The sequence below is a fragment of the Engraulis encrasicolus genome, chromosome 9 (genome assembly GCF_034702125.1).
Source record: "Engraulis encrasicolus isolate BLACKSEA-1 chromosome 9, IST_EnEncr_1.0, whole genome shotgun sequence".
Lineage (NCBI taxonomy): Eukaryota > Metazoa > Chordata > Actinopteri > Clupeiformes > Engraulidae > Engraulis > Engraulis encrasicolus.
In genome coordinates, this window is record NC_085865.1 from 161998 (window position 1) to 222945 (window position 60948).

The window sequence follows — 60948 nt, forward strand, 5'->3', positions numbered from 1 at the left end:
CCCACAGCCCCGTCACAAAAAAAGAACAAGAAGAGTTTGCCAGGCCTAATTCTGCGGAAAAAGAAGGCTAATTGAACTCTATATAGCGAAGTCATGATCCCAAGATCAATCTTTTTGAAACTGTTAGCATCAAAACTGTGAGTGTGCATCATATGATGGCATCAAAGCTGTGCTGTGTTTGATATGAAGAATACAAGATATGCTTCTTTGGAGCCAATGCTGAAATGCCTAAGAGTGTCTGCACAAACCCAGCATCTTCAATTGTTAAAAATGCGAAAGAAAGTGTTTTAAGTGTTTATCACAATTTTTAAAGTTTTTATCACAGTTAAGTAAGCAAGTAGAAATCTAAACTGGGGTGGTTATTTCCCATGACACAATATGCTGCAAAAAAAGGGACTGTGAATGTGGGTGTTGTGCACCAAAGACGCTTCTCCTACTTCCCAGTCACAAAGAAGCCCGTCAAGAGTTTGCCAAGTCCAATTCTGTCAAAAATGAAGGCTAATGGGACTCTATATACTGAAGTCATGATCCCAAGGTCAGTCATTTTAGAACTGATCACATCAAAACTGTGTGTGTGCATCATATGATGGCATCAAAGCTGTGTTGTGTTGGATATGAAGAATACAAATAAAAATACATGGTGCCTAAAATTAAACAGTGAAGGGATACAGCTCTTATGTGAGGCCGCATGAGCTCTGCTGGTGTTTGAGAGTTGTCTCATTGATTAAATCATGAATACATAGATGTATTGCCATGCAAATAGTGAATATGTTACCATTACTCATTGACCTTCTTTTGATTTAGTAAAGAGGTGAAAGTGATTGGGCAATTGCAGTATGACACCTGAACTGGGTATTTGTGTTTTTGAAGTGATTACCTGCTTATTCTTGACATAATTTTCTGCAGGCGACAATTCTTTGTCTTGCCAAAATGTGTCCTTTTTGCATTCATTGAGTGATTAATCTTTCTTGCGTTCAACAAATTCATTTTGTGCACGCAATTACATTTGTGAAGGCTGTAGTAGCTTGTATATGAGTGACTGCTGAAGCCAATTGATTAATTGAAAGTCAGGTTATTAGCTGTTGTTCCAACAACATCGATAGGCAACAAAACCTCTTACAAGGACTGTAGTAGGATGAGGACCGATAATAGTTCCTCCGTTCTTGCATTCTTTAGAGCTTCAGTTACTGAGAGTAAATTAGATTCAGTTGAGTGTCCACTTCTGAAATCAGATTGTTTTGAGTCCATTAGTATGTTCTGATTGAGGAAGTTATGTATCTGTTGTGCAACTGCCATGATTTTGGATATAAGGGAAGGAGACTGACAGACATTCTTGAAATCTGCTTAATTTAACATTTTCTGAGCATGGTCAGGTACAGAAATGGTACAACATCTCACAGCATTTGACAGACATTCTTGAAATCTGCTTAATTTAACATTTTCTGAGCATGGTCAGGTACAGAAATGGTGCAACATCTCACATCTCACATTTGACACCCCTTATTACATTGTTATTACATGACAATGTGTGCCTGTGAAATCTCAAATGTTGACCTAAACCTAAACAATTAGCTAAATCAACATATTTTGCATGTTGGTATTGCACCATGAAATTGAAAATGTCATCATACAGAGTCTACTTGTTTGTTAGGTCAGTGTTTCCCAACCTTTTTTGAGCCAGGGCACACTTTTTCCCTTCAAAAAATCTCGCGGCACACCACCAACCAAAAATGATGAAATAATGAAAACAAATTATAGTAGCCGCCTAACAATATAGTCATTCTTATAAAAGTGTCTTGAATAGCAATCACATAAACACAAAAATGTATTTTTTCAAATCATCTTTTAAATTTCCTCTTTCAAATAAAAAGTGCACTTTGTCCCTTCTTAAGGAATCTATAAACTTCAAAGTAGGCCTAGGCTTACTATTTACAAATTGTTATTCCAAAAGCATTCTATTGGCAGGAATGTAGAAAATAATGCTTATTCTGACAGTAATACTGTTTAGGAAAGATTTCACTGTTACATTCAAGATTCAAGATTCTTTTAATAGTCCCGAAGACTTTGGCTATTTCTTTAACCGCTTAAGGTCCAAGCATCTCATTTACAATGGCTTTGCCGGCAGGCAATATTAGCGTCTCTGCCACTTTGTGACTTTTTTTTATTTAGCTACAAGTGCAGCTACGTGGTAGCTAGCTTTAAGGTTCTCTCGTTTACCTTTTTCCCTCATGAATGTTGCTTGGTTCTCTGTTTGCTTACGCAGGCCAACGAAATAGTCTGCACTCTTGTTTTGTGAAGGGTGTTTCGTTTACATACCAAGCACAATGGAATCGGTGCCGTTGCATCCCACGTACAAGTACCGGTAGTCCTAAATCCAAATGAAATGCAACTCTCTTTGTATTGACTCGAGCTCACGGCACGGCATTTGCCTTGTTTGACAGCTAGGCCTACTACAATGCAATTGGCTACCTGCTGCCACCTAGTGATAAGGAATTATTACATGATTAGGACGCCAGTCAACAGCAGACACTACATAATGACATATAGGCATTATTTGCTGATAATAATGAATTCTTTTTTTTTCTTTTTCTTTTTTTGAAAACAAGAATTTTCCACGGCACACCTGACGATCTCTCACGGCACACTAGTGTGCCGCGGCACAGTGGTTGGGAAACACTGTGTTAGGGTACCCAACTATTGCGATGTGGAACAAATATAATTTGTAAAATATTGCTTCTTCACAACACTACCAAGTTTGAAAGAGAACTTTGAGAATGCCATATACAAAATTAAACATGAATGTTGCTTTACACCATAACCATAACTAAAATCAAGATAGTCATATGGAAAATACGTATTGCACCAATTGATACAGACAGGTTACAGTTTTATGTCGATTGGTGTAACCAAAATTCTCCACAAATATATTATTTTAATTAATTATTATTATTATTATTATTATTATTATTATTATTATTATTATTATTATTATTATTATTTTTTATTATGTTTTTTTTTTTTTACAGTTTTAGAATATTTTGTACAAAGCAGTGTAGCAAATGAGAGGGTTAAGCATTTTTTCTATTTCTATATAGCAATAATAGAAAAAAGTCGTTAAATAATCTCAATGTAATATCTTTTCAGATTATGGAATTAAGTAACTGTTTTGGTAAGCATACTGTCGTGGTTTCCAATCGATGTGTCAATCACCAGGCCATGTGAGTATGGGGTAAAATAGAAATAAGTTAGAAGACAATTCAATCAATAGGCAAATACACCGGCATAGTTTGTTGATGGAGACTTTATTAACTCGACTCAGGTTAGGGACATTGTAGAAGCAAGTTTCCAATGCAATACATCTTAAACTTGAAACATTTCAGCAAGACAATACGTTTTTGCAAAACCAAAGTTTTCTCCAGAGACTAAGTTTTTCCCAAAGACTAAGTTTTCTCCAGAGACAAAGTTTTCTCCAGAGACTGAGTTTTTTCCAAAGACTAAGTCCCAAAAACCAAAGTCGAGAATTACTTACTGCAAAAGCCAGACAGCAAACCGCGAAGTTGATCAACTGAGGAGATGCGTCAGGTTGTCTCGGGGACCCCGTTGGCAAATGTCCTCTCGAGCTCTGGACTGGCCATCTTTTATGCTCCCAAGCCTGGGGCATCTTGTACACCTGACCAATCCCTGTCCTTTGTCCACCTGGTCCGATCATCTCTCGGCCAATCAAATTTCAAATGACGTTATGAGATGTCGGGGAAATTTACAATCGTGGATTTATCGATATAGGAGTTTTCCAAACAGAATATATTTTAAGGGCTATTTTGGGTTTTTAATTGGTTTTGAACAGTGACATCCTGTGCTCTCCAGAGGCGTTTCTAGGTTCAGATGGGGCGCCAATCGAAAATGCAAACGAATGAACATTTGCCCCAAACTCACCACTACTGTAGTACAGTATGGGCTCTTATTCATTATCTAGGCGCTTGGGGGTCCCAAGCAGCTGCTGGTCTTGCTTGGTGGCTAAATACGCCTCTTGTGTTCTCTTTACGGGAAGTTTTGATAGGTGCTTAAATCATATTCCTCATTAACACTGGGAGATGGGATCAGCCCTGTCACCTAGACTCCGTTATCTATAACTTATCTCCAGACCTACCGAAGTTGCAATATGTACTTTATGTTTGATCCTACATGCAGGGACGCTACTGGGCCTGAGACAAAGTAATTTGAAAGGGCCTCTGATCCAATGAATACTATGTAACGAGGACCTAATCATGGGCCTCCTCTGTCGGTGTTCCTGCCTATATGGACAAGAAACTCCCGTTTTGTTCTTTTGGAGCCACCGTAGCCCCTTCTCCTAACGCGGGCACGAGGATGCACCTAATGCTCCCAATTAAGGCAGTTTGCGGTTAAACAACACCTGTTGCTAGCTGCCACAAAGATACTTTATGTTACTGTAGGTCCATAGGCCACTATCAAAAGCAGTCTAGCCGCTGAAGTCATATTTTATAGCTGTCACCCTCATGGACGTCTAGGGGGTCCTGGACACCCAGGCACCTTCACTCCCTAATCTTCAAGGTCGCGCACCTGGTCTCTTACAGTGGAAACTTCCCAACAATGGCCTGGCATCACTTGGACTTTCAGTCAGTCACATTGTATGTGGAGAGGGACTCTATTAGTATATGGTCACATCTAGGGACAACCACCTTTATCTTTTTATATAAATAGGGGTTTAATAAAAAACAATTTAACGTCAACCCAATGTAATACTTAATATGTTTTTTACCTCTCTTCATTGTAAAGTATAGGCATGTAAGTTAAGGCACACTCACACACACACACACAGACATGCATCCCTGTTAAGACAGTGATGTGCGCCACCTGCACTTGGCAGTCTTCCCAGACTTCTTATCAGGTCCTAGCCACTACTGCGCACACACACACACACACACACACACTTGCCCACATACAAGCCTCCCCGTCAAAGCAGTGATGTATACCTGCATTTGGCAAAACGCCCAGAATTGGCCTCTGTCAGGCGCAGCAGCCCGCATTAACAGACACACACACTTTGGGTTCTGTGTCTCTGTTTAACATAAGAGAGTTAAGATATTTAAAAGTAAGAACTGAAACATGCAAATATAATAGAAATAAAAGTATATAAAAGTAATAATAGTAATATAAATATAATGCAAGTAATATAATATACTGTTCGTTTTTATTATCCTCTAGGTGCAAGCACTAACTAATCTGTCACTCTATATACCAGATTTCCTCCACAATACCTTTTATTTTCTGTAGTTGAAAGTAAAATACCCAATATTACATCTTTTTTAATTTGACATTTTAGAGGTACCGAGACATTCATTTTCTAAAAATGTTGAAAAGCTATTTGTCATTGCATGAAACACACAGAAATGCAAAAAAATAGTGTAGAATTGCTCTGTTTGTCCCCCCTTTCTCTGCCTACGAGATGATTCCAGCATTAAGATTGGCTGCCTCTCGCGGTCCTGTTTTATAAGCAATGTTGATGTTCAATTATGTTCAGTTAGTCTTTGGTTTTATTATTGTTGTGGCTCGTCGCTCACTTGGCTCGGACAGAGGACAAATTCCTGTCTGTGCTGGAGCTAGAGCCGCCAATACCTTAGACAAACTGTTTAACGGTACTTTTGTGTGCTGCATCGGTCTATCAGTAAAGTTGCTGAAGGATATTTTATTTACTTTTGTCGTGTGAAGTCATTACAGCCATATCAAGAACCCCCAGCACGACCATATCTTTTTGAAAACCTGATGGAAATGTTTAGAACAACGTTTTGAAACATCTTGTAAGTTCTCCTAGTACAACCCCTTATTCGACACTATTTTTGAAGAAAAATGAGGCTGAGTGCAGATAATCCCATAGAGAAGTATGGCAATGTGGATGAGCTGCCTAATTGGAGGGTGTGCTGACAAACAACAGTGCAGGAAACACACTAAATACATTAAAACAAGTATCAATGTAATCCCTACAAGGCATCTAATATATTAAAACAAAATGTGATGGTACACAATTGTTTTTAGTGTTTGTTACATCATAATAAAACACTAGTCGTACACGACCGGAGGACCGGGGATGGTAACAGATTTTGTGGACAAGATGAGGGATATTGTATACTGTAAATCCTTCAGAGAGTAGAGTAAATTGACAGTGTTGCCACAGTAGACGTGGTGTCCAGGGTCTTTTCCCGGGCTAGGAGAGTGGCAATCTAATCAATAATATTCACCTCTCTGCAGAGGACACCAGAGTCACGTAACCTCAGTTAGCCTGTGTCACCTCTCTGCACTAGAGTCACGTCACTGAGTTTCACCCTCAGGAACGGCATGTGAATAATTCTGACAATAGGCTCCATGTATGGAAAAGCATTATACTGTATCACCACAGTTGACTTTATTCCCTAACTATAGAAATTGAGCATTATTGTGTATTGCACAGTCGGGAAATTCAAGGCCTGGGGGCCAAATTCGTCCCTTTGTGTCATTTTACTTCACTTTAAGTTCATTTCAAATGTGAATTGCAGTTTGCTCCCACTATTATGACTAGGTTATGTGACCCTGGTGTCCTCAGCAGAGAGGTGAATGTTGTTGATTAGATTGCCACTCTGCTGGAACAGGTGGAAACCTGAGGGCTCCAAGATAAGAAGATACTCAGCCAACACAGAGTGCACAATCACCATTTCCTCATAGCATTCACAAGATTACAATCATAACTGTTTACTATGCCAGACTTCCCATGATATATTCATCTGCAGAGAAAGTGCCACACCTGGCACGCAACGTAACCAGAAATATCTGGGCACCATGCCCATGAGTCATGAACTGTCTCTGCACTGGAATAACCCTCTTATCTTAACGGCAGATTATCATTCACACTGTGGGCACTGGGAGGTGACAATGGTCTTCATCCCTTTCAAGAACTGAGGCAAAAAAGACATTCCATCTTCTACATTTTTTTCTTTGTTTATTCGTTACTACCATCAATGATTTATTTGCAACAATAGGTGTAATTTGATACTCAAAATCACATGCTAATATAAAGGCCTAAGGGAATTCAGAAGGCGTTTCTATGGACATTGCTTATGTCAATTAAAAATATATACAATGGTGCCAGAGCCACACCAACAGATTCTGCACCTGTCAGATACTCATTACTGACTCATTACTAGGTAAACAAAAGAAATTAAAATTATGACGCAGGCTTCTAAATGCTAAGGTATTTTCAAGCAATAGACAGTTAGCCTGGTGACGTGATGTTAGAGTTAGTGTTCGGATTAGCTGTGAGACCATTTTTGTGTGAGAAATCCTAAATAAATGTATCATATTTTAAAACAACAGTGATTTCGCTTTTGATCAAAATATTTGTTATTGTGATTATTTTCATAATCAAGCAACTACCTCACTCAGACAAAGACAGCAGATTAATGAGACAGAGACTAAGCTAAAAAAAAAAAGCTAAGAAAAGAGTAAGGGGGAAAATACTTTTGCACAGCACGTGCGCACGCTCAAACACACACATACACATACACATACACATACACATACACACACACACACACACACACACACACACACACACACACACACACACACACACACACACACACACACACGCACACACACACACACACACACTGCACTAGTGTCTTTGCCGCCACTTCCAGTTGCTGCCATGCTGAGTTACTGAGTCAGAATATTTCTGTCTTGTGCCTAATGAATTTAAATGAAAATTTCATGACATGGCATCTTGTCCTTAAGCTTCTTGTCAGTCCCATGGCTTCGTCCTGTTGACTGCCTGAGCAGCGAGCCCATTCTCTGGGAAAATGAGCTACATGCTTTGTGGTGCTGCTACGATATAGCCTCATTTTTCTGCCGTCAAGAGTGGGTGAGAGAGAGGGTGAGAGAGAGCGAGTGAGAGAGAGAGACCACCAGAGGGAGCGCTGTTGTTGTGTCAGCTTCATGCCAAGTCTCCCTTCCTACAACATTATCCCTAACCCTAACCCTAACGAATAAGAATAAAAACACAACGAAAAAATAATAATATAATAGACAAATATAAGAATAAAAACAATATCAACGACTCAAAAAAATAAAAAAAAACAATATGGACACACAAACGGGAAGTATATTGAAAACGAGAAAAAAGAATTAAGACAACCAAATCTCAAAACGAAAACAACGACCTTTCACTCCACCCAGCAACTCTTCTCAACACAGAACAGACGGGGTGCGGGTAATTCCCTGTTCTTAGAGGACGGGGCGCGGATTGGGGGTCCTCTACCTACCGACTTAGGCGGCATAAAGCCCCCCACTGTGAGCCCGCCCGAGCTAACGATCCCTGGGTCACAAGGTCAGACGACCTTTCTCTTACCACAGACTAAGGAGTGTCCTACTGCCACCTCTACCTGAGGCGGTTTCATTTTGAGAGTGACCAGTTGCTACACAGCCGTCTGACATGCTGTGTATGGAGTGCATTGCCCTCGGTTGCGCTGACAACTCCTGACGCTGAATTACGCATGGGGGGCGCACCGTTGTTATTTGTCAAACACCTAACCCTTACCCTAAAATTTGTGCCCTGACCAAAACTATCCCTAAACCTAACCTGTCAGAGTTGCAACAACAACCTGCACTTTGCCCTGCGGCAGCAGTCTAGTTGGAAGCAGAGGGGAACATAGAACCCTTTTTTGAAAAAAGGGTACTATGTTCCCCGGTAGAGGGGAACATAGGACCTGGGGAACAAAGGACCCGGGGAACATAGGGATGACCCCCAGTGGTCTGGGGATGTGGTAGCTCCACAGCTTCATCAGGTAGAAAAGGCGCTTCTGGGCCTTCCCAACTTCTCATTTGTATGGCTACTCTATGAGGGACTGGCGCCATATACATCTTTAGCCAAAACATTTCACACATTTCTAACAAAAAACTGTGTTGGTAGAAAGAACTTCATCTGATATTTGTATGAATACTCTATGAGGGACTGGCGTCATATAAAAGTTTCATTTTAAACTAATTTACCAAAACATTTACAAAAAAATTCTCTGTCACATTAAATCTTTCACGATTCATATAAAACTTGTAAGCATTGTGTAAAAATGTTATATATAATTTCCATAAGGGTTATTATCTCTGTTTCTTGCAGAATTTGGGAGAAACCCACCACTGTTTTACTTAGGTTTGTTTGGCAACAAAAGCATGTAGAGACACACAGTTTTAACCCACTAAAATGGCAAAGTCTACACTTTCAAACAAGTCGTAACATGTTTCAGTTGCCCAATCACACTATGCTGTCTGTGTCTCTCAAAAAAAAAAAGTCAAAAAGAGCTTAGACCACTGGCATTCTACGACATAATTCCATAAGCACTGCTGGTATTCAATGTGTTAATGTATAGAAATAAAATGGAGGTGAAATGTGAATTGGTAAAGATAAAGGTAGCTATTTGATTGTAAATGCAATGATGTCATCAAATAAGCAAAAAACAACATAAATTAATGATGATTAATTAAGCTAATATTTCATTAGGTAAAGTTATGCTAATGTAATGGAATAACTATACATGCTGGTATACATACTATGTGATAAGGAAGGTACACTGATGAGACTAAGGCCGAACTTACACCGTACAACTTTTTGCCCGATTTTGCCCCGATTTGTCACTCGCACGACTTTTTGGGAGTCGGGCCGATTTCTTGCTCAATCGCAGGTCAGAAAATCTACCTGGTATTGCCTCACTGACTTACTTTCAAAAGGACAGTCGCCATGTTGTAACAAGCAGTAGAAGTTTATCATTGTAAAAACTCATTTATTTTCTGTTAATGTATGCACCCTTTGTTTTAACAGTCGCATTGCAAGAGTAGTTCCCTCTGCAAAAACAGTCAAGTAAGGCAGCAGTTTACCAACAGTGACATAAATACACTGTGACCAAACTGAAATCACAAAAAACACAACATGAACACTGGCTATATGAGAGATGAAAGACAATAAGAATCAGGGCTTTGAACCGGTTCAAGGAACGAAAACGAAAACCGGGAACTTTTTGTATTTTACAGGGAACAGAAACGAAACTGGAAACGTTATTTTTTATGTTCTGGAACGGGAACACTTATTTTAAAATAATGGTAACGGTTTAATTCCGGTTAATACCGTTCCTCAAGCTAAAATAAAGTAATCATTTTCCTGTGCACGTTACCATGACGGCTGAGGTTCACATCCTTTGTGACATCAGACATTTTCTGACTGATGTTAGATTTTGGACGTTTCTAAAATTCTCTTCTCCAATAAAAATTGAAGGCTGAATACTCTTCTCCAATAGAAATTAAAGGATGAATGCTCTGCGTTGTGTTTTAGTTGACTCACTTCCAATAATAAAAATAAGTCTTGACTTCGTAGTTAAAAGGATCGATCAGGATACAATTTATTATAGAAAAAGTGAGATTACAAAAAGAATAAGAAGAAAATAAAAGAAGTAAAAGTAGGAAAAGAATAATAAGGTTAAAAAGAAATAAAAATGAGACAAAGTCTCACAGCGTCTCACTATCTAGGCAGCATCCTATCTCTGGCGAATGACAGGCAAATCGATCGACAACTGACAAAATGGTGGCAACGGTTTTTATACCGTCTTCCTCATGTCAGCAGGTTACACGTATGCAAGTATGATCTTAGTTAAGGAAGATGTCGTCTCCATGTCTCCAGTAGTGACGAAGCATAAAAACACCTATCGCTAAGGATAACACACAGCCTAGATGTGTCTGCTATCTGGAAAGTTAGGCGCGAGCACACTGTGCCCTGGCACAATGGCCTTCAACAGCAGAGGCTCTCGCTCTGAGCTCTCCAGATATCAGCAAAGTAACCGTAAACATACCACATTCCAGGGCCCAATTGATTGGAACACAGGAATAGACAAAAGTTAACAACAGTATGGTCAATCAGTTGTTGGTCAGCTGCAAAGTGCAGCTGGATATACCACTCAAATTCAACACTGAATGAAGAGAGCTGTGGATTACCAAGTCTCCACTCCACATCTTAAATAAGAGAAACCACTGTCATACAAAAGGGCAGAGTTTCTGTTGCATCATTGTAAGACATTGCAGAGAAGTGCGTGTAAAGCCCCGACTGTAAATATGCACAAACTCACAATGTCCATCATAGCGATCCCCGTGACCAAGTCAGCGTGGAGCGCGCATTTTCATCATTGAGGTTTATTCTCCGCTTCTCCGATTAGGTCGACCCTGAAAGACAAAATTCTGGAGGATATTCTTTTCATTTGCTTGAATAAACAGTTTGGAATGTAGGCTGACTCACTTGCACTTCCGTCTTTCTTGGTTAATTAACGTCAGTCAGGCCTATGGGGAATCAGTTGACAGGAACGAATCATTCCGGGACCAATATTTTTTTGTTCTAACCGGTTAGGGAACATCAATTTATGGGTGGAACTCATAACCAGAAACGTTACAATTCCGCTTCTGTTCGCAACGGAACGCTTGGAAAAAAATAACGGTTCAAAGCCCTGAAATACATTAACCACCATGGAGCATTAAAACAACAATATGGCAGTGATGGCCATTTCAGATTAACCCCTCCCCCTCCAAAAGAAAGATAACATATCAACATAATTCGCTAATAATAGAAACATTAAGACAACAAATCAATACAACACCAATACGCTTGCTGACTGATTATAGCCCTATTCCGACGGGACTAGTTTAATGGGAGGACATCGGGTAAAGTAATAATAACCAGGAAAGTTAATCCAGTCCCAACGCACCAGTGCGGTAAAGATAACGGATAACTTCACAGCGAGTTTTGCCTCCTGTAAAACGGTCTGGAAGAATTACCCTTGGTGATACTAATCCCGTCCGAATGCGACCCTATGTAAAGATGTTAACCCTCCTGTTATCCTCAGATTAGGGTTATATCCGTGATCCTTGGGGTCATTTTGACCCCAGCCACTTAAATGTCTACAAAATCAGTAGAAGCAAAAATGTTTGCACCGGTTTATGCCTCAGATATTTACTATTGCTCTGTTGGGGACATAAACAAGCCCTTTAGCACCCCCACACACAGTCCACATATGAATAAAATTAATGTATCACCTTATCAAAATTGACCTGAAAGAAAACCCACGCAGGAAACAAAGGTAATATTTTAAATCTGCGAGCGATGATGGGTTATCTGCCTTTACAGAAAGATGCTACATTGAAATGTAGCCAAGCTTTTATTTGGTCCTAACAAGTAAACACTAACGTCATCTTTCAAAGTTATCAATCATCATGTCAACTTGGAAACATCTGGCTATCTGCCAGGACAATTGTAGGAAGAGTCCCCCTGACTTGGAAAGCAGGAAGGGCCATCTGTTGCCGTCCTCACGGGGCCCAGGAAACACACACATGCAGAGAGACAGACAGAAATACAGAGAGGAAAAGCAGACAAGACAGAAAACAACTTAAGTAATAGCGACCTATATGTGTAAATTCAAAAGGATATATTTTCATAAAATGTATAAATGCAGTGAATTTATTCACACCACTAAAAAAAGCTAATCCATGACTAGGCCAAAATGTGCAACAACTGCTCAAAAGTTGCCTTGAATTAGTTTTGGCCCTCATCCACATCATACATATTGTTAGCTATTTGAGCCCTAAATAAAGCAAAATGCTCTGTTCTAAATAACTTATGCACAACATATCCAATCTCTCTGGGTTTGCAAACATTACAGCCTTGTAGTAAACCGTTATTTTGTGTTTTAGGGAGTTGTTCCAAGGTGTGTTTGCTGTCCAAATCAGACAGCATGGTCAAACGAACTCTCCAAATGAAAGGACACGCATGCAGATGCATTAGAATGGATTTCGATGGGTTAATAAAACCAACAGGCAATTATTAGAAGTGTTCCACGGGACCAAATGCCTCCATGGATGCGCAATTATGTGCTCAAAACTCAGCAATATATTGTGGAGTTGGCACGCACATGACAACAAGTGCAGTCACAACGGTGCGTGATGAGTAACTCCTCCTACTTTCTGTTCGCTTACTGAGATATTCCAATCCAGTCCGAATCGGACATTTCTTTTACCGACATCCTGAGGTAAAAATCACATTTCCCCATGTCCATACATAAAACTAGTCTCATCGGAATAGGGCTTTACACTTAAAGGTGGGGTTGCAGGTTGACCAAAATTCTTAGATAGAATGCGATTATGACATCACGTTGGGGGCTCCCCCTGGGTTTTACTAGGTTCTGTATTGTCTCTGAATAGGGAAGGTTGCAAATAAATAATTAATTAAACCATATTTATTTAGCCTTTTATATGTATGCTGACCAAAATCATTGTAATTTTGAAGGGGTTAGCTAAGATAGCGCCTAGGTAGATGTTGGGTAGGCTATTCTTTGTAGAGTCTTGCGTTGAGATGACAACCTCAACTCACCGATATGCTGCCCCTACTTCATATTAAAAATATATAGGTCAATCTGCAGTATCGTTTCTCGTCTGACACAAATGATAGGCTTCTTAGTATTTCTAACTCGAATACAAATACTAACCCTTGGCGATATACTGAAACCAAGTGGTAGATAGTAGAACAAATGCTACAACGAAGATGTGGTGTAGCCTGTCCCAAGGCAGCCCCCCATCTGGTGAGTTGCAACTGAAACAAGAACACTTCGAAGAAGATAGGCCTAAGTGTTTCCATTATCACTTAAAATGAAAACTATGTGCAGTAAATTGAGTCGGTCTGTTGTTTCAAAGCACGTCTGTTACGACACACATGTAGGCCTAATGTGAAAAAGCCAGGACCGTTGGGAGCGAGTTGAGCCTCGCGCATTGGATCACACACACCTGCTGGTGCAAACAGCCTATATTTAAAAATGCATAAATGTATTAATTGTATGCTGTGATGAGTTAAACACATGGCTTATGAATCATATTACATTTTACTGCGTTAATTTCTGTCCAATCTTCATTAACTAGATAACAGTATTTTCATCATCTCGGCTCAACAAAAGGACTTCTTCATATTTATGCAAATGGACACCAACAACATGAGATATCATGCTACTCATGAGAGATCGTATACATGGGACAATGCATGCAGTAAAACAACAAAACAAAACTAAAATGACCAGAATAGGAGCCAGCAGTTTGATCCCAACCTCCCACCAATTCCCATTAAACCAGAGACCTAATGCTTGCTCTATTTACTAACAATGCTGAGTCACGAGTCATAAAAAAAACTTTTCTAAGTTTAGTTCATAGGCCTCACTGATTCTTGAGAAAGCGGCTAAAACATGTCTCTGCAATAAACTGCCAATTCTGTTAAAAATAAACTACATTTTCATGAACAAAATGAATCCAGGTAAAGACACAGGGGTCTGTTACATAAATGTACAGTTGTTTGAAATATTTAAGTGTACTTTTATTACTTTTCATGGCTATAAACGTGCCCACACCCTGTAAAAACAGCTGTCCCAAGGACAGACATCATCATTTCAATTGACTTAAAATGTAAAAATCACTCATATTATTGAATAATATCACCATGATGTGAAAGTCCATATTGAAGTGGTTCTGCAGATATGCACATAGTGCGTGTAAAGCAATATTTACTACTATTTTCTGATTGCTCAAAGTGTGTCCAGCATATTAGTCACCACCGTCAGATTTTTTTTAAAAGACAATAAAACCAGGTATGCGCAGGGTCATTGTCATTACTTAGCACCCCCTTTCAAACCTTTAGATCTACTGAGTACTTCACCATCACTGAAGCTCCTGTAAGTTTACTAATTTCTCCTCAATTTGATAATTTGTTTGGACACTGGTACTGTCCCAACCATAAACTGTCAACACCGTCGGGGTTTTAATAGTATTATTGTTACATTAATGTTAATTATATATACTTTTTCAGAAGCGTCATGAAGCCCCTAAGAAACAGAGCGAAAACTAAGTGGCTAATGTCAGCAAAAATGCACAATATGTAAAAGAGTGTTTTTTTGTCTCACACCGTCAGATGTCACCACCGTCAGATTTTGTTCCACTCATCATCTTGTTCCATATTTTACTAAATTGTGCTGGTTAATGAAACATTACCAGACATGTTAGTAATAATTGTGACTCAAACTTATACTCCAGCCTCCACTGAGGTGAATTTGGAGGGTTTTTTGTCACAAAACCTGACGGTGGTGACATCTGATGTAGTTCACAAAAAAGCATGTGTTTTACATGTTTTTGACAAGTTTTAAGAATATGCTTCCAATAAGTATCTACAATTATGTTGAATTGTAAAAGTAATTCACTTAAATACAGTAAACTTGTTTGTGTCTGACGCTGGTGACAAAACCAAGAAAGAGCCCATTTTATGAAAAATGTAAAACATGGGGAGCTTGGCCAATACATTCACTGCACAGCCAAGACGTTCATCTATGATAATACACCTCTATATTTTGGATTTGAACAACTTAAAACCTGTTTATGCCACATTTTTAATAATCTAGGCCTACTTCTTAGAGTATCTAACAAATGAAGAAAAAACACATGCACAAACATACTGTGCACACACAAAAATAAAGTGTTTATGCTAGATGTCATTGACTTGAGAGGGCTATTTATTTTGCTAAATGTAGGTAATAATTAGGTCACTTTCACCACCTTCAGATTACTGTCACCACCGTCAGTTCTTAAATCACCACCGTAAGAAGGAGTTTTGGACAAAAAGGGAAAGAAATCTGGTGCCATGGATGTCTATTTTCTGTAATTTATTTTTTAGTGCAGTGAGACTAACGTTTCGACATGCGTCTTCATAGACGCATGTCGAAACGTTAGTCTCACTGCACTAAAAAATAAATTACAGAAAATAGACATCCGTGTGGCACCAGATTTATTTCCCTTTTTGCCTATGTTTTGGTCCTGCTCTGGTTGCACCGGATTGTTAATTTAGAAGCGCGGAGTGCGTATCTCCTTTGTTTTTTAAGGAGTTTTGGACATTTTAAATGAATGTGCTTACAAAATTTTCCTTTGTAGTTGTTGAATTATCAAAGTAAAAGCAAATTTAAGCCTACACGAATATTTGTGAAATTACAAAAAAATGTTTGATCTATTTAGCCATTAAGTAAGCATTGTCTGACAGCACATATTTTTAAATAAGAACACATGAAGCAGTATTAAAATAGAACGCAAGTGAATTTTCAACATTTAAAGGCGTATGTGTGAACCAAAAAACACACACAATCACTTAAAAACTCCAGATAAATGCAACCAAATCAATACATTTTTTATTGCTTTTAATTGTGTCTGACGGTGTTGACAAAAAACAAGGTATGATCGGAGAAAAACCTGATTTCTGAAAAACAAGGCCGACAGGCGGACAACAGATGCGTCCCTCTATGCCAGTTCCTTCCAACTATGCAATTTTTCCCCCCAAACGCCCCCCTGGCCTCCTAGCCTGTCAACGGCCCCCGAGGATGTACTTTTTGTTTATTGGTCATCATGGACACTCCAAATATTGTGGCAGGCAGCAAGGCGGCAAAATGGCTAGACATGGCTTTATTTTTTGCAGTTTAGGGTATAATAAGCTTATCATCATTCTTGGATTTGGAAAAGAACCATAGGCTATGATTTGAAATTTCACATAGCCTAGATGAAGTAGGCTACATTACAAATTACCAGACATTTATTAGGCCTAACAACCTTTAGTATCACGCCATTTCAGAATTATGTGCATGTGGGAAAGAATCTAAACATCGACAAATAATAAATAAATAAAACCGTTTGGGTGAATCATGCGCTTATGGGTTGACCCTTTAGGTGAATTATGGACTTTTTTTCAATACCAGCTTCACCGTCAAGGCACAAAACAGTGAACTTCCGTGCCAGAGTTTATCAAATGCACACGACTGCAAAGCAATTACGAAAGACGCGTTCTCTCCTGTACTCTCTCTGAGCGCAACGAAAAGCACCATTGCCCTTCCAAATGGCAGTTGGTTTGATTTTTAAAACTCACTGCATTTAAAAAAAAAAACAAAAAAAAACACGCATTTTGTGCATTAATAACGTGAAACTCAATTACCCAGAATGCTGCACGTGAGCTCTCTACCCGGGTGATTCTGGAAAACAAACATGGCGGCAACTCGCTTTACTACCTTAATAATGTGTTAATCCGACGCTAGATTTCTTAACTGATGAAAATCGAAGGCAGAAATCAACATTGTAGTGTCTAAATATGAGGTCGATTGGTTTATTTGTGGCGTACATCTCGATCGGCTGAGTTGTTGGCCTCACGTTTGTCAGTTAGCCTGTGGCTAGGCTACTTTTCGCCAACGTTAGCATCCGGTTTAGTATAGAAAGGCTATGCTTGCACGCATTCGCTCCGTAGTCTGCCGCCTTGTGGCCACAGGAAGGAACAATTTAAAGAAAGCGTTTCAGACGGACAACAATCGAATGAAAGCGTTTCAGACGGACAACAATTTAATGAAAGCGTTTCAGACGGACGGAAATTTAATGAAAACGTTTCAGACGGACGGACGGACAGACAGACCCTGTTATAGAGATGCTGGACGCATCTAAAAATGGAAAATGGGGAGATTGGCCTTGTGCATTTCTGAAAAGCCAAGACCTTTGTCTACGAGGATATACCATATTATTTTGTAATTCACTTCGTTTTTTTCTTTCAAGATTACAACCTGTTTTAGCCACTTTCTCAATAATCAGTGGCCTAATAACACATGCAGATATCCTTCTGGTTTGGACATTAGAGTAACTATGCCATTGAAACCCTCAGAAGGAGTTCTTCATTTCATTTCCTGTCTCGTTTCTTCCATATCCATGTTTTGGCATTTGAAATTATGACCTGTTTATGTTTTTGACGAGGCAGGGTCAGGGTGATGTTGTTGTAGCGCAAGGGCATTGTCCCGTTCCAGATCTTCACGAACTCGTTCAGGCAGTAGCCTCGCTGCTGATAGTACCCTGGCCTGCGTGACAGCCCAATGTTCCCTCTCCCTTTCTTGGCTCTCTTGGTCTTCATCTCCAGCCACTGCATGTTCAGAGGCTTCACATGGACGGCTGCAGGTGGGGCGTCTGGGCCGTAGCGCTGCAGCAGCCAGAGGGACACCAGACAGTTCATGGCGATGTCCTCACAGTTCTTAATGCTATCCACCAGAATGTGCAGCCGGCTAGCTTGGTATTGGTAGAGCTGCAGGTAGCGCCGGTGGAAGAAGGTAGCGCCAGTCAGAACCAAGGAGTATCTGAATTTGAGTAGAATAGAATAGATTAGAATTATTCAGTAGCACCATTCAGATTATCATGCTGTAGCACCATTCAGATTATCATGCTGTAGCACCATTCAGATTATCATGCTGTAGCACCATTCAGATTATCATGCTGTAGAAGAATTTTTGGCACTGGCCCGAGAGACGTATATTCAAATTTTTGGAGCCAGGACCTCGGTATCTAGGGACATCCGTGCAGTGATGTCTGTGTGGAAAGGAGACTATCTCCAGACAAAGATAGACAGGGTATTTAACCCTATCGCGCCGGACACATCATATATGATGCATCAAATTCAAAGCCCTCTCCACGCTGACACACAAAAAAAATCCATCTCAAAAACATCCTGCGTGTCATTTCCAAACGTCCTGCAGTACACGGAAACCACCACAAGAGAGCAGCGGTCAACAACAAGTTGATCACAGCTCGGCAAAAAATGCAAAAATGGAGTAGAAGCGGTTTCCCTGACCGGCGCTGAGATATCGTCAAATTGCAAAAGGTTTGTGTACAAATTTCCGAAATATAACTCTACATCCTTTAATTTGAACACTTGCTTTGTGCAATTAATCAAGGAAGAGTTTATATTTTTACACCGTGTTGCAGAGAGATCGTGCTAAAACTGATGAAACATATAAGCACCATCCGGCGGTGGCAGGAAGTCAGCCATCAATGCATTTGCTCCATAGGGAAACTTACAAAGCATACCACGACGAACAGGTGGTTTACTTGCAATTTTGAAAATGTAATGCAAAATGTTGAAATTATGATCTCGTAAAAAATGCATTGAAGTGAATGGAGAAATGGTCCAATTGTAGTAATGGACCCATATATTCAAATTACACATCAAAAATGAATAATGATCTATATTACACTCATAAATAGGTTGTTAAGCATTCGATCAGCTATGTTTTTACATAGATTTAAAAAAAATTACCCAACCAGGCTGTGGGAAATGTAAAATATGGTCCTGCTAAAACAAGGATAGGCTTAAAAAATGGCAGAATCTCACAAAATATTTAAAGATAATCCTCAAATTAAATTGTCTGACAACTTTTTTAAATTTAAAATAAGTTGTAAATGCATTAAAAGTCATTTTTCAATAGTCATGAAATTGGAATTTTCATTCATTTAAAGCCTGATGCATCATATATGATGCATTAAATATCTCAGCGACCTTAACAAAATTTTGAATTTTTTTTTTACATTTCTTATAAGGGACCAATATTGAAGCAAATTCCAAAAAATGAGAATTTTCTCTCATTGCTTTCATGGTTCAGGTTTCACAGGGTTAATGGAGATGTGGAACAAAAACTAGAAACTTGTGCCATTTTACTTGGAATCAGAGCAGAACAGCTTTTCAATGACAATGGTAACCAGTTAATAAAAGCTTATTGTTGTATCCTGCAACTTGTTTAAGTTTTGTTAACTTTAACTGTCAAGCTATTCCAAACGTAGTGCATGAAATAGCTCAGTGCAGGAAAGAGTAGAGTTCTCTAGCTCCCGCCTAAGCCTGTAGAAAGTTGAAAGTACAGGAGAAAGGTAAACCCCAATCATTTAACTCAAGGGGAGGTTTAATATTAGCTTATTTCTAAAAAATAAAATAAAAAAAATAAAAAATAAATAAACAATGGGAGAGTATTTCTTTGAGCGTGACCAAACAGGTTTGGGGGTGTGGGTAGGCCAATCATGTGATTGTGTGGGATGGCAAATAAATTTGAATAATATTTCAAATATTCAAATATTATTTTTAACAATTGAATATGTTTTGAGTAAAATTGGGAAATACATGCATTTAGCGAATGCAGATTCAGTGGTTTTCAACTTCGGGTGTACTGATAACTCATCTACAACTTCCAACATCCCAGAAATCAAGGCTGTATATGTATATGTATATGTCAACAGGACACATTACAGACATCAGCTCTAAGTGGCAATATTGTTTACAATGACCTGTTGAAGTTAAGTGCCTGTTTACTTCAGTCAATGCATAAATATATCAGGGGGGATTTAAGACTACAGTCTAGTAATAACTAGTAAAAGATGTTGCACTACATTTGGCAGATGCTTTTATCCAAAGCAAGTCGAGTACATCACCATTGCATACAACACTTGCAGATATTCAGTATACAGGAAATATACACACACTGCAGACCTTTAATAGGCATCCTTTTCCAACTGCTCATTGGCACAAATTTCTAACCAGTCAATCACACAGTGCCAACTCAATGCATTTAAGCATGAAGACATGCCCAAGACGATCTGATGCGTTCAAACCGAGCATTAGAATGGGGAATAAAAGTGATTTAAGTGACTTTGAACATGGCATGGTTGTTATTGCCTTCGGCTTGATGGGCTTGTTGTTGCCTTGGGCTTGATTTGAGTATTTCACAAACTGCTGATCTTACAGTGCCCTCCATAATTATTGGCACCCCTGGTTGAGATGTGTTAAAAGCCTTAAAATAAATTCAGTGTTTATTGCAGAAGAATACTGTCACACTGAAAATGTTAGGAAAATGTAGCCTTCAACTCAAATGAATTGTAGGAAAATAAAAAAAATCCCTGACTAAAAAATAATTATTTTTCATTAAATCACCTGTTCCACAATTATTGGCACCCTTAACAATTCCCAGGAAATAAATATAATTGAAGCATTTCTGTCATTTCTACAGTAGTTTACAAAGTTTACCAGAGTATGTAGGAACATTTAATTAGTAATTCATCACTTCCTGTTTCCCTGGGGTATAACTATGACGTGACACCGAGGCCATTTCTCTTATCCACTCTTAAACATGGGAAAGACAAAGGAACACAGCATACAAGTGAGGCAGATGTGCGTCGACCTTCACAGGTCAGGCAGAGGCTACAAGAAGATTGCCACTCAACTGCAGCTGCCCATATCTACTGTGAGATGAATAATTAAGAAGTTCAAAACAACTGGAACAGTGGTAAACAAGCCTGGACGAGGACCCAAGTTTATTTTGCCACCACGCACAGTGAGGAGGATGGTAAGAGAAATCAAAATATCTCCAAAGCTCACTGTTACAGAATTACAACAAATGGTAGCATCCTGGGGTCACAAAGTCTCCAAATCAACCATCAGGCGCTGTCTACACGCCAACAAGCTGTTTGGGAGGCATGCACGGAGAAAACCTTTCCTCACCCACAATCATAAACGCAAACGTCTGGAGTTCGCCCAGCGGTATTGGGGCTTCAACTGGGACCGTGTGCTTTGGTCAGATGAGACCAAGATTGAGCTTTTTGGCAACAAACACTCTAAGTGGGTCTGGCGTGCCACGAAAGATGCGCATGCTGAAAAGCACCTCATACCCACTGTGAAGTATGGGGGTGGGTCAGTGATGCTGTGGGGCTGTTTCGCTTCCAAAGGCCCTGGGAAGCTTGTTAGGGTGCATGGCATCATGAATGCTTTGAAATACCAGGACATTTTAAATCAAAATCTGTTGCCCTCTGCCAAAAAGCTGAAGATGGGTCGTCACTGGGTCTTTCAGCAAGACAATAACCCTAAACATATGGCCAAATCTACACAGAAATGGTTAACCAGACACAAAATCAAGCTCCTCCCATGGCCATCTCAGTCCCCAGACCTCAACCCCATTGAGAACCTGTGGGGTGAGCTGAAGAGGAGAGTACAGAGGAGAGGACCCAGCTCTCTGGATGATTTAGAGAGATTCTGCAAAGAGGAATGGCTGAAGATCCCTCTTTCTGTCTTTTCCCATCTTGTGAAACATTATAGGAGAAGATTAGGTGCTGTTTTGTTGGCAAAAGGGGGTTGTACAAAATATTAACAACAGGGGTGCTAATAATTGTGACACACATTATTTGATGTCAAATAATTATTTCTTTATGTGGGATTTTTTCCCCACTGAATAAATGCACTTGTATTGAAGGTTGGATTTTTCTCTTTTTTCCATTAAGGTCCCATATTATTTAGAGAAAAATAATAATAATTGGAAGCTAAAAAACACATCTCAACCAGGGGTGCCAATAATAATGGAGGGCACTGTATTAGGTCAGTCAATCTAGCTCTAAAAAGGCCCAAACCTGGGACAAATTTCAATAGTAATGGTTCCTACTTTTAAGTGATCCTTAAACCCCCTTGAATCACATCACAGAAATCTACAGCTTTACATTTTGTGGAACATACTTTTGTTCAAGGTCAAAGTTGGCATATTTCCCATTCATTCCTCCATATGGAGACAATATAGGAGCTACAAGGTGAATGGGGTAAAATTTTCAACTATGACATATTCATTTCAAACTTTCATAGTTGGTAACTCACATTCAGACAAACATTTTTTGTATTGCCAGTTTTCTGAAATATGATGATGAAATATGCAAACTAGGTCATATGTACTTAAATATGTGATAAATCTGTGGCAACAGACCAAGCATAACACAAATTGCAATAGTAATGGTTTATACATTATATTGATCCTTCAACCCCTCTGCATCACATATTAAAAATCTACTTTCATCAATTCAGTGGAACATACTTTTCCCAAGGTCAAAAGTATCCGATTTTACCCACTGAATGGCAAAATGCATTGGAAATCTGCTACTTCTGACCTTCAAAAAAGTATGTTCCACTAAAGTGATGAAGGTAGATTGTTCATATGTGATGTAGGGTGGATTAAGTATCAATAAAAAGTGTGAATCAATATGTTTGCAATTTTGCATGTTGTTGCATAATTGATCACGTATTTAAGAAGATGTGATCTCATTTGCCTATTTAATCATCATATTTCAGACAACTTGCAATACAAAATATCTTTGTCTTTGCTTAAGTTAATTATTGTTAAAATTTCAAATTGATCTCATTGTTTAAAATTTCATCCTATTCCCCAAGTATCTCCTATGTTGTCTCCCTATGGGAAAATGAATGGGAAATCTCCAACTTTGACCTTGAAAAAAAGTATGTTCCAAATAAATATACAGCTGAAGATTTTTAATATGTTATTTAGACATACCTAGGGATTACGAAAAACTTGGAATGATTACTATTGCAATTTGTCAAACGCTAGATTGACTGACCTATATTAACGGACGGGTTTACAGAAAGGTTCAAAAAAGAGAAAACATCCAGTGAGCAGCATTTCTGTGGGTGAAAATGCCTTGTTGATGCCAGATGTCAGAGGAGAATGGCCAGACCGGTACGAAACCAAGTAAAATCCTTCGAGGTGAATAGGCACATGACAGTAACAGCTTGAGAAAAAAGTAGCCTTAATGAGGTGATGATCAGGATTGTGGAAAAGCATTAGCCCTCTGGTTGTGTTAGAAACATAGTTAAGTTCATGGTGTTAACTGTTAAAATTGACCACCTACACAAAAAAAGGTAATAAAGCATTGATTAAAAATCTGATTTGCATATTTTGTGATTAATACCTTCTAGACATCCTTTCGAAACATTTCCAATGTGATTTAAATGTCATTCGGCTTTGTTTTAGTGATTTGTGGGCTTTTTTTTCTTATCTTGCACCAATTCGTTTTATTAACCCTCTAGAGTCTAGGGCCTCTCAGAGGCTTTCAGGCCTTTTGGAACACCTTTACTTTTTTCAAGTATTTCAACTAACTGTAAACATCTATACTAATGTGGCACATGTGGTTGTATTCTGAAAAGCCTAACAAAAATAGAATATGAGAGTAAAGTGAATGCAATATAACTGTATATAACTTTTGGGAGATGTAAATGAATGGTCCGGTCCTTTTTGACCGAAACATCATGAATGTAACAAGTTGGTGTATCTTCCACAATTCTTTAGAAATTTCATTGTATTTCATTTTTACCATTGGAATAGGTTAGCCGGAGGACATCATAAAGTGTCATTTTTGTATGATGAGAAATAGAGAAGTTATTTAAGAATGAAGTTTCAAAATGGTAATTTTCGACCGTAACACAACCAGAGGGTTAAAGCAAAGCAATTCACAAAAGCAAACTGCGAGATGAAGCATACTGATTAGGTCACCTCTTTGTTTTAGGCTCAGAGACTGTATATCCACCTTTGGGTTCGGCAGTATGTGTGCGTGCCACGAAACCCACCATTTGGTCTTGATGTTGCTGAAATGGGAAAGTATATTAATAATATTATTAATATAGTAATTATATAAACACCATTTGATTGCATATAACATTTAGTTTGAAATGAAAATGACTATTAGACTATTAAAGTCACCAATGATATAAATGGAATGAAAATGACAACATAAAAATCATGAATGAAATTACATCTCTCCACGCTGACTTTTTGTAGCAAGTGTGAATCTGGCAGAGCAACGAACACGTGCACATGCCCAGTAGTGTTGCCGCGGCAACCAACCACTTCCTCAACTTCCTCAACTGAATGACTTGTGGCAAATAAATTGTTATTACAGCACTTTTAAAGAAATTCAGAGAGCGATTAAGTTCAAATGTGTTAGATAAGCAATAAGCCACTTGAGTCCATGGGGTTGTGTTCCATTTATTCTATAATGGCTAAGGGGAGAGTTACGTCACTCTGCTTCGCGTCATGCCCCAACTCCTCTTACCTGTTATAAAACAAACACAAACCCACGGTCCCTCGTGGCTTATTGCTCAAGTCATGTGCTATAGATCATCATGTCTTCATGTTTCCCATATACCTGATGCGAATCCAGGGGAATTGAAATGTTGAATGTTTGAATAAAATAAAGTTTATAGTTTGGAACAGAAATGCAGTGCACACTGAAAGAGAATTTTTAATATTCTTATTATTCTAAGATTCTTTTCATTAGATGGCGTCAAAACTATCCTGTGGAAAATTTTATGCCTGGTACCAGCCCCAAAGAAAGCACACCCCAAAGAATTCAATGATTACAGAGCAATTGCCCTCACCTGACACCTAATGAAAACTTTTGAACGTGTGCTGCTGCGTGACCACACTGAATCCTCTGCAGTTCGCCTACCAAGAGAACGTGGGAGTGGAGGATGCTGTATCTTCTTCACAGGGTACACGCTTACTTGGACAAGGGTGGCTGTGCTGTGAGAATCGTGTTTTTTGAATTCTCCAGCGCTTTCAGCACCATACAACCACTGCTGCTGAGAGATGAACTGGTGCGGGTGGGAGTGGAGCCTGGCCTGGTAACCTGGATTACTGATTACCTCACCAAACGGCCCCAGTTTGTAAGGACAGGTGACATTACATCTGAGACGAGCCCTATCTCACGTCATTTCGTGAAGTATTCATGAAAAAAATAACGTTCATTTTCGTGGTGCATTCACGTTATTGCCCGTTTTTCGTGGTTGGACAACGAAACGCTGCCTATTCATTTGAATTGCCCGACTGCTGCTATGGTTATCCAAGGGTGTTCTGGGGCGGGGAGGGGGTGCTGACAGAACACTGTTGATACACTCGGGACTCACTAATTCGACACCCTTTCGGTACTTACGCCTTATGTCATACGACTCTAACCCTAAACCTAACCTTAACCCTAACCCTAACCCTAAACCTAAACCTAAATTGCTTGTTTGAAATGTTTGGTGACGGTACCGAAAGGGCGTCAAACTAGTGGGTCGCTAGGCAGCAGTCGGGCAATTCAAATGAATAGGCAGCGTTTCGTTGCCCAACCACGAAAAATGGGCAATAACGTGAATGCACCACGAAAATTGAAGTTATTTTTTTCGTGAATACTTCACGAAAGGCGTGAGATACGGTTGCTGAGACAGAGATCAGCAGCAAAGGGGCGACACAGGGAACGGTGCTCTCCCCGGTGCTGTTCACTCTGTACACGACTGACTTCAGCTACAATTCTGGCACATGCCACATGCCAACATGATCTCCAAAAATTGCGTGCTCCTGGACACGGATGTTAAGGACACAAAAACTGTGTCCAGGAGCACGTATTTAGCCAAAATTCTGTGCTCCTGGACACGGAATTATTTTCCGTGATGGACACACAGAATTGCCTCTCTATACTCCCACAGCTTTATGTTTCCACAGTCTTGTGTTGTCTTGTGTTTTCTCAGGAATTGTCTAATTTCAAATATTTTTCTAAAAAAAAATCATTTCTTACTGACAGGTTAGGGTTAGGGATTGTTTTGGTCTAGGCACAGCTAGTTTTCTTTCATTCATCAGGCTATATGAATTTGATAGCCTAGCAGCCAACTGGAAAAGGTGTTTCTCAAAATGTCTTTAATGATAGGTCAAGGTCAGGGAATGTTTTGGTCAGGGCACAACTTAAATTGCTATAGCATTATTTTGTTTAGAATTAGCATTTTGTTTGTATTTTGTAATAATAGAGTTAACAGAGTGCTGTGGTTATAGCCTATAGAAAGCACTTCCTTGTGCCTATCACGGAAAACAATTCCGTGTCCAGGAGCACGGATTTTGCCGGAATTGTTTTCCGTGCTCCTGAACACGGATTTTGTGTCCTTAACATCGGTGTCCAGGAGCACAGAATTTTTGGAGATCAGGTTCCGTTTCTCAGACGACACGGCAATTGTGTCGTGTATAAGAGAGGAGGAGGAGGAGTACAGTGCACTGGTGGATAACTATGTGGGATGGTGCCAAAACAATCAGCTGCTCTTGAACACCACCGAAACCAAGGAAATTGTGGTTGATTTCAGCGACCCAACCCTCCTTTGGTGCCTGTCTTCATTGGGGGAGAGTGTGGAGACTGTCTCCAAAAGTACTTAAGAGTACACCTTGACAATAAACTGGACTGTTCCACAAATTCAGATGCACTCTACAGGAAGGGCCAAAGCAGGCTCTATTTCCTCAGAAGGCTGAGGTCCTTCAATGTCTGCAGCCAACTTCTGCTTATGTTCTACCAGTCTGTCATGGCCAGCGTGTTCTTCTATGCTGTAGCGTGCTGGTGTGGTAGCATCAGGAAGAGAGACGCTGGGTGCCTTGACAGACTAGTTAGGAAGACGGGGTCAGTGGTGGGCATGGAGCTGGAGACTCCCACCTCAGCAGCTGAGAGCAGAGTCCTGAACAGACTGGACTCTACTATGGACGATCAGCAACGCCCCCTTTACACCACCTTCACTAACCAACTGAGTCTGTTCAGTCACAGACTCCGTGCTCTCACCTGCAGGACAGACAGGCTATGGAAGGTCTTTGTCCCAGAGTTCTCAACGGGTCGGGTCAGCCCGACAAACCCGACGGGACCCATGGGTTCGGGCCGGGTTCGGGTCGAAAATATAAGCATATGGCTCGGGTCGGTTCGGTCTGTGGGCTCAATCTTTTCCGCCCAGTGAAAAAAATAAAAATAATCAGTTCTGCTGTTTACCGTGAATCATGGGGAATTTCCCCTTGATGGGTCAGTAAAGCTAGGCCTATCTATCTAAATATAGCCTATGTAGGCCTGCGTAACGAAGGCCTGGCAGGCTGCTGCATGCAACGTTGCGGGCAGTGTTTAATTTGTAAATCACAAGGTACCGGAACGCAAAACAAACATGACATCAGCGATGATGAGTTGGACAGAGGTCCCGGAATGCACAGAAAACTACATTGGCTAGAATTACGCACACGAATAAAAACGGGGGGGGGGAAATCTTTGATGCAATTTTAACGACATTGAGTCCCATGTCAGCTCATGGAACCATACTTTTGTTTCTTAATACATGGGACGGTTGGCAATCCAATGGCTATTTTAAACAACAGCCATAGTAGCCTATTAAATGCTGTAGCCTAAAGACAACAACCAATAGGCCTGCCTATTTTTAGTTTGATCGCTAACTTTATGCTTAGTAGTCTCAGCAAATGTAGTGCGTGGAATTTATGCTTTCCCCATGAGGTGAAACGAAACCGAAGCGGTCTACTACATAGCCTATGGAAAGGACAGTGGCTTTCCCATTAGGCTATCCTTTCCCCGTAGGCCTATTCACACAACGTTGGCATATGCGTATTAAACTTTAAATCCACGCTTTGTTGGCGACTTTGTTGCATATAATTGGGGTAATCCGCATGTGCTGTTGCGATATGCACTTCACTATTTCAATGGCTCGTGCACTGATGGTAAGCGAGCGGCAGCGTACGGCGATTTTCCCGGTAGACTTGGCTTTTCACACTGACTGTCTGCTCTCGCTGCGGTCTGGTTGAAAATCCCCCCAGCCAATAGAGGTGCTTAACTCGACTCTTTGAGGCGTCCGGATTGATTGGATCATTCCAAGGAGGGTACCCGGATTAGACGGATCAACCGGATCACACGGATCACTTATTTAAAATAAATAAAAATAAATAAAAATAATGTATTTTTTAAAACGTTTCTGCCGTTAAGTAGCTATGCGCCTCGCCTTTGTTGTTCCATTTATCAATTCACGTTGATAAATCAAAGAGTAAGACAGTTTGATCAACAAAACTCACTTTATGAATGTAACAGTTCCTAAACTCATGCTGCGATCCGACCCACCTGGGTCTCCTCACTAAACATGCAACCACAACTCGAACAGCCTTTGGCAGCAGTGAAACGGCATGTTCCTGATTTTGCAATAAATAATGTGTGTGTTTGTATTTAAGACTAAAAGTCAAACATTTGGGAGCAGAAGTCTAGTTGAGCAGGGATAGTCAGGAGGCGAGCAGCAGATGACCACTCGCTTCCGCTGCCGAGTTGCCTTGCGACTCACACACTCGTGGCAAAAACGAAACTTAAGCGATTGATCCGATCCGTAGGGGATTCGCTGCTACCAACAACTCAGTCAGGATTCGTCTCACCGAGTCGCCGAGGGCGCCGCTGCTGAGTGACTCGGACGAGGGGAGTGACGGCAGCAGTGGCTTTAAAGACTGTAGCCTACGCTGTAACGCAGTGAGTGATCGAGTCACGTCTGTAGACTATACTTTCCCTAAGAGTAGCCTACAGACTGAGATGTTAAAGCGTTGGCAGAGCACTATTAACATTAAAATGTAGACCTCAACAGAGTCAGAAGCACACGCATAGGGAGCGGGGATCCGCGACTCAAACACTCAATTGGCCACAACATAGGCTGGACGGATCAAACAGGCTCGATGAATGACGAGGCGGGAGTTGGTTCAGTTTTACTCAGTGAGTGTTCGTGACTGAACAGCATACTAGGGAGATTAGAGAATGGCTGTTGTAGTCAACTAAAGAGGATATATTCCGGTTTCACAATTTCTCGCGCTGTAACAGCCATTTTGTTGACATATTAATGAAATGCCGTCTGACCCGTCTTTGGCGGATCAATGCACGACAGCCATCCGGTCAGTTCGGATGAGGTCTTTACCCGGCTCTCCAACCGGATCCTCCGGGTTTTTTATCATCTCTACCAGCCAATGTTTTATTTGGAGCGTCTAGGCCATGTTTGAATGAAATATCACATTGTCTTTGCTGTTTTCGTGCTCAAATTGACTTAGGCCTATAAGCAACTGTCGGGTCTTGGGAGGAAACCCGCTCACACATATGCTGAGCGCTCGCCAGCCGAGGAAGATCTCATATGCTTTCCATCTCATCCGCGCATATGAACAAACAAGAGGGAGGGGCAACTTCACGTAGCCTTCATTTAATCAGATACTCGGGATGGAAATGTAGCCTAGTAAGCCTACATTTAAAAGTCAAAACAAAAGGTGGATAGATTGTTGTTGCCGTGAAGCATGAGGCGGTTATTGAAATCGCGCTGTGGATGATTCTGCTTAAATAGGCCTAGCAAGAACGTAACTTTCCCCATTTCATATTATGTTTCTATTGTGGAAAATATCTTTTCACTAGGGTTTTAAGTGGGTTATGCAATTTACTGCACATAAGTGCCCTTAAAGACCCACCACAACCCGTCATTCTCCATAGGATAACGTGGGGAAACTCGACCCCCGACTTCGGGCCTCGGGCCGGGTTCGGTTAGATAATTCCAGTGATGTGTCGGGTAACATCGGGCTCGGGCTTTAAAAGTCACGGGCCAGGTAGGGTCGGGTTGACATTTTCAGGCCCGTTGAGAACTCTACTTTGTCCCATGGGTCATTCAACTGTTTAACAACACACAGAAGAACACTAAGAAGGACATCATGATTAGGGACTGGACTGCCTGAGATGCCAGAGCTGGCCCCATACTGGGAAACCTCTTGGTATATGAGGGTGTGTGTGTGTTTGTGGGTTCATAATATGCATGAACGCCATCCGGGTACTTTGCTTGTGTATGTGCATTACGGCGCTTTGTGGGGGAAAGCAAACCGAATGTCTCATGAACTTACATACTACATCGGCTAGCCTAAAAGAACACAGTCCATCCTTCAGCCACAGCTTTTTGTTGTCGGCATGTTGTGCGTGAACAGTCTTTGTCTACAGGTCCTTGTCTTTCTTTTTTTCCTTTCCCAACACCACAAATTGCCACCAATGTTTTCCCCCAAAATAGGGCGTAATGCACATGGAACACGTCACACTGCTCATGCGTATCAAACTCTTAACCACTGGACATACTCCTTTTTCTTCTTATCACAAGGAAAGACTATGTGTGTGTGTGTGTGTGTATGTTTGCGTGTGTGTGGATTGTCCAATACACTTTGCTTGTACTAGACTGGTACTTTGTGAGGAATCTTCACCCCTGTCACACTCTGTACACTGCCTGCTTTATGATAATTTAACCCAGGGGTGTCAAACTCATTTTGGTCCGGGGGCCGCATACAACCCATGTGGACCTCAAGCGGGCCGCATTAGTAACATCATCGCAAAAAAAACCCTGTAAAGCAGAGGATTAGTGTTCAGTGCTATCACGTTTATGTGTGTTGAATATGTAGAAAGCAATGCAATACTGATAATCCTATGCAAAATTTCCTTGACTTCATTCATTCATTGTCAACCGTCAATGAATGAAATATGGGACAGTTCATTTTGGCAGGTGGTCCGGGGGTTTCCCCCCAGAAAATTTTGTATTTCTTAGATGTAATTTCCTGCATTTTCACGCATTCTAATCTCCCGTTTCCAGTTTCAGTTTAATAGGAACCAATACAAATCCAATTATATTTATTATTTAATTACAACCAATACCAATACAATACAAATAAGAAGTATTAACATTTCATTTCTATAATATATGAGCTTTATCAAATGCCTGTTACAGTACAAATTCACCATTTATAATAGAAGTGTGATGTGCACTTTACTACATATATACAGTATAACAGAGGGACCATTGGGTTAATGTCATGCAGGTCTCGATTTTGCCCTGAGGCATTTCGGTTATTTTATTGAAAATAAATAAAATAATTTGCAACGGTACATGCACACCAAGATGTTTACGTTCACTTAACGTCTCCGGGAGCATTGCGAGTTTGAGAGGTTCGTGGGCTGCCTTTCACACTGCACAGTCAACGTCCACGTTCTATCCACGGGCAGCAGCCATTCATTTTCAGTGGGAGCCGCTCATTGAACGCGAACGTCCGCGTGGGAAAATAGACTTGAATTCTATTTTCAAGGAGCATAGCGGACATGTCCGGTCGGGCATACGTCTTTTTTCTCGTACTTCTACATCACAACACTAGATCATGGTTGTATCGGTCAGCACTCCTTTCTGGTCATTTTTATCTTGTCTACCTCAACTGTCTGAGTATGTTTTTGCACAACTGCCTACACATAATATGTTTTTGCACATTGCCTTTTTTTTTCCCCCTACCTGACTATTACCAGTGTTACATGTGTCTTTACATGTCCATGTGGGCATATTATTATTTATGTCAGCTACTTGACACCTGAATTTCTCCTCGAGGATCAATAAAGTTACTCCACTAAAACATAGTATTTCAGCTCAAATAGGAAGAGATACGATTTACTTTACCGTCCAAACAGAGAAGGCGAAATTTATGTCGGGAATACTGATCTGCAAGTCGTCATCCAGCGTTAGCACAGCTGCGAGAATGCAAAGACAACAAGATGAAAGTTAATGTTTTTCCCATCAAGACAATCCCATATATTGTTGATGACAGCACACACAAAGTGCATTTCGGGAATTGAATTAATCTCAAATGTTACTAAAACCTATCCAGACGGGGGGGCTTTGATGTCATATAATTCCTTAACGACTTAAGCTTAAGCTTACGAAACATGGTGACTGTTCGTAAAAAATTAGTTGGCTACAATTTAGTACCAAAATATTAGGTTTATAATTTTTGCTGTTGCCATGGCAACGGTTTTCTGACAGATATGTCCGACCAAAGATCACTGAACTGAAGTCTCATTAGTGTTCCTTCCTTATCACTACTTATTGTATAGTTATTCCATCACATTGGCATACATAACATACTCACAACTACATAACATGTCCGATGTAATATCAGCTTCATTAATTATCATTCATTCATGATAATTTATGGTAATTTGATGATTTTGCCACATATATAATCACAGCGGACCTCATCTTTACCAACGCATATTTCATCTCAATTTCATTCATTCTTTTTTTTTTTTTTCATTGCTTAAGTGTGTCATGCATAGCATGCCCTGCAAATGTGGTCATGATATATCCTGTTGTTGAGGACTTCCTGCTTGGTGCAATGTTATAAGAAACTGAAGCCACTTCGCCATATCTATGACGCCATTTTGTGACATAATTTTTCTCCATATTTTGTCATTACCATTAGCAGCAGAAACATTTGTGAGCATTTAAGTGGTCTGATGCACATAATCATTGAAATGAAATTTTCACATGTGGTCATGCAGTATTCGGTTCATGAGTTATGAGAGGTCAAAAGAGCCAGCTTAGAGAGCATAGCAATTTTTGACTTAAATAAGGATAATTTGGATAATTTCCCCGAGTTGATAGTTCTGCATCGGACGGAGAATTCATATCAAGTCAAGTCAAGTGCACTTTATCGTCAAAAATCTACGTAAGAGGTTTAGCACAAAAGTTTGAAGCTGCGTTTGACCAGTCTCCAATGTGCAGTTTAACTAAAACATTTAAATAAGACATTGACAATAATCTCTCTCACACACAGACCCCGACACACACACACAGACAACTAACCTACTCGTACATCAATTATTTCTCTGACACATTCATTCACAACATACACAGAGACAATACACACTCACATGTGCAGTTTTCAAACACTAACATAGATACTGATATAGACATATACAATACAATACAATACAATACAATACAATACAATACAATACAATACAATACAATACAATACACACACACACACACACTCACACACACACAACCCAAACAGTGTGCAATAAGAAGTATGTATGTATGAAGTATAAAGCCTTATGTTTGGTTCCCGCAAGTCCATTTTTGCTCAGCATACATTAAAGCTGGTCCAAAACGGTGCCACGCACCAAACTGTTTTTTTTTTTTTTTTTAAGACTCGGTTAGCCATCTCTATGTGAGATGCTCATTGGCTGTCAACCTTGACGAAGCTGAGTAAAATCACTCCAGCTGCGATGGGGGCGGGGATTCCCACCTACCTAAGCTCACTTTCTTTCCGCTCTCTTCAGATGACTAACTGTTGTTTGACCGACCAGGTTTAACACATTGACTACCAAACCACAGGAAAACCCGTTTTTACTTCCCATGCGTTGGCTCCCAAAACGGGAAAACCATTGAGTTTTTTTTTTTGTGGACTTAGAATCTACACATTCTAATGCACATTATGTGTGATTTTCGTAATTATGTGGTGAACAGAACTCACATAGATCATGAAAACACCTAGAGTCAAAACTCCTACAAAGTCATTATTTGGATATTTCATCCGTGCAACTTATCACAATACAGTATTTTTGAGTGTTATTACAGGGAATGAAATCATGCACACTTCCTGTTCACGTCACATCAAGGCACCTGGGCAATCAAAACATAGGCCTACCTAGCATCCTGTCAGGGCTTTGCTAGCTTATCGTAAACACAGGCCTACAGAAGGATAAAGAGGTTGGCTGTCATCAAATTAGGTATGGAAATGGAAATTTGGAATGAAAAAACAGCACAACAGAGCAGCAGAAACTAACGTTGGTGAGTGTACATCGGCGCATCTACTTTTGGCTATTGAAGGACTGACATGCCCATCAGGATAAACTAGTAACTAGCTCTTCCAGTGATAATATTAGCAGTAAACAGAAGTGAACCAGGTGTTTTTTCATGAAAATAGTTAACTTGGAAGCGACTGAACTTCTCTTTGGGGCATGAAAATATATTTAGTCGCAGAGTCAAAGAGCGCATCCGTGACAAAAAAGGCTTTTTCTTCGTTCGAATGGGCTGAAGTGCCATTTTTCGCTAAAGTAGCTTCCGCTTAAAGTTCAATTACTTCGGAATGGAAGAAGACAAAAACTTGCCGTAAAAAAAAACTGCCCTAACAAGCCCTAACATGTGTCTGTAGGTCTAAGACAAAATATTCGGTGGCTGTTCGAAAATGACAAAAAATGATGAAACTGGCTGGGTGTCTTGGGCTAACATTTCAAAAAACGCCTGGTAGTCAATGGGGCACCTAAGTCTCCACCCCTTCCGGGTAGCTCGTGGGGCTGGGAAAGCCAAAACTTTTGACTGGGCTGTAATGGACTGATCAAAGCTATCTTCCGATCCACCTCGCATTTCCCCGTCGATCACACATATGCTGTGCCTCAGAATTAATAACAACCAATGGTGTGCTTGTTGACTTCACTTGGCAAAGGATTTTTGAGTTGTGTGCGTGCAAAAATATGTAATTATTTGGACTACACAACAGGCGCCGCATGTCCGACGTGCAGCCACTTACGCCGCGGTGCAGCGGTAGGGTTGGCTGTGCCTCGGTTCACGTCAAATATGCGAGGTGCACGTGTAGTCTCTAACACAGTTTTGCACAAAAGCTAAAATGACGTTTCTTGCGTGTCGCAAATGAGTGGTCTTACGACGCAAATCCAAACCTTTCAAATTCACTGCCATCATATGTGAAATCCGGAGCACATGCCAAACGGGATAAGGATTTAGCTTGACTCGCTCCATTAACTCCAATTCAAAATTTTGAGCGCTCCAGCCCCACAGATCGGAGGTAGAAGGGCGTGACTTAGGTGCCCCATGTGTTAACTGTCCAAATAGAAGTGGTCTCTGTGCAGCTTTGCTGGGTGCCTGGTCTCGATTCTACTCTACTGTAGTATTTGCGATCTGCTTCGTTCGAGAAAAAACGAATAATTGGCTGGAATTATCGAAGAAATGCCAAGTCACTAGCCGTCCACACCACCTAGATCTACAATGGCTACTTCTGTTTTGATTCCGAAGAGGGGAGAAGGGAAGCTCTGTGTATGCCCCTCCGGCGGTGAATTCTCACTCTCGACGAGACGTATGCATCCTATGCCTCGGCTACCTCCACATGTGTGGCCCTCACTGGCGGGGACTGCGACAGATTCCTACAGCGAGATTAGGAGTGCAGGGTGACACAACTGACAGTCTGGCCGAGAACGAACCAACCAGGGAGGAACGAGATCAACATCCCTCCCCAACCCTCCTAAAACGAGCTGGACGTTTGGATGACTCTTCTGGATCTCTGCTGCTTTCTCTGCGCCTAATCCAGCCACCGGCTCGTCCCACCTTCAGTGCTGACAGACACGAAGGTGCTCTTCATCGACAGTGCTTCATCGACTTGCGCAAACACCTCAAAAAGAGAAGAAGAAGTAGGGGACAACGCCCCCTTAGGAGACCCAATTTGAGCACACGCTTTTTCATTGAGTGGGCGTGGTTTGCGATATCTTTGTTTGATTCAGTATTTTTGGTCAGATCATTTAACCGTGAATAGCGAGAGGCCCACGCTACACACTCAATGAAACCTTCATAAACGCCAAACGTTTGTCATGCCCCCGCATATTTTGCAACGTGTGCGATTCTGATTTTACCAAGGATATTATTAATCTAAATAGCCTATTACCCTAGATGACATCTGTCTTTATCTTTTTCTTCATAGTAGGCCTACAAGCCCATTTTATTGGGGAAATGCTGAAATTCGACTATCATTCAGTCATAAATTCTCTAAAATGCCTTGGTTCTATTTTATATTGCTAATTATATTATTGGCCTAGATTTCTCTATTACCCTCTTTAGACAAAAACAGCAAATGCTTTCATTTCATATTCAAATGCAGTGGGGCTCAAAGTTAAGACAACCTAAGTGACCATGTGCTCCCTCCTTTTGGCTGGTAAAATAGGACAACTTAAATTTTGACAGGTGGTGAGTGCAGAGGCACTTCTTGTCACTAGGCTAGATAGGCAGCCACTTGGGGCCCCCAAACTATATGGTAAATAACAGCTAAGAAATTTCGCTTGGGGTCCCAGCTTAACCTAGAATTGCCTCTGGGTGAGTGTATGTTTGGCTTGTAAGACATATTGGCTGGTGAAGAATACAATTCATTCAGAATCATTCAGATCATGATATTCTCCATAGGATTGCATTCAAATCTCACACCAATCTATTTAAGACAGGTGAACACTCAAAATGTAAAAGTTCAATGCAAAGAAAGGTTGAAACGCACACCACTGACCTCCTTTTTAATCCCTTTTCATTTCGAGACGATTCGAGCCAACACGGCCCCTTCTCTACCGGATTTTAATCTGGGGTGTACTCACTTTTGTGGGTACATGTTCAAACATTAATGGCTGTATTTCGTTTTTTCTGAGTGAACAAGACATTTAAGTGGTTAAATATGTTGTTGAAAGGTCACTAATCATTGTGTCGAAGTGAAATTTCTGTAATGCTTATCTATGAAAAGATATACTCACAAATCTGTAAAAACTGTGAGGGTTGTACTGACTTTCGTGATATACTGTAGTATTTTCGCTTATACTGTATGTGACATTGTGCAAGAATCGGACTCAGGTCTACGGTACCTTAGCCATATGAGGGACGGCCAAAGGCTGTCCTTGTCCACTTCAGATATTTTTATCAAACAAAACCAAATGTGTAGACAGATGCAATAAAAATCATTGGACATACCTTTTGTATCAATCTGTGGAAATGGCAGAAACCGGTTTCTCAACAGATTCCGGGTTTGCTCCTTAAAGAGTACCGGGACGAGGTGGGGGCCAAGAGACTCCCACAACTCCAGCGGTGGCTTCTGTCCAATATTTTGCCATACAATTATAATCTGTTTAAGATAAGGTACTGCCTGGTAGTGTTTAAGCAGATCAAAGAGAAGTTCTGTTCGATCAAAAGTAGGCATGATCATGGTGAAGGATTCATTTGCTTTCGTAGAGGATTTGAACCTTTGCAAAGCATTTGGAATTCTGCCGGGGTCGATGAGTTCATCCATATAAGCATAGATGCATATCACTGCAATGACAAGGACGAGCAGACTGGAAAATACCACTTTTTCAGAGGGCATACTGCAGCCTTGAAGAGACAACCTGTGAAGAGATACAGTTAGAGGAGAAGGTTAGAACAGTCTTTGAGATTGCTTTTATTTTCAGTGAAAATTCATCATGAAACATGGTCTGACCTTTCCAAAAATTAATTAAAAATCTGATTTGCATATATTTTGATTAATATCTTTTAGATAGGCTGTTCAAACATTTTCCAAGGCGATTTAAATGTTATTCTGCTTTGTTAAAGTGATTTGTTGGCTTTTTTTTCTTATCTTGCACCAATTCATTCTATTAAAATTCTGGTTTAATATTAGAGAATATATTAGAAAACAATTAATCCACATTGACAAAAATAAACTTCACATCTCATCATTATTCCCATTACCTATCCTAATCCTCCATTGTGGCATCGCACCATCACAAAAATTCATTCATTAGCTCATAAAAGCGCAATTCAAATTGTGTTTGTCTGATTAGCCATCGGGATGTTGAAAAGGGGAAAGTCCTCCAAAAGTTGCTGTTGCTAGGCTGACAGGGGGAGAACGTTGTGTAGTCTAAGGAGGCAGGGTGGGCGAAGCAGGAGGCCATGCACAGGTTGAGGACAGGCTTATATGTCAATATTTTCTAAACTCTGATACAACAGTGATCACATGCTGAATAGACAAGGCAGAGGGTGAAGTATGTGGACAAAGAAGTGCAGATATTGTTCTATCCTGCAGTTTTGCATCAATGTTTCAACCTTGTGCGATAAGAGCACTAGTCGTTCAATCTGAGAGCTTGGATTGAGTTTACTTGCCTTCTGCACCGTCTCCTTATCTTTCTCTCTATATATCTACCACTCTCAAAAACATAAATAACAAGAAATTCACATGCAGGGTGAGGGGAACATGAGGGTGAATGTGTTTTTTTCTCCATTTTTCAATATTTTTCGATATGCCCGGGTTAAATTGACCCGAACAATGTAACCAAAATACAAACACACTACAAGGGTTAAATCAACAAGGGCCAACCTGTCACAAGGCATTAGGAAGACAAAACAAGACTACACACTAGGGTGGCCATCGGTCCGTTTTTACGACCTGTTCACGACATCCGTGTGTCCCTCTCTTTGTCTTTCCTTTCCTCCTAGCCTTTTGCTTATGGCCTCGAGATGCGAGGCAACGTCATTGACGCAAACTAGACCTTGACAGTCGGTCGCGTTTCCGATATCTGCGACTGCCATGTTACTCCAGATATAACCCCAGACTTCGTACAGCGAATTAACTGTATTGCTGTCGCCTTATGTCGGGGAAATCTCCGTGCAATAGCCCTATATGAAGTTCACTGTTCTGACTGTATGAAAGTTAAATAAGGTAAATATATTATTGTCTGTCTGTTTCCTATTTTTTCCTGCACTGGTGGCAACGCATAGTGCAACAAAGTTTGTCCGCTAAATGCCTTTACAACGTTACGAGGGTTATCACAACTTTACAAACAGGGCAAAGAAACGTCTTTCTGCACGGGCGCTGTCTGTATTTTGAGCTCGTGTTGTTGGTTATCCAGCGTCTGCATGAAAAAAAAGGTTGACAGAAGCGGTTTGCCTCCCTTAAAACACAGCTGATAAACAGACTTCTGACCAATTTTGAGTAAAGTAAATCAAATTAATTGTTGGCTATTAGGCCTACGAATGCATGACTACCCAAAATACATAGCCTAAAAAAAAAAAAGAAATAGCCTACACAGACAACAACGGAAGGATTTGTCTAACCTGCCGTCTCTGATACAATATTAAGTTAGTGGTAGCCTACTGATGACTCCTGTATCGGGGTGAGGTAATGACATGCGAAAATCCTTTCCCCCCAAAATATTGTTTTACAAGTAGGCCTAAAACTGTTGTTGGCAGCTGAGTTAGTCGAGGTAAGATGGCAGCGCTGTTCCCTGATTTCTGCCTACAGTTTAGAATGCCAACTTCACTGTTTTCTCCACGGAGGCGGGGATTCGGCAAGTCGAAGCAATGGGTGCGCGCGAGGACGCTAGGTTAGAAAGCTAAGGGGCGGGGTTGTCCGGCCGAAATCCGGACAGCTGGTCACCGTACTACACACAGAAAATAAACTCTCACCTCAGTGATAACAAAGATGCACGGGCATTCACACTATCACTGCCTACAAACCGTCACCTCGGAGGTGCGAATAAACAGATCCCTGCTGAATGACCTCAACAATTTTTTTAAACAGATCCCTGCTGAACCACCTCAACAACTTTTTTGCATGCTTCGAGGAACAAAACAAGACCCACCCACAGAAAACACCTGCCCCTCCACAGGACCAGGCACTGTGTCTGCCCAGAGCCGTCTAATAAAACAGTTACGTGACTCCCATACACCTCTATGGTCCAATCCTTCCACAGCAATGGTGGCTCTCATGGAGCCTCACGGAGCGTTAACATGGAAATCCCCATTGACTTTAGTTCCAATAGAAGTAGTTACTTAGTTCTAGGAGGTGGCCGTAGAACACAGAAAATGTGGTAAAGGTAATGAAATTCGTTTGTACCTGTTGATAGTGTGAAGAAAGCACTCACCAAGATCAACCCACGCAAAACAACCGACCCTGACCACATCCCTGGACAGTTGCTGAAAAACTGCTGAGGAACTAAAACACTGACATCTTCAACACCTCACTAAAACAAGCCACCGTCCCCTCTGGCTTGAAACCATCATACCGGTGCCAAAGAAGTCATCTCCATCTTGCTTCAACCACTACCGTCCTGTAGCACTGACACCCATCATCATGAAGGGTTTTAAACGGCTGGTCATGGCACACATTAAATCCACCCCCTCCCCACCCTGGACATGCAAACTGGACAAACTGGGCCTCAGCATCACCCTCTGCAACTGGCTTCTAGACCTCCGGTGCCAGAGACCACAAGCAGTACGTATCGGCAACAACACATCGGACACCATCACGCTGAGCTCCACAAGGGTGTATGCTCAGCCCTCTGCTCTTCACCCTGCTCACACACGACTGCAAAACAACTCACAGTACCAACCACCTGGTGAAGTTTGCAGATGACACAACCCTGGTGGGTCTCATCACCAACGGTGACAAGACACACTACAGGACAGAGGTTGACCACCTAGCCAAGTGGTGCAGCGACAACAACCTCCAAGATAATGCCAGCAAGACAAAGGAGATTGTTGTCAACTTCCAGAATTGTCACCACCAACTCCTGCCACTGATCATCGATGGTGCTGCTGTGCAGAGGGCGAGCAGGACAAAATTCCTTGGAGTGCATGTAAGTGATGATCTCTCATGGACCACCAATACTGCATCACTGGCCAAGAATGCCCAGCAACGCCTCTACTGTCTGCACAAACTGAGGCATGCCAGGGCCTCACCAACCATCATGACCACCTTTTACGGAGGAAACATTGCTGTATCGGAGGAAACATTGCTATCACCAGCTGTATCATGGTATGAGGCAAGAGCTGCACTGACTAAAACACGAACGCCCTGCACAGTGTATAGTGAACACAGCTAGGAAGATCATCAATGCTCCCCTCCCCTCTCTGCAAGACATCTACACCACCCGCCTTGCCTGCAAAGCCCTCACAATTGTGAGAGAAGAGAACCAGCACAAAACCTGATTAGTCCCCTGCCCTCCAGAAAGAGGCAAAGGAGCTTCTGGTCCAAAACAACAGACTTGCCAACAGTTTCATCCACCAGTCCATCAGGATGCTGAACTCCCTCCCCCCTCTTCCAGCATGGACTGCTCCAGCCACCAGTCAGACAGGAAGCTAGGACCCTGCAACCACCCCCCTCACACACACACACAAAAACTCTCTCTCTCTCTCTCTCTCTCCCTCACACACTCACACACAGACACACCAGCACCCGTGGAACTGCGTGGTCTCTTTAGACCGCACAACATGGTTCCAGTGATCCATATCCTAACAAATAAATATCCATATCCATATATCCATATCCCAAGATAAAAAATGTGCTTTAGATGGTGTCAAGCATGTGTGGTGATAAACATGCGAGTTTTACAAAAAAAGTTGATCCTCTCAATATTCAAGCATGGTAGTGGGACTGACATGGCTTGGGGATGCATGAATGCTGTCAACATTGGAAATCTGAATTACACCTAAAGAAACATGCATTGTGACTACTGAAGCAGATCATGATACTCTCCATAGGATTGCATTCAAATCTCACACCAATTTATTTAAGCCAGGTGCAGACTCAAAATGTAAAAGTTCAATATAAAGAAAGGCTGAAATGCACAGCAATGAGCCAACACGCCCCCCTCTCTACCGGATTATAATCTGTGGTGAACTCACTTTTGTGGGCAATGTTCAAACGTTAATGGCTGTATTTAGATTTTTTCTGAGTTAACAAAAAATGTAAGCGGTTATATATCGCCAGGTGCAGACTAAAAATGTAAAAGTTCAATATAAAGAAAGGCTGAAACGCACAGCAATGAGCCAACACGCCCCCCTCTCTACCGGATTATAATCTGGGGTGAACTCACTTTTGTGGGCAATGTTCAAACGTTAATGGCTGTATTTAGATTTTTTCTTAGTTAACAAAAAATGTAAGCGGTTATATATCGTCGGCTTGCTACCAAAACCGCATTAGTCCAAATTTGGTCAAAATGAGATTTTTGCATAAACTTACTCCCCTACCACAGCTGCATCACCCTGCCTTTCCGCCAGGGTCATTTATCAATCACAACATTCACCAGAGTCAAAACTCTGTATGTATAAAGTCATGTACTGCCTATGGGGAAATGAATGACAAGGTACGTAGCTATAGGGAGGACAAGGAGGGCATTTGCCTGTAGGCCTAGGGCCCTCCTGCAGGTGGCAGGGGTAGGAGCCCTATTATGTCCTTGGCAGGTGGTATGGGGCCCCTATCTATTCATCATGGGGCCCTGTGCACAATTGTTTTGCTAATGTGAATGACTTCGGTAACTTGACTTTTTGCTATTTTTGATGCAAGAAGCAGCTTATTTACATCTGTCAAGAGTTTTTTCTCTCTCCCTCTCTTGCTCTCTCTCTCTCTCTCTCTCTCTCTTTCTCTCTCTCTCTCTTCAAAGACAATGGTCATGTGTCAAAACTTGATCCTTAGACATCACTGTCTGAAATAATCGTATCACACAATGGTTGTAGCCTTAAAATTCAGCTATAATGAAATTTATTTTAGATTTTTAACCAGGTGCTTTAATTGATGTCATCGCAGGTTTGCAGAAGACTGCTATAGACTACAGTCTTCTATGGCACTCTATTAATTCATGCCTTTACCTAGAGTATCATAATGTAGATATCAAACAATGTTGGGTTGATCTCACTTGATTTTATGCTTTTGAAAAAAAAAAAGTCATAGTTTTCTATTACTGCATTCATAAGTTGATCTCACTTGCACTGTACACCATTGTACACATAATAGAAAGTTAAACTTAACTGTGTTAAGAATCCATTTCTGAATGTCATGGTGTTGAAGTGGGTGGGGCACAGTTCTACGACCAGGTTACCTCTGTCATGGGCAGGTTTGGGGGTTGGGGCATTTATATGAGCATGGAGAAGAGCAGAAGTTAACCAAAGATGATAAACAAGGAGGAGACTGTCCGTGAGGAGGTAAAAGGACCAAACAAGTGCCACACCCCTTCATCTTCCGCCAGGCACGGAGTGGCCATCGGGAGATCGGGGGCTTGTCCCGGTGGGCCGCGGCCGCGAAATGTATTATAGCAGCTGCATTATGTTCTCAGCCAGCCCCAAAGTATCATGCGTACCATTGTGAAGACTAACCAACTACGTTTCACTTCATATCAGAAATGTCAAAATGACTCACCAGTATATATACCTTCTACCCGACCGCAATACCTCAATGACGGTGTCAAACAGTAAATTGGCCACACCCCTTCTCTACTGATAATGTTCATACACCGTAGATCGCGGAAGTTTACTAGATCTTGGTAACATAGTTTCGTTTTCAGTATTTCAAGAACCTGTGATATTTAGATTGGTTACCAAGGGATGGAAATATTAGTAAGTTGTGATTTATTTTCCGATTTCCACATGACTGTTACAGTTTACAGTCTGCCACTCCAGATTCACTTGTTCTGTGGTTATTGACTTGGGTTACGAACAGACTCCACCAAGTGGTAAGGAAATGAACTGCAGCTAAGGAGGAAAACACGTTGTACATGTTTTGATGGCATTGGTTTGTTAGAACTAGCGGTATATCTCCTTACAGTCGAAATAATGTTACTATCATACATATATTTACATGTGGCACATTTAAGATGTAGCCTATGTAATGTCTGAAGAAATGGAACAAAATAATTACCACACAAGATTCTGATGTGAGCAGTGCTGGGTGTGTAGCCTAAACTGTGGATTAAAATGTAATTGGAAGAAACAAAGACATTTGCTGCGACGAAGACAGCGTTTTAAGGTAGGCCTACACCATTTGGTTATTAATTTTGTTGACTTATGGTTGTGCTTTGAAGTAGCCTAGGTTTGGCTTAGTTGCTGCATGGTGGGTAGACAATGTAGACAGACTTTTTGTAAGCTATAGCCTACTCTTCTAAAAATCCCCACACTCAAAACTTTGTGCCTGTGCTCATCCTGTCTTCCTTAAACGATATTTCAATAGGCCTACAAACTGTCAAAATGACAGTGAAGTGCACATTTTCATGGAACAGTAGCGTGATGTAGCCTAACCTGCAATGTTCTATGGTGAATGCTTTGGACTGTGATGATGGCTGTGTATTTCATCAAGTGTAGGCTACAATTCTCCACTTCAGGTTGATATTTTGACAACACTAATGTCCACATGTAGTAGGCCTACGACTGCAGATTTCGTGGTTTTTGTCTTTTTGGTTAGGGAACCATGTTGTTTGCGTTGTTTTTTTGTTTTTGTGGTGGTGGGGGGGGGGGGGGAAAATTCTCCCGGTGGGAAAAGTCTTCCCACTCCGCCCCTGTCTTCCGCCATCAATGCAATGCAATGCTATACGATGCAGAAGTGGTAGGGGAGTAAAATTCGGCAAAAATCTTTTGACCAAATTATTATTAGGGGGGACTCACAATTACTCTTTGCCCGGGGTCTCATATTTCCTAAAACCGCCACTGGTGTTTGGCACCCTCTAGGAAATTAAGTTTTCCCCTGTTTTCCGAAAACCCCAAATTTGGACTTAGGTGGTGTGTTGCCTTCTGGCAGATATAAATAATTTGGGACTTTTATTCAATGTTGAATTCATGTAGTAAGGCATACTTTTATTTTGACGTGTTAGAATTTGCAAGTCATTTTGCAGGAAGATAAGTTGGAGAAAGTCATGTTTTTTTAAAGAGCTCCTGAAATTATGCCAAGTCATTTGCCCCAGCAGAAGCATCACTTGTAGGTATCCCTTTGGTAATGTTATCAGACTAAGTTGTAATGGGTAACTTTACTGCTTATGTAGAATTTATGTTGTTAGAAACTGTTATGAAAGTAAATGGTGGATGATGAAGATTAAAAACGATTTCTTTGAAGATGCTAAAATGTTAGCCAAGTGCTAGTTCTAGGTCAGTTAGGCACTGAAATGAACAGTGAATGTGAAGGCTATTAGCATAGCTTTGTATTTGATGTGTGTTAATTGTTTTAGCTTGAGTAGAAACGAAGTGAAGCTGATTATTTCCCTTGATTGTTTTATTTTTAGTTTCACTTTCATGATGTCCTGATTACCTGAGTTTGTGATTGAGGATTCTACATGTGAAGGATTTCAATAAAGACTTTACATCACGGATAAAGGAAAGTTTCTCTCTGCCTAGCTGGGTTACATCCTACACCTTAGTGAGGACAGTACAGTGAAAAAGTGTGATTCAGCTGGAACGCAACATCTAAAGTAGCAAGAAGGAAAATCTAAGAAGAAGAATGGCAGAAAGAATGAGGGTCATTTCACGTGAAATCAGACGCTTTGGGACCCGACCGATCCGGATTTTAATCATACTTGGTGTGCCTTTTTAGTAGCAAGGTAGCACCCCAGAACTGCATTGGTTTGAATCTGACACTAATATTAAGGGAGAAACAGACTAGGAAAGGTTCACATTTTAGGGTAGGACACTATACATTCAGCCTTGACTATATCAGTCAGTGTTAGTCACAAAAAGATGCCTGTGGTATTGTTTGAAAGCTCTTTTCTGGCTCTACATATTACACAATCAGCTTGGAATACAACAACTCTCAGAATATGAATTATGATAAATTGAAAAATTAAAAATTGAATATCTAAAAAACCTATATTTTAAAATGGCCAGTTCCTTGTCCAAACGAAGCCGGCAATGTCATTAGCAACACCTCAAATGCTGGTGTTCAGTTCTTTATTCATTTCAGAGAGAATTTGACTCACAAATATGGCATCATACAGACCACTTACTAATAATATGGTAATACCATAGTTCTTTTCTAAAGGGTCAAATCAATCATCAAAACATCCTTGCCAGAGGATGGTCACGGAACCTCACATCATGACCCGACTTATAAGCAGTTTAATTCTCATCAACCACAAACCTTGATATTTTTACCTTTCAGATGACTTCTGCATAGCCTACTTTACTGTCCATAACTGAACTCAGTATGAGCAGACCTTTCATTTGAGCCTAATATCAAAGCTCTCTGACGATTTTGAAAAATTGACATTTAAAGAGCCAAAAGTGGCAGCCATCTTGAATTTAAGGTCAAAAATAGGTCAAATCAATAAATCTACATCATTTGTGAATTGACCCAAATAGTTTCAAAAACCATTTATTATGCAGCACTGTGGGCAAAACCATTAAAAAGTAAATTTCCCGCTTGGCTGGCAGCAGCCATTTTGGATATAGGGCTCTACAAAAATTTCCCCACATTTTTGTGAGGGGCACCCCGGCTCATTTTGTTATTTAACCTTTATAGATGACAAATCCAGTGAGAAACGAACCTTTCCTCTCCACGGTCACGGAACTTCTATAAATGACCCAACTAAGTAGCATCACATAACAAAACAAAAACAAAACAAAAATGGTCAGTTTCCATGGTCCCAGGTTTCAGAAACTAAGGCAGATGTCCATTTATACACACCAAATGATGATATGTGAATGTTTGAACATTCCTTCTCTGTGTACCTGTGTCATCTTCCCTTTACCGTACTTTAAAGAGATAATCAATGGCTACACTCTCATTTTGTACTCTACCAGTGCATTTGAAGCAGCAGCTGTGTCTTTTGTAAATAATGTATAAGTACGTCCCGTTGCAGTTAGGTTCCACTACCAGAAGCACATCCTGATGATCCATGACAAGTCTATCTGGAGTCCGTTTCTCGATTCTTGCCTTTGCTAACCGTCTTAAGTCGGTCTTGAGTTGGTCGTAAGTTGCTCTTGAGTTGGTCTTAAGTTGGTCTTAAGTTGGTCTTCAGTTGGTCTTTAGACGCAAGACCAACTTAAGAATAACTTAAGAATAACCTGGGAGATCCATCATAAAAACAAAAAAACAAGGAGGGGCAGGAAGAGGAAGAGGACAAAGACAAAGAGCATCGCAGCAACCACCGCCGACTCTCAGGAGCAGAATGAAACAGTAATCAACCTATCTAATACACCCTTATCTCCTGATTGTGTCAGCGTGTTGTCAAAAGGACTCTCTTTTTCTCCTACCTACCACACAAATGAATTCAACACTAAAGTGGACTTGTTCAGATTCTACCGCAGCCTCCACCTTAAAGCCTGGTACCACCATCACAGCGAAAGAAGTGTTACAACTGTTCAAAGCTCACCCTTCAGACCAAAATCACATTTTATGCCCCCAGTTTCGAATGCTACATTAACTGCTTTTACCAAAAAAGTGGATTATGAAATTGAAGAACTTTTCAGCAACTCTGCTCAGAAGGTTAGGGAGAATCTGACTAAATCTGAAAAACTGGCCATTGACCAATTAGCAAAAAATGATTCAATAGTCGTGAAGCCAGCTGACAAAGGGGGCGCTGTTGTGGTGTACAAAATACATTGAAGAAGCCCTAAGACAACTGAACAACTCAGATTTCTACAAAAAACTGTCTTCCAATCCAATGGATCGCACAAAAGAGAGACTGAATGAACTTTTGTCCACAGCCATGGAGGCTGGATGGATATCAAAAAAAGAACACGATTTCCTCTTTTGTGAACATCCCCGTATACCTACATTCTATATGCTCCCAAAAGTACACAAGTCCCTTGAATGTCCACCAGGAAGGCCCATTATATCCTCAAATGGTTCTCTTACAGAACCTGCCTCCCAATTTATAGATTTTCATATAAAGCCTCTCGCCCAACAGCTCCCGTCTTATATACAGGACACTACTCATGTCTTAAAGATCTTGAATGAGATGACCGTTTCTGATGATTCGTATCTGGTCACTATGGATGTAGAGTCCTTGTACACGAATATTGCTCATGGCGATGGACTAAAAGCTTTAAACCACTTCTTATCCAACAGGCCTACTGACTGCTCACCTCCATCCGATTTCTTAATTAAACTCACTGAATGGACATTGAAAAATAACATATTTCTATTCCAAGACCAATTATACCTTCAGGTATGTGGCACTGCCATGGGGGCATGTTTTGCCCCAAATTATGCAAATCTCTTTCTAGGCCTATGGGAGAAGGAATGTGTTCACAATAATGTCTATAGTGACAAGATAAAGTACTACGGGAGGTACATAGACGATATTTGCCTAATTTGGACCGGTTCTGAAGATGAGTTGTCTATGTTTCATGATTTGTTGAATAATAATGATAGGAATGTTAAACTATCTATGGAACATTCAAAAACAAAGATTAACTTTTTAGATCTAACTATCTCAAAAGGACTGGATGGCCGGCTCCATACTACGGTTTTCCGCAAAATTACAGACAGAAATACTATGTTGAGAGCAGATAGTTTCCATCCAGTTTGGCTAAAAAATAATATACCTTTTGGACAATTCCAACGCCTGAGACGTATATGTGATTCAGACCTAGAGTATGAGAAGCAGGCCAAAATCATGTCTCATCGTTTTACACAGAGGGGCTACCAAACTGATGTTGTACAGTCTGCCAATGAAAAAGCTCTCTCCACTCAGAGGACAGATCTGTTCAAAAAGAAGAAAAGAAAGTCATCTAGTCAAGATCAAGTTTACTTTGTCACAAAATATAGCAGCTTTGCCAATCCGATTAAAAGGATCATTTTGTCCAACTGGAACCTGTTGAAAAGTGACCCTACTCTTAGAGAAGTATTTCCAGTCCCCCCCAAAATTACATTTAGAAGGGCCCCCACCCTTCGAGACAAACTTGTACCTAGCCATCTTAATGTGAAAAAAAAGACCACCTGGCTCCATAGACAGATAACTGGTACATACAAATGTGGTCATTGCAACCATTGCTCCAACATGAAAGAATGCAAACAATTTATTGATTTCAAATCTAACAAAACATATAACATTCAAGCATTCGTCAACTGCAATACCACCTTTGTGGTGTATCGTTTATCATGCTCCTGCGGCTGTTTTTATATAGGCCGTACAAAAAGGCGTCTAAAAGACAGAGTCTCCGAGCATAAAAATGCCATTAGGAAGGTTAACTTGGATTATCCTATGGCTAAACATTTTCACACAGCACACAATAGCAATCCAGATGGGTTAATGGTTGAAGGTTTAGAAACAATCAAAAAGAATATTAGGGGTGGTGACAGGTTAAAATTATTACTACAAAGGGAAACTTTCTACATATACACTATGCAGGCCATGACATACCCAGGATTGAATGAAGAAATTGATTTTAGTCCTTTTTTGTAATGATTTCTCAGTTTATAAGTGGTTTTCTAGTATTGGTAGCTGTCCTTATCTAAGCCGGTTGCCACCTAGTGGCTATTGATGTATCTTCTTTTGTTTGTATATATGTTTTTTTCCCTCTAGCTGACCATTCACTGGCCTGTGACACCTGTATGGCCATCTAGTGGCTCTTGTATGTAGTTCTCTCTCTCTCTCTCTCTCTCTCTCTCTCTCTCTCTCTCTCTCTCTCGCGCTCTCTCGCGCTCTCTCTCTCTCTCTCTCTCTCTCTCTCTCTCTCTCTCTGGCCATTTTACTGGCTTTTGACACCTGTGTGGCCACCTAGTGGCTCTTGCATGTAATTTTTACCTGGGAAATGGTTCATGTGACTTCCTACCTGTGCTTGGCAGGTGTATATCATTAGGAATTCCTGTTTGAGCAGTTACCCTGAAGAAGGCTTGCGCCGAAACGCGTGGGTCTCTGCTCCCATGTTTTAAAACTTTTAGCCATGTTTCAATAAAGGCTTTTTAATATTTTTCCACAAGAAGAGTGCCTTGGACTCCCCTTTTTTGTCAAAATAACTTAAGAATAACTTAAGAACAGCTTAAGACCAACTCAAGACCTTGGTTACAACGTTGGTCTTAAGAACGAACAAAATGGCTAAAGTCGTTAACAAAGGCACTGTCGAGAAACGACCCCCTGGTCTGAAGGGAAAAGTGAAGGATGGAGATTGTCCATGAGGATGCAGGAAGTTCAGTTTCACCTCTCCAGTGCTCAGCATACATTCCTCAACACATGCTAGCCACCAGTTGCCATCATATACAGCTACAACATACCCTTTGATGCTTGAAAATGTAACACATTCCTTTACTGAGCTCACTCTTTCAACTCCTTCTCTGAATGCGGAAAATGGCCTAATGTCCATTGACAATGGGCAGAAGCTGTGTAGTTTTTGAGTACCTGGAATAGTTCTTGCAGATTCAAACCTCTTCAACAGGTTCACAGCTTCATGGTGGTGCATCTCTCTCAAGAACATCCATTGCCAGTTTGCCACAACAGAGATGTACCATCATGAAGCTGAGAACCTGTTGAAAAGGTTGGAATCTGCAAGAACTATTCCAGGTACTCAAAAACTACACAGCTTCTGCCCATTGTCAATGGACACAGTGGAAGTTAGGCCATTTTTAGCATTCAGAGAAGGCAGAGTTGAAAGAGTGAGATCAGTAAAGGAATGTGTTACATTTTCAAGCATCAAAGGGTATGTTGTAGCTGTATATGATGGCAACTGGTGGCTTGCATGTGTTGAGGAATGTATGCCGAGCACTGGAGAGGTGAAACTGAACTTCCTGCATCCTCATGGACCATCTCCATCCTTCACTTTTCCCTTCAGACCAGATAGACATGTCATGGATCATCAGGATGTGCTTCTGGTAGTGGAACCTGTAACTGCAACGGGACGTACTTATACATTATCTACAAAAGACATAGCTGCTGCTTCAAATGCACTGGTAGAGTACAAAATGAGAGTGTAGCCATTGATTATCTCTTTAAAGTAAGGTAAAGGGAAGATGACACAGGTACACAGAGAAGGAATGTTCAAACATTCACATATCATCATTTGGTGTGTATAAATGGACATCTGCCTTAGTTTCTGAAACCTGGGACCATGGAAACTGACCATTTTTGTTTTGTCATGTGATGCTACTATGGTATTACCATATTATTAGTAAGTGGTCTGTATGACGCCATATTTGTGAGTCAAATTCTCTCTGAAATGAATAAAGAACCGAACACCAGCATTTGAGGTGTTGCTAATGACATTGCCGGCTGCATTTGGACAAGGAACTGGCCATTTTAAAATATATCTTTTTTAGATATTCAATTTTAATTTTTTCAATTGATCATAATTCATATTCTGAGAGTTGTTGTATTCCAAGCTGATGGTGTAATATGTAGAGCCAGAAAAGAGCTTTCAAATAACACCACAGGCATCTTTTTGTGACTAACACTGACTGATATATTCAAGGCTGAATGTATAGTGTCCTACCCTCACATGTGAACCTTTCCTAGTCTGTTTCTCCCTTAATATTAGTGTCAGATTCAAACCAATGCAGTTCTGGGGTGCTACCTTGCTACTAAAAAGGCACACCAAGTATGATTGAAATCCGGGTCGGTCGGGTCCCAAAGTGTCTGATTTCACGTGAAATGACCCATGAGTGAGAAGAATGGAAATGCATCAGTGCGCACATACAGGTCAAGGAGCTCTCGCTTATCTACATCCAGCGCTGCTGTCAGGGCGCGTGCAGTAGCACAGGCTGCAAAGGTACGAGCTGAGTTGAGAGGGCTACTACAGAAGCAGAATTGGGAAGAGTTAAAGCAGATCTAGAGTTGGGAAAAGCAAAGCTGGAAGCTGAATTCAGCGCACTTGAGTCCAAAAAAGAGGCAGCCGCCGCCGAAGCACAAGCTGAAGCATTGGAATCGGCTGAATTACAAGAGAATTCAGTTCACTCTGGTTCATCGTCACATGAGGTCCTCCAAGAGGAAATTGCAACACGCACACAAGAATATGTTGCAGCACACACCGAACTGCGCCGAAACAGTATCCCAGTGTCTCACCCCGACCCAGCACACGATGCAGCAATGTCTGAAGACAGCTACATTACATGGAATCCTCCATCAGCGATGAGAACGAGGATGATGCCCACGAACAAAGCGAGGTCCCCAGTAGACCACCTCCTGGCCACAACCAACCAACGAATTTGAGTGCACCTCATAGTGGAAACCAAACTATTCCAAATCAAGATAGTGTTCGCCCCGAAGTGCCTAAAGCTAGATTTATGCTGAGGACGCATAGAATCTGTGTCCGTCCGTTTTCTGTCTATGCGAGTCCACGCCCCCCTCTCAGAGGCTCTGCGCCCGTCGTCGAGCGCCTCGAAAAAATTCTAACTATCCGTCGGACGGACGCGGAGTACGCAGACAAAGCGGCGCTATGATTGGTCGTCTCGCTACTTCCTTGTTCTGTTCTTGTGGCAGCGCAATGCCAGTAGTTTGCGAGAGCTGTATTCTGTTAAAAACTTTATTAATGCCTTGTGTGTAAATGTGTGTCAATACAAAGCTCAATACGAAGCTACAAGCTAAGTAACAAACAATGCATCAGTTGAACACTCGTGGCACAATGCTGCGGTTTTACTACCGTCCCTCCACCTAATGTAAACACACATGGGCAGAATCAACTGTCTTTACATGCTTGCATTTTCTGTTCGTGAAAACAGACTGGGTATGTCAAATAATGATACCAGTGCATTGCCTTTGCAATTTGTGTGAAAATACCTAGCTAACCGGGATAGAAAGCAACATTGCTTAATAATGACCGCAGTGCTTACAATGTGAAAGTAGTCTAATCGCGCAATTTCAAATGTGGCTCGCGACGAGACCTCGGACCTCGCAGAACTCGCAGATGCATGAATACAATGTTGGTTCGTGGCCACTCCCACGCGAGTTTTGACGAGCGCAGTTGCAGAAGTCTAATCTGACCTTAAGACAGCACATTTCCCTCAAAAAACAGTACTAAGCCCAACAACGCCGCCATACCTTCCTCGCAGTGTCCCACAAACTTCACATGTGCCTCCTGAAACAGAACTCCTGGCACGGTACCTGGCTCGCCGAGATCTAGTGAGCACCAGCCTCTACGAATTTGACGACAAACCAGAAAATAGACATGGCGTGGCAGTCAGCGTTCGATAATGCCACTGCAGGCCTGGGACTGACATACACAGAATTGTTGGATCTGCTCATTAAGTGGCTCGGGCCAGAGTCTGTGAAGCACATCAAACGCATACGTCCTGTGCATGTAGGGCGCCCAGATGTAGCACTTCAAAAGGCCTGGGAGCACCTCCAGCAGTGTTACGCTGCGCCTGAAGTCATGGAAAAGTCTCTGTTTAAACGACTGGACGAATTCCCAAAACTATCTACGGAAGATTACGGGAAACTGAGGGACCTAGGCGATCTCCTAATGGAGCTACAAGGCGCTAGAGGAGAAGGTTACCTCAGAGGACTGGCGTACCTGGACACAGCCAGGGGAATCGGGCCCATTGTTGAAAAACTCCCCTATGGGCTTTAGGAGAAATGGCTCTCAATTGGCTCAAGGTATAAAGAGAAGAAACCTAACCCTAACCCTAACCCTAAATTGCTTTAGCCTGGTTCACACCAGACGGTGTGTGTGTAGCATTGGCGCCCCCTGGCGGAGCAGAGCTACACACACTACCCTCTGGTACACAGCCATAGAGCACGCTCCGTCTCCAACCAGAAAAGACGGAGCACTTATTTCTTCAATATAAACGCTAACTCACATTGAGGAGTCACAAGACAGATTAGAGACTCTTGAAGACTCTATTGACTCTTTAAAGATTAACAGGAAGGTTTTTGAAGGAATTTGTTGGTGAGGAGGCCGTGCAGAAGCAATAAATTCTCAGCCTATTTTCTGGTTGGAGACGGAGCGTGCTCTATTGCTGTGTACCAGACGATAGTGTGTGAAGCTCTGCTCCGCCAGGGGGCGCCAAAGGTACACATACACCGTCTGGTGTGAACCAGGCTAAAATTGCTTGTTTGAAATGTTTGATTACCATTTGACGGTACCGAAAGGGCGTCAAACTAGAAGGTCGCTAGGCAGCAGTCGGGCAATTCAAATGAATAGGCAGCGTTTCGTTGCCCAACCACGAAAAACGGGCAATAACGTGAATGCACCACGAAAATCAAAGTTATTTTTTTCGTGAATACTTCACGAAATGAAAGAGATACGGTTGTCTTTTTACCACTACTACCATTGAGACCTATCTCTGTCATTTTGTGAAGCTTTCACGAAAAAAAAATACTTTAAACTTCGTGGTGCATTCACGTTATTGCCTGTTTTTCGTGGTTGGGCAACGCTTCCGCTGCCTATTTATTTGAATTGCCCGACTGCTGCATAGCGACTCGTGGTCGGTATTTTCAGCTCGTGTTGTTGCTATGGTTATCCAAGCGTTTGCAGGGGCGGGGAGGGGGTGCTGACAGAACACTGCTGATACACTCGGGACTCACTAATTTTACGCCCTTTCGGTACTTACGCCTTATGTCATACGACCCTAAACCTAAACCTAACCTCTAACCTTAACCCTAAACCTAAACCTAACCTTAACCCTGACCCTAACCCTAAAACTGCTTGTTTGAAATGTTTGATTACCATGTGACGGTACCGAAAGGGCGTCAAACTAGTGGGTCGCTAGGCAGCAGTCGGGCAGTCGGGCAATTCAAATAAATAGGCAGCGGAGGCGTTGCCCAACCACGAAAAAACGGGCAATAACGTGAATGCACCACAAAGTTTTAAGTTATTTTTTTCGTGAAAACTTCACGAAATGACCGAGATACGGTTGTACCATTAGGCCTACCTGAAGTGCTAGTGCACGTCTTCAGTTTACAGTAAAAGGATATTCTACATGTTGAAGCAGACCACCCCACGCCAGCGTCCGCTGTGCTGTGTTGTCTTTTTCATTCTAAATTTTCATTTTTACATTTAATTTGATAACAGCAAACTCGCCATCCCTCTGCAGGTTCGTTTATGAAAATATGTGCAATGAAAAGGAAAAGGCTATTTTAGTGTGCCCTATTTTTGCATGGTGCGTGTTCTGTAGGCTATTTCTCCCGTAAAAACGGCTTCTCACGGAGGAGGCGTGGAGCTTCCCACATGGAAATAGCGTGATTTTGAAATGATAATAGGCTAATAATATATTTTAATCGGTCGATAGCTGAATGCTGTCAGCACAAAAAAACAATTCCTTGGCAACTCCTTGGCCAAGGACTGGAGTTACTTTAAAGAACATGATAATTGCTTGACCAAATGTTCTATGTCTAGTCTACTGTAAAAACCGCCGACAGAAAAGCGATGTTGACTTAAAGTGCGTGGGTGGGGATAGGTTTTTGCACATGCCGGTAAATCCTAAACCCGGGCATACACTGTGCGATATTTTCACTCGTGGGTCTTAAGCTTCTGCTCACACTGCACGATGGAATTTCACTGTTTAAAAGTTCACAACTCACGACTCACGTCCTCACACTACACGAGCCGACAGTCGGATGCGAGCGAAATGCTTCCACCTTACGACGCGACAGGCATGTTTCCCCAGTCTGCAGAGGAGGGAACATGCGCACCTGAGGTGGAGATGAGGTCGCACTCAACAGCGAATCGCACGGCCCTATTCATTTGTGCATGTGAAGTGTCAAATCGGGTCGTACCACTGCTTTAACTGTGCGATTTACGCACGAGCCACGACCAGAATTTCAAACCGTTTTGATTTTCTTGCGACCCTGCGATTGCACGATCGTGAGGCGAAATCGCTTGTCGTTACCCCATGTACACTGCACGATGCAAGACTCACGATTGACCTGCGATTGAGCAAGAAATCGGCCCGACTTTCAAAAAGTCGAGCGAGTGCCAAATCGGGGCAAAATCGGGGCAAAAGTCGCACAGTGCAAGCTCAGCTTAACACAGGCAACATGTAGCCTAGTGGAACTAAGCTTCGCACGCCTCGAACCACGTCTGTGGCGATTCTATAATCGCCCCTGTTTGAGCCCTGTTTGAGCTGATGATAGGTGTATATGGGTGGAGTAAATGCAAAAAGAAAATGAAACCACGTCCCAGCAGTGCGCAGCCCCGTTCTAACAGGGCTAGTAGAAAAGGCCCTATAGAGACAAAACTGTGCCAAACAGACTGTTCTGTTGACTGGGGATTAGAAAAGAGAATAGGTATATTGTACAGCCTTCTGGACTCTTCCATCCATTGCAGAGATTTTCCAACAGCTGAGCAAATGTAGATGTCATTCAACATCAGCCTGGCAAAGAAAACTATGGCAGAATCTCAAATGGTGCACTTGTGCACTTAAGTGTTCATTTTTCAGTGCGCATGCCGTATTAGTTACGCACTGAAACATAGTGCCCGAAGTGCACAAGTGCACCATTTGAGATCCAGCCCATGTGAACACTTAAGTCTGGGTTCGCTCGTATCAGTTACCAGAAGGCTGTGGGTGGGATCAAACCATTGGTGTTGTGGTTCAAATTGCTTCAGCACTGCCTTGGCCAACCACTTATTTGTTACTCCTTGCCATTCTGCAATCTCCATTGCCAAATCACTGCACACCCAGTGGCAACCAAGGGGCATTGTCAATAAGAAAGCAGTAGTGCAAATTTGAAGCTTGTTATCCACTAAGTTACAGATGCACATGCCAGAAGGGAAACATGAAGTCATAACCAACTCAACTACTATTCATCAAAGGGACTTCACACAGGGTTGGGCCACCATTCAAGCTCAGGGAAGTGCCTTGAGGATGCGTGCTTGCTATGGGAAAAGACAGGGTGAACAACAACGGGTCCCTTATTTATTCACCAATGAAAGCAATATTTATTCACATATATATATCTCGCTTTATTTATTTATTTATAAATCACTGGTCCAACAATCTTCCTCCATGCATGTTTGCTGCCACGTCTTCTATCTGGCTCCGCTATAGCTGACGTCATAACGCCTCCACCCCTCTCTTAACCCTTTAAGCGCCACACTTTATTTTTCAAAAAAGCTGAATATTGGCATGATAAATTCAAATGACTGTGGCTTAACAGTGGTAACAGATAGAGCTTGACTGTCAATTAGACAAATATTGGGGATGACCCCAAGATTATTTTGGGAGTAAATATGCATACCTAATTTGCATATTATGACGTCATATGGTGGCGGCCATTTTGAATTTTTAATAATTTTTGGAAAATATTGATAATTTTCAATAATTATTGAATTTATTTAGCAATATTTGACATTCCATTACTATCACATAGTGCACATACACTATGGTCAAGGAAATAAGTAGTTTTAGGCAGAATATATATAGTATATAAGCGACACAATTTATTTTTCAAAAAAGCTGAATGTTGGCATGATAAATTCAAATGACTGTGGCTTGACACTGGTAACAGATAGAGCTTGACTGTCAATTAGACAAATATTGGGGATGACCCCAAGATTATATTGGGAGTAAATATGCATACCTAATTTGCATATTATGACGTCATATGGTGGCGGCCATTTTGAATTTTTAATAATTTTTGGAAAGTATTGATAATTTTCAATAGATTATTGAATTCATTCAGCAATATTTGACATTCCATTACTATCACGTAGTGCACATACATTATGGTCAAGGAAATAAGTAGTTTTTAGGCATAATATATATAGTATATATTGTAATATTGCAATAATATAGGCCTAATGCAATAATATTGAAATATATAATGCAACAATTACTACTTTTGCCTGGAGGGCCGAACATGTTTGTATCTGTAACCTGTACCTTTTTAGCTTGTGAAACTTTCACAGAACAGAAAGGGTCAGCACACATATTCAATTCATATTTATGCCTATTTTTACATCTGTATAGCCTACTATGGCCTTTGGAGCAGGCGCTGTATAGGCAGTAAAATGGTTGATCATGGCACAGTCTAGCTCAGTGACTTCTACAGTTTGTCACTTACATTTCACAAAACTAATGGGCAAACTGTCAACATAATGGGTATGAAATCACAAGTAGCATGTCCGTAGTATTGTGTCCAACGTAATTAGGCTACGTTATAGCCTGACACCTGAAGCCGATCAGGAACACAATCCCCGCCCCCTCGCGTGGAGAGCGCAGCGCCCTTCCACCCTCTCCCCCGTTTGAGGGAAATATATCGCCACCTCTTTCGTCTCTATTTGCTGTTTTACTGATTTGTATAACTCCTACAAAGACAGTCAAAACGCTGTGACCAGCCTGACTGTCAACAACGAGTCTAAAACATTCATGTTCTAGGGTTGCCTGTGCGTCTTCTCTTCACCGTGCGTTTTATTACCAAAACCTCTCCATACGGAGATATGGCCACGTTCGCCGCTGCCATCCACCCAGTAGAAGTCAGAAAGAGGGACAGAATGAGTGTGTGTGTGTGCTGCTTGGTGAACAGTGTTTGTCTGATCCCAGGATTATTGCGTTTGCGTCCGGATAGGTGGCTACCCGCATAACCGGGGGCTGAATGGAGGGAGCCCAAGCTAACGTTACCAGACCCACTTCTCTCACCCCTAATTCCTCCACCAATACCTGTATGGACACTACGACTGCATTTGCCACTTCCACCGACTCACTTGAGATCGGATAAAGTCACCGAATGAGTTTCAATGTGTGTGTGTGCTTAGAGAACATCCTTGCTTCGCATGTCGGCATCTTCGGAAGTTTCGCCACGGTAAACAAAGAGTGCTCGTCCGATCATTATCCTCCTCGTGAGATAAAAACTGTCCTTAGGAGTCAGAATAGGCAAATACCATGCTCAGAACTTCATCACGATTCAACTTCTCACTAGCCATGATGAAATAGCTCGCTGATAGTTCACTGATAACAACACAAACTCAACTCGTACGCCTCGAGTCAAAGACGCAAAGTGGCTACTTCCGCATTTTGTGGTCGCGTCACAGGTCGCGTCTTTTACTGATTCACCAAAGACTCTGTGAACTACAAAATGACGCAATCGTAGTCTTGTTTGAAAGGGTAGCATGTCTGCCAACTACTGGTAGGGAGGATGAACACTATTAAGACCGCTGGTTTGATCTACATGCGCTTTTGTTCATGATGACGTACCGTCGCAATTCTGCGACTTTGGCGCTTAAAGGGTTAACAGGTGCGATATCTTGTCCTGATGACTTGTAGGTCGCAGTGATCAGAATATCCGATCTGACTGTTTAAACTATCGACACATTCACATACATCTGATTCACATCTCATTAAAGTCCAGAGGATCGGAATTCATGTGCTTTTTTGCTGTTTACATATGAGTCGCATATATTGGATATGTGTCACATTAGAGCAAAAAATCGGATATGAGTCACTTCAAGTGACCAGTGTAAACATGGTGTCATTTGGATGACCTAAGGTCACATTAATTTAAAAGTTAAGTATCTTCAACAATTTTTTGTGCACAAACCGTCATTTTGCTGCACCATTGTGCACAACACAAAGCAGATCTGCATATTGACACTATCTATTTAGGAAAATCTATCAAAAAGTAAGCAAATCAAATATCAACTCCATGCTGTTTTTAGATATTAAATATTGAATGTGGTCAAATAGACCCCAAGGATCATAGGAGGCTCAATTAAATAATTATATGTTAGCATTTTTACTTGTCATGGGATGTAAATATTCTCAAGAGACAGATGAATAAGTGAGTACACCCTTGGCTGAAAAATAGCCCTTGGCCTTAGGCTTGAGGTTTCAGTAAAAAAAATAAATGCTGCACCTTAAAAGTTTATCCAACAAAACACTTCTAAGAGGTGTTTATTTTTCTTGCCTTTGTTGGTGAATCATCAAATAGTCTACTTCCTAAGAGATGGATTATTGATAGGCCAGACCAAAGAGGCTTCAGAGAATCATGCTATCCCTGCACGGAATGTGGTGAACCTTGTATGAAAGGTTTTTGGATTTTTTTTTTTAGAAAAAAGCTATAGATGATTACAAAGTCTTATTTTCAAAGGTGTACTAGTATGCCACAATACTCTTTAAGTCAGCCATGTTCTGTGTTTCTTTCCATTTGAATCCATTTTTTAAAATGAGTTAAAAAATCTTCTATTTCGTTAGAAAGTGCAGTCGTTGTGCTCTTACCTTATTGCATCGCAAAACCTCAAAAGCTTCTATTTCTCAAGCCCTCTTCATTCCCTTAGTTTCACTGGTCACCCAACTTGTTCTCTCCATGAGAGTATTGGTCACAAAGGGTGGAGCTATTCAGAATATGTCCTGGCTTCGTGCTGCTTAGTGAACAAATGAACATACAGTATATGTTCAAGAACAAAAACTGCCAAGACCGGTTTTGAAATGTAGAGACTGCCATTCTACCTTGATTTTATCATTTTACTTGGTCAGGGACCAGGCAAACAAATGTGTTTTTTGTTTTCAAATGTTACAAATATCAGAAATGCATACTACGAAGTATATGAAACCACTGAAATCAAAATAAGATCTGTCCATCTGTTTTTAGATCAATCATTGACATTTTATTGCTATTTTGCACATTTTCACCTAGTCATGGATTAGGTTTTTTGTCATGAAAGCTGTGTGTGGGGCTGCTAGGACATATCGAAGGGACTTTTTATGTCACCAACAGAGCAAATATCTGAGGCATCAACTGGTGCGAAAGGTTTTGCTTGTACTGATTTTGTAGATATTTAAGTGGCCGTCAAAATGACCCCCAGGATCACGGACGTAACCAAAGTCTGAGGATAACAGGAGGGTTAAGTGGCAGGGGTCAAAATGACCCCAAGGATCACACATGTAACCAAAACCTGAGGATAACAGGATGGTTAAAAAACATGGCTTGCAGAGAACCATGGTTTATGGCACAGAGGATACCAGGGTTAACCGTTGTAAGGTGATCGGGTCATTTTGACCCATTTTCAGTTTTTGGCTTGAGAAAAATAGTATCAGTTATTATTATTTTGCACTGAGATTCGATGGCTTTGGCTCATTTTCAGTGAGGAACATGAATCTGGACAAAAAATAGTGACACCCCCCCCCTTGCTACCCCACCATTTTGACCCGTATCACTTTGGGGGGGCTTATACATCAATAT

At 41.2% G+C, this 60948-nt stretch overlaps 1 protein-coding gene across 1 annotated transcript; it reads right to left on the bottom strand.

Annotated features, from left to right (window-relative positions):
• Positions 1-17619: 17619 nt before the first annotated feature.
• LOC134455333 (exostosin-like 2) lies at positions 17620-60099 on the bottom strand. Its single transcript, XM_063206356.1, has 5 exons — positions 59985-60099; positions 37142-37551; positions 32021-32091; positions 24252-24343; positions 17620-18248 (listed from the first exon to the last, which is right to left on the bottom strand). The coding sequence occupies exons 2-5, from the start codon at positions 37527-37529 to the stop codon at positions 17801-17803; spliced, it is 999 nt and encodes a 332-aa protein (XP_063062426.1). The 5' UTR covers positions 37530-37551; positions 59985-60099; the 3' UTR covers positions 17620-17800.
• Positions 60100-60948: the final 849 nt, after the last annotated feature.

Excerpts from the sequence above, each read along its gene's own strand:
- LOC134455333 (XM_063206356.1), bottom strand. The coding sequence starts at position 37,529 with ATGCCCTCTGAAAAAGTGGTATTTTCCAGTCTGCTCGTCCTTGTCATT. Across the intron at positions 32,092-37,141 it reads TCCACAGATTGATACAAAAG|CTGTGCTAACGCTGGATGAC; the intron begins GTATGTCCAATG and ends GCATTCTCGCAG. Across the intron at positions 24,344-32,020 it reads TCGCCTTCTCTGTTTGGACG|CAACATCAAGACCAAATGGT; the intron begins GTAAAGTAAATC and ends TTCCCATTTCAG.